The sequence below is a fragment of the Pelobates fuscus genome, chromosome 5 (genome assembly GCF_036172605.1).
Source record: "Pelobates fuscus isolate aPelFus1 chromosome 5, aPelFus1.pri, whole genome shotgun sequence".
NCBI classification, from domain to species: domain Eukaryota; kingdom Metazoa; phylum Chordata; class Amphibia; order Anura; family Pelobatidae; genus Pelobates; species Pelobates fuscus.
In genome coordinates, this window is record NC_086321.1 from 251,823,043 (window position 1) to 251,886,710 (window position 63,668).

The 63,668-nt window shown below is 40.7% G+C and overlaps 1 protein-coding gene across 1 annotated transcript; it reads right to left on the reverse strand.

Annotated features, from left to right (window-relative positions):
- Positions 1-27,356: 27,356 nt before the first annotated feature.
- FKTN (fukutin) lies at positions 27,357-59,839 on the reverse strand. Its single transcript, XM_063455207.1, has 10 exons — positions 59,750-59,839; positions 57,760-57,947; positions 56,853-56,912; positions 55,134-55,337; positions 53,254-53,531; positions 51,351-51,483; positions 50,800-50,929; positions 46,758-46,891; positions 30,005-30,132; positions 27,357-27,711 (listed from the first exon to the last, which is right to left on the reverse strand). Exons 2-10 carry the CDS (start codon positions 57,865-57,867, stop codon positions 27,498-27,500), a joined length of 1,389 nt encoding a protein of 462 aa, XP_063311277.1. The 5' UTR covers positions 57,868-57,947; positions 59,750-59,839; the 3' UTR covers positions 27,357-27,497.
- Between the last annotated feature and the right edge of the window lie 3,829 nt (positions 59,840-63,668).

The window sequence follows — 63,668 nt, forward strand, 5'->3', positions numbered from 1 at the left end:
GCAGGAGGGGTCACCAAGGAGTAGGAAGGGTCTGCAAGGAGCAAGAGGGGTCAGCAAGGAGTAGGAAGAGGCAGCAAGGAGCAGGAAGGGGCAGCAAGGAGCAGGAAGAGGCAGCAAGGAGTAGGAAGAGGGAGCAGGAAGGGTCTGCAAGGAGCAGGAAGGGTCTGCAAGGAGCAGGAAGGGTCTGCAAGGAGCAGGAAGGGGCAGCATGGAGTAGGAAGGGGCAGCATGGAGTAGGAAGGGGCAGCATGGTGTAGGAAGGGGCAGCATGGAGTAGGAAGAGGCAGCAAGGAGCAGGAGGGGTCAGCAAGGAGTAGAAAGGGTCTGCAAGGGGCAGGAGGGGTCAGCAAGGAGTAGTAAGGGTCTGCTAGGAGTAGGAAGGGGCAGCAAGGATAAAGAAGGGTCAGCAAGGATAAATAAGGGGCAGGAAGAATCAGAAGGAACAGAGTGTCAGGAAGCACAGAGGGCCGCTGGGTAGGGGTGCCGCTGATTGGCTAGATGGGTCAGCTAGCACACTAAGCCAATCAGTAGCTCCCCATTCATAAAAACGTAAAACATTTTTATGAATCGGGAACTAGTGATTGGCTTAGAGTGTCAGCTGACCACTCTAGCCAATCAGCGGCACCCATGCCCAACGTCAATCTGCACTTCCTGACACTCTGTTTCAGAAGTCGAATACCACTGAGCGACCTGGAGATCTGGAGCTGAAGGAAGCCTTTGGGGGTAAACCATTTGAGAGCGGTTTCACCACTTCAAAGAAAGAGCACCCAGGGGCCTCCTTGCATCACAGCATTTTAATTTAGATAAAGTTGTTATGGTGACCAGAATGTTCCTGTAATTTGATGAAAGGAACACTATAGTGTCAGGAATACAAACATATATTCCTGACACCATAGTTGTGAAAACGCTATTCATCCATGCTTTGGGAAAATGTGAAAATGTGAAAATGACTATGCTCCTTCCCTTTCATGACACTGTCAAAAAGGGGCCAAGCATGGGTGTCATTACAATTATGCCCCCCCCCCCCCCTCCCCCCAGAAAAATTCCTGCGGACGTCCATGCTCAGGGTCCCCATGTTCCCCAGTGTCCCAATGTCTCAGCGTCCCCATGTCTCGGAGCTGCTGTCTGGACTCTCTGTGCAGAGCTGCTCCCCGCGGATCAGTGAGTAGAGAGAGGCAGGGAGGGAGATGCCGTAACTTCTTATCACTGCCTCTCTCCACACAAACAGCGACCACTACTGGCCGGCGCTGGTATTGCAGAATAATCTATGTTTATACTGAGACAATACTGCAATTACTGCAATACCAGCACCGGCTAGGCAGCCTCAAATACCTGAGAAATACTTCTGAGAAATACCTGGCAACCCTAAGAAATACATGAGAAATACCTGGCAACCCTAAGAGTAGTGTGTGAAAAAAAAAAAAAATGTAAAAAACATTTTTTTTTTTTTTAAAACCAATGGGCCTATTCCATGGGCCTGGGCCTGGGCCTATTCCATGGGCCTGGGCCTGGAGCTGCAGCTCCATCAGCCCCTATGTTAATCCGGCCCTGCTAGAGGGGAAAGAGGTTCAGGGACTGCGGGATTCGGGAGCTACCTTAACCCTGATAGCACCCCATTTGGTCTCCGATGTGGCACACACTGGCGGATCTGTGGCAGTCCGAGTAGCAGGGGGGGCAGTATACCGACTACCCACTGCTAAAGTACATTTGAATTGGGGTGCGGGAGAGGGGACAGTAGAAGTGGGACTAATGCAAAATTTACCGGCAGATGTTGTGCTGGGGAATGATCTGGGCCAGATGACCTCTGCTTTTGTCCCACAGGCTCCCTACCAGGAAGCCCATCCAGTGACCACACGGCAACAGGCTCGCACCACGGCTCCACCAACACACTCTGAGGCTCAGGTAAGAGACCAAGACCCCCACCCGACACGTATGTCCTGGGATACCCCGACTAAGTTTGAGGCCGAGGTGAAATCAGATCCCACACTACAGGTATACAGGGATAGGGTACACACTGACCAGGCAGGGTTAGAGGGGGAGCGATACACGTGGGAGAAAGGGCTACTATACCGCATTGCTGAACGGGAAGTAGGAGGGTCGGTCACAGTAACGACTAGGGAATCAACACAGTAAAGGAGGAGACTATATTTAAAAGAAGAAAAACTACCACAACAAGAGGACATAGTCTTAAATTAGAGGGACAAAGGTTTAAAAATAATATCAGGAAGTATTACTTTACTGAGAGGGTAGTGGATGCATGGAATAGCCTTCCAGCTGAAGTGGTAGAGGTTAACACAGTAAAGGAGTTTAAGCATGCGTGGGATAGGCATAAGGCTATCCTAACTATAAGATAAGGCCAGGGACTAATGAAAGTATTTAGAAAACTGGGCAGACTAGATGGGCCGAATGGTTCTTATCTGCCGTCACATTCTATGTTTCTATGTTTCTATGACTAAACAGTTAGTGGTACCCCAGAAGTACAGGCAGGAATTACTTAGGATTGCACATGACATTCCCCTGTCTGGACATCTAGGGATGACCCGTACTCGATATAGGTTGACCCATGCTTTCTTCTGGCCAGGGATTTCTAAGGACGTGAGACAGTACTGCACTTCCTGTGACATTTGCCAGCGGGTAGGCAAGCGGGGTGACCGCCATAAAGCCAAACTATGCCCTCTTCCCATCATCGAAGAACCCTTTAGTCGGGTGGCAGTAGATATAGTGGGGCCCTTACCAAAACCCAGTCCCTCCAGGAAAAAGTACATTTTAACTGTAGTAGACTATGCCACCCGGTACCCCGAGGCTATAGCCCTCCCCAATATTCATGCCGAAACAGTGGTGGAGGCCCTAATGAAAGTATTCTCCAGGGTAGGTTTTCCCCAAGAGATCATATCCGATAGGGGCACCCAGTTTACCGCTGAGGTCACCCAACAATTATGGAAGATATGTGGCATTAATGGCCAATGGCCTATGCAAAAGATTTAATGGTACGCTGAAACAGATGCTCTGCACATTTGGAGAGGCTCATAGAGACTGGGAAAGGTTTTTACCCCATCTACTGTTCGCTTACAGAGAAGTACCCCAAGAGTCCACAGGGTTTTCCCCATTTGAATTGCTGTTTGGGAGGAGGGTACGGGGCCCGCTAGACTTAATCCGGGAGCACTGGGAGGGGGAGAGTAGTCCAGATGGGACCCCTATTGTATCCTACGTACTGGAGTTTAGGGACCGACTGGAGGCACTAACCCAGGCCGTGCGCACCAATCTCCAGGCGGCCCAACAACGCCAGCGCCGCTGGTACAATAGGGGGGCCAGAGACCGCAGCTTTCAAGTAGGACAAAAGGTTTTGATTTTAAAACCAGTCCGCACAGACAAGCTGCAGGCCATCTGGCAGGGCCCATACCAGGTGGTGGAACAGAGGTGTGACACCACCTATGTGATTGGCCCCTGCTCAGGGGTAGGGAAAAAACGCATGCTCCACGTGAACATGCTCAAGCCCTACCATGAGAGGATAGAGGACGTGGCGGCGATATGCGCCTCCGCCTCTGAGGATCAGGAGAATCTGCCCCTACCTGACCTCTTAGAACAGGAGGAACAGACAGAGCCCTCCAAGGGGGTTCAACTGGGGGAGCGGCTAAGCCCTCAAGAGCGTGCCCAGGTACAAGCGCTGATTGTAGCTAAAGGGGCTACCTTCTCCAATTTACCTGGGTACACTCCGCTAGCCACCCACCGAGTTGAAACCCAGGGACAGCTACCTATGCGGCAGGCTCCATATCGTGTCCCTGAATCAGTCAGAGCACATATGAAGACTGAGCTGGACGAAATGTTGCAGCTAGGGGTTATCGAGCCCTCCGATAGCCCCTGGGCATCGCCGGTAGTGCTGGTACATAAGAAGGACGGCACGACGCGTTTCTGTGTCGACTACCGGAGGCTAAATGACAAAACAGTGTCTGATGCCTACCCGATGCCCCGGATAGACGAGCTGCTGAATAAGATGGCACGTGGCCAGTATCTCACTACCATAGATTTGTGTAAGGGATACTAGCAAATTCCATTAGCCGATGATGCCATCCCCAAGTCGGCCTTTGTCACCCCGTTTGGCCTGTACCAATTTCGGGTCATGCCATTCGGGATGAAAAATGCTCCGGCAACCTTTCAGCGGATGGTAGATCGGCTACTGGACGGTTTCCAAGGATATGTATGTGCGGACTTAGACGACATTGCCATATTTAGCCAGACCTGGGAGGAACACCTACAACATATAGGGGCCATCCTAGATCGTATTGGAGAGGCAGGGTTAACCCTGAAACCCAGCAAGTGTCACATAGGGATGGCAGAGGTGCAGTACTTGGGCCACCGGGTGGGGTGTGGGCAACAGAAACCCGAGCCAGCCAAGATTGAAGCCGTAGCCAAGTGGCCCACCCCAAGGACCAAAACCCAAGTGCTAGCCTTTCTAGGTACTGCAGGGTACTATAGAAAATTCGTGCCCAATTACAGTGCCCTGGCCAAACCCCTGACTGACTTGACCCGCAAGAACCTCCCTCGACAGGTTGTCTGGGCCCCAGAGTGTGAGCAGGCATTCCAACAACTCAAAACTGCTTTAACGAATGCTCTTGTACTTGCCGCTCCTGATCCAACTAAAAGATTTCTTGTCCACACAGACGCTTCAATGTTTGGATTAGGAGCTGTTATGGTCGTGACTTAAATATGAATATTAATTTAATAATGAATATATATATATAATAATTAAGCAACAAATAACATTAATATTTTTTAGAGTTCGGTATTATGGTCGAATATATAATAGGAAATACACAAAACATTGTAGTATTAAATGTATATTTAATATAATTATAATAACAATTAAACAAATGCTAGCAGAATGTCAATTTACCACAATAATTACACAATACAAAACTACAACATTACTTACAAAAGGCTATAACAGTTGCTAGCTGTTATAATAGATTACTTACACAGCTCCAGCCTGTTTGGCTGGAGCTATACAGTCAGCTACATGTTCAATCAATGCAAGCAAAGGAAAAGAGACTGAATTCCGCCTACTATTTGGTTTTATCCAGTAAGTAGGCTGGCCTGTGATGTCACTGCCAGAAGCACATGAGTTAGCACACTGACCCCTAGTGGTGCCTCTAAAGCATTAAGCTAATTATGCTTTACTGACATCTAGTGGTGCGTCTAAAGCATTAAGCTCATTATGCTTTTTTATGACAAAAAGTCATTAATTAATAAATACCATTACAGGAGCAGTGCTGAGCCAAGTAGGAGCAGATGGCGGAGAACATCCCGTAGCTTACTTGAGCCGAAAGTTGTTGCCGCCATTGAGAAAGAATGCCTGGCCGTGGGGGGGGCCCTCAAAAAGCTACAGCCTTACCTGTATGGACAACCTTTTTCCTTACTCACAGATCGCAATGCGTTGGTGTGGCTGAACCGTGTGGCTGGGGACAATGCCAGGCTGCTGCGCTGGAGTTTGGCGCTGCAGCCCTTCGATTTTACAATCCATTACCGGCCAGGGAAACAAAACGGTAACGCCGACGGGTTATCTAGACAGACTGAAAAGTGATCTGTGAGTGCTCTCCCGGACATCCCCAAGCCGATCCGTTGGGATCAGACTGTGTATGCCGGCTTGGTTCTGGGGGAGCATTGTGGCAAACCTAGCCACTTCTGGACTATAATACAGGAAAGGTTGTCTGTAGGTTGTACTGTGTGTTACATGTATTTTTACTGTGTATCTGGAATTATGGTAATTCGCATGCTGGCAGCCGTAAGCTACCAGCATGCAAATACTTTGTTCGACGAACAGCGGCCATCCGGGCTGTTCGTGGAACGAATACGGGCTCCCCTGATAGACCACACACTTAGAGGCGTGTTACGCTTGTTAACCGATTGCAACAATGTTGCAATCGGTAATTAGAAGCTCTCCTAGGTGGCCGTCGTTCGGCTACCGACCATGCGGCGGTCGGCCATCTTGGATTCGCTATTCTTCAGCGGTGTTTGGTCGTCGAGCGCCTGGAACTGAAAACGGCTACTCGACGACACGAACACCGCTGGACTTCCAGACTGTTCAGGAGCCCGGTGTTCGGTAGGATCGTTCCCCCAGGTGTAATCGGCAGATTGAGGGGAACTTCCATGTAAACTGTATTTGTTGCGGCGTTCGGTCATTTCAGCTCGGATCTGAGCGGTATTCTCACAAAAGATGCGCTCAGACCCCAGCTATCTGCCGAACGTTCGGTTATGTCAATGTACCGTATACAGCTCATAAAAGGTATTTTAAGGTGAATTGTCGGTTTTGCTACACGAGGGGATAATCCACTTAATCGGCCATTTTGGTGGGAGTATCCCTCTCGTGTAGCAATGCACCCTGGGAGAATTACAATGCATGATGGGAGAAATCCCCTGAAACTTCTGTAAGGAAACCCCTTGCATGGGGAACTGCATAAATATACAAGCCTGCAAATAAAGCGAGTTAGTTGACTCCCAAACTGTGTTTCGTCCGGTTATTGGGAGGATTGGGATATTGCCTTACGTTTCAGCGCTGACTGTGGATTTACCTGTTATACCAGTGGATATCGTGGATTTTAATATTGCACTCCGCTACAGCGGTTATTATGGATTTTTATTTGGCCTTTTTTGGGGCTGAAAAAATAAGATTTTAGAAGAAAGAAGACATCAAATGGTAAGTCTATTTTTTTTTTAACTGGTATTTAGATAAGGGTCCCCCCTCATTATTTTTAGGATGAGGGGGGTAGGTAGAGCTAATTTTTTGGGGGGAGGGGGGTGACTAGGGGTTTGCTGACCCCTAGTCACCTGGGGGGGTAAATTTTTATTTAGGGCCCCCACCCTCTGCTCAGGGGTGGGGGCCAGGGGCCCCCACAATAAGCCCCCCCCCTTATTGTTATTTAGTGTCCCCACGCACCGCGCAGGCTGAATTTTGTGGGGATATTTATGGGATAATAATAGTAAACAGTTGAGAATTGCCCACTATTTCAATTCTCAGATCCCAAAGATCGTTATCGTGTAAGTGAAATGTATTCCATATAAATAAAATCATAAATTGTTATAAAAATAGATACAATTTATTGTGACAAATTAAATAATAATAATATGTAACATGCGTGATAATAATCAATGAATATTCAGTATAACATGAGTATGCAATATAAATGGCAATACATTCCAATGGCTAACACAGCAATTGTCAAACAAGATTTATGACGGTGTTTCACAGAGCTTGCAGCGTAAGGCCATAAAACTTAGCTAACAGTTAGAATAACCCTTTCAATGCTGGCTAGACCTCCTAGGTAATTAAGATCTATTCTCATGTAATTTTAAATAAAATAACATTTAAACCAGCTCATTAGTCATTTCCTGGAACCATCCAATAAGAGTAATCTACCATGTTCTATAAGCATAATTTTAACTTGCTTAAACAGCTATTTTATCTTATTTTAGAGCAAATCAATACACCTGGATAAATATCACGATATGCTAACATGTGATAAATGACATAAATACATAATTATTCTAATTCCATCTGCAGAATGGAATGGTTATAACTATATACTTCTTAGTTAACTAAGATTTCTAAATATCGAAATCTGATTGTGATTTATCCAGTCATATATCATGCTATTAGAAAAAATTTAATTAATTTAGATTAATTAAATGAAACCAGTATAATTACCAGTTGAGTAGACATTCTCATCAGATGTTCTCAGGTAGCTAAGTGTCAAAGAATGTTTGTCATGGGTCTCTTTCTCGCACTGACTCACTTGCTTCTTTCTGCCTCCTTGTCTTTCTTCTCCCCTTGCTTACTCCTTTGCTCCCTCTTTTCCTTTCTCTCTCTCTTCCCTTTGTCTTAACTTTTTTTTAAAGGGAAAAATTCTCTGTTCGTCACTAGGTGATAGACCAATAGAAAACTGGAGGTGTGGTTACCTTTCAGATAGCAATTTAAGTATTTGGTCTATAGAGGGCAGTCTCGTCCCACTAAACATACCTATCCAGGAAAGAGTTAACTTTTCCTGGTGGCTATTCTGACGTTATTTAGCTTATCTTTATGGTTATCTATAACTTAAGTTTTCTGTCAGTTCAAAGAGTTTCTTTGGGCTTTCTTCAGACTGTGTGTCTCCAATTCCTGCTGTAATTTCTAATATGACAGTTCGTAAACTAAGTTTCACCTCTAAATTACAATGGGATCTTATACAATATCGAAAGTAAAATTAAATTATTTAATCTTCTCTGTCACAAATGTCTGGGTTTAGAATTTATTCTATTCCATTAGCATTTAGACAGTCTGTCCATCCCCCATTCTCATTTCTTATAACCTGGTTTGTATATACTATGCATTGCTTTAGCTCTGGCAAAGTGGTTAGTTTTACAGAAGTCTTTTGTTAGCTTGAAAATAACAAAATGGAGTCTGCTCTGTTCAGAGTGACTCTGACAATATACATTTTAATTTCTATCATAGCACAAAATGTCTGCCGATATAAATACCCTGACAATTTACGAATACTAAGTAACTACCTGACCGTGGGAATTAGGGAGTTATCTACTAAGCGGCTGCTTATTTTATGTATTTTATGTTATTTTGAGTGATTTCCCTATCCACATTTGTTTGCAGGGCACTTGTCCTACTCTAACCCCCGTGTTACTTCATTTTGAACCCCTCTAGCCCTTTTCAGGAGTTTTTTTAGAGGCATTTTTGTGCCCAAAAGTTCGAGTCCCCATTGACTTCAATGGGGTTCAGGTTCGGGGTCAAGTTCGAGCCCGAACCCTGGACTTTTTTTCAAAGTTTGTCCGAACCCGAACATCCAGGTGTCCGCTCAACTCTACTTGAGACACTAGAAGGGAAAAGGGATATTGACAATTTCAAACCTGAAAGAACAAGAAGATATACTTTTCTTTTCCACAGTCCTCTCAAAATTTGATCTCTCAGCAAAGGGTTTTCAACAACTTTTTTTTTTTTACAACAAATATGCCTTGTGGGGATTGCCTCAGTAGAATAGGTTTCAAGGTCAAATACATTTCTACTCTCTTTGACTACATATAACAAAGAACAGGCCTGGATTAAAAGGGAAATATAACTAAATAAATCATTCTCTCGAAAAGATTAGTTTGATGGCATCTACTTGGTGAAAAAAATACATACACTGTATTAGTTTACAGGAGGTCCACTACAAAATTATCTTTCGATGGGATTTGGTTCCAGTCAAATTAACCAGGTTCTTCACATTCACATCACCATTGTGCTGGATGTGTGGTAGTGAAATGGGATCTTACTCCCATATGTGGTGGGATTGCTTAGAGCTACAAATTTTGAAAGAGAACCTTTTCGTGAGTCAGATGCTAGCTGGAAACATGAAACATAGAGATAACAATTCAGATGTTTTTACTTCATATTGGCCTTCATTGTTGTGATAAATATCAGAAGGCTCTTTTGATTCATATTTTTATGACCATAAAAGTTTTTCTGGCCAGAAAGTGGAAAACGTCTGGCCCAGTAGTATGGGTAAGTATACTTGGGCAGATTGACTTTCAACTTAGAATGCTTAAAGGGACACTATAGTCACCTGAACAACTTTAGCTTAATGAAGCAGTTTTGGTGTATAGAACATGCCCCTGCAGCCTCACTGCTCAATCCTCTGCTATTTAGGAGTTAAATCCCTTTGTTTATGAACCCTAGTCACACCTCCCTGCATGTGACTTGCACAGCCTTCCATAAACACTTCCTGTAAAGAGAGCCCTATTTAGGCTTTCTTTATTGCAAGTTCTGTTTAATTACGATTTTCTTATCCCCTGCTATGTTAATAGCTTGCTAGACCCTGCAAGAGCCTCCTGTATGTGATTAAAGTTCAATTTAGAGATTGGGATGCAATTATTTAAGGTAAATTACATCTGTTTGAAAGTGAAACCAGTTTTGTTTTCATGCAGGCTCTGTCAATTATAGCCAGGGGAGGTGTGGCTAGGGCTGCATAAACAAAGTGATTTAACTCCTAAATGACAGTGAACTGAGCAGTGAAATTGCAGGGGAATGATCTATACACTAAAACTGCTTTATTTATCTAAAGTAATTTAGGTGACTATAGTGTTCCTTTAATTGCCATTAGATAGTTATTGGTTACTATCTAGGTGATTACACCTCGTAACAGTCTTTAGTGTAACATATCCTGCCTCATAGCCAGCAACGATACTAACAAAAACATATAGAAAACATAAAATTATAACATTCTGTCAGTATGTCTGCATGCGACCAGGCCCCTGCTTACAAACGCCCACCGGGTGGCCCTTAGTGCATGGGTCACCCGCTGGGCCTTCTCAGTGTGCAAGCAACAGGATGCACCGGGTGCCCATGGGGGGAGTAAGCTGTTGAGGGCAGCAGGGCCCACAGGGCAGCTGCCTTGTGCCCCCAGAATTAAAAGGGCCTGGGCCCAGCGTTAAAGACGGCCCTGGACCCCACAGATCACGTTGCAGCGATGTCTATCTTCAAATGCAGTTATCCTGAGTGTTGCATATGGAGCCATTTGATCAAGTCTCTTGTGGCAGAGGAGTCTGTTTGAATAACGATTGAGAGATCTATTTTGGCTGCTTTTACGCAGTCAGTGACTGCTTGTATATCAGTGTTGATGTGTGTCAGGTCTGCAGCCCATAACTTGTGGATATCTGCTAATAGCACTTTCACGTCGTTTTAGGTAGTGGAACCGGTCCTATCATATGGTTCAGAAGAGTTAGTCTGGCTAGGCTTGGGATCGGGCATAGTGTCCATTGGTACTTGTTCTGTCTCGATGGCCAAAGTTATAGCACGTGAGGCTTCGGCAGGATGGTGTCTGGGAGGCATAGGCATCTGTAGCATTGAGCCTATGGCCTGATCGTCCGCAGGTCGGCATCCCATAGCAGGCATGTGTTCCAGTTGTGCAGGTGACATAGGTATCGTGCTTGGATAGCTCCCCGCCGCTTAACTGTTTAGGAGCGTCTCCAGCCCGGATGGTCAGTGCGTGGTAGGCCCCGGTCCTGCGCCTCAGCTTATGTTGGTTGTGGGAATGAAAGAAAGTCATCGACAGATCTGGTTTGCCTTCAGGAGATAGGATAGCTGTTTTGTGGAGCTGGATGGGTTTGTAAATTGAGGATATTAGGCCAGTTTCTTGAGGACCGTGAGGAGCTGGCAGAAAGGGTGTCTGCTCAGGGTGATCGCTAGCTCCGCCTCCTCGACTTGTTTTCTTTTTCTATACATCAATTGGTATATTAATTTAACAGTCAAATAATAAAAAAAAAAAGACAAAAGCATTTAATCCAAAGTGCTTTTTGAATGCAAGTTTTATTCTGGTTAATTTATTTTGCAATACAATTTGAACAATCCTGCTCTATGTATATTTGTAATTTTTTTATATAATGCAAGGATTTCTAAAATAAAATGGTATTCCCTGGCTTAGCAAAAAGAGGGCAAAAAGTGTACCTATGTATACTGAGTTATTACTCAACGATACATAGATTCAGAGAGGGCTTCGGTAAACTATACAGAATATTCAACTGTAAGACAGACTCTACCACTGGTCAATTGCTCAGCAAATTAAGCAAAGAAAAACAAATAAATTGTATTAATTGATTTTAAAACCACAACGTGCTAGTGTACATAACTGTTAACCTAAAATAGTGATAAACTGAAAACCCAACATAGGTGTAATAAATATAAAGAAGAAAGAAAAAAGTCTCAGCCAGGACCTATATATCTATAACGTAATTGCGTATAAATGTTAATATTAATAATAATATCAGGACTGGTAAGTGACCCCCAGGCCGCTAGGTAGGTGTGAGGGAATCTCAAACCCTACTTGCGGCAACAAAGGGTAGTACGTATAGTGTAGGGGGAACAGGCCAGTACGATAAGGCTCCATCCGGAGATAAGAATATATAGGTGGGGATAGAAGGAGAAAAGAGCACTCTCTCCCCGTAAACACGGAAAGATAGTGGCGGTCACGGCTGTATTATAGACCACAGTGTGACTGGAGTTTGTAGTTATTACTGGTCTGGTTCCCGTAGCAAAGTAACTTGTTTTACAAATGTGATACCAGCAGTGGTGTTAACAGCTTCGTGACCTGTTGTCTCTGCGTATACTATAGCAGTGGCAGCGGTAAATCTACCCATATGACAGCAGCAGCCTGAAATCGTGGGTGATCTAATGTAGCGTAAAGTAACAGCTATCTACGCCCTAACGAACTCCACAAAGGAACACTTGCTTTATACGATAAACAGAACAGTATTAATGAAGTCGTCTTTAGGAAAGGAAAAAGCTAGTCCCCGTGCCTTCATGGGCACCTAACTATTATCCCACTCAATCAACCAAAGTATCGTAGGTATAACGGAAGAATAGTTGGTGCAGGAGCTAGGTTTAGCTAGAGTGAAGTGAAGAGCGCTGCTGAACAAAGTTGCCTTGCTGCTAACGCTAGAAACTGTGCCTTCGAGGGCACCTCAAATCTAACCCCCCTGGTAGAGATACAAATCATAAAAATTAAATAAATAAGGAACTGATAGTAGATTCTAACTACTGGTGTGCTGCAATAGAGATCAATGGGCACACTGGAAACCTCCAAATTAGGACGAAATTAGATATAGTTATAACTAGATAGCGTGGTCGCTGATTCAAGTACTTCCCTCTAAATCATAGGAGAAGTACTGAAGGACACCCTGACGCACGCGTTTCGCCCGACCTGGCTCGTCAGAGGGGAACCGGCCGGTACACTGCATCTGGTTTAAATCTAGATGCATGTATTCCTATTGGATGAAAAGGACCATCACCTGATTGGTGAGTACTCATTCCGTCCATGATGACGAACTGAGTGGGCGGGGCTCAAACACGAAAGTTGCTTAACCCCTTCAGTGCTGAGTACAATTAAAAGGAACACGGGATGCAAATATAGGAGAAAATACCAGTCATTGGAATAGACAATGCATGATGGGAGAGAAAACGAGTAGGTGGGATTATTAGATGACCATACTCGATTGTGAACTACCGTTAATAGAGTTACTACATTTATAATATATACAGAGTTGTGTCTATGAATAAATGACAGGCAATAGTCTGTGTTCATACTGGTTCTTATGTGAACCGACAGTTATATACTCTCCAGATGTGAGCAGATTAGAAGGGCATAAGTAATGGAGTGGACCCCCAGATAAAGATTTTAGGCGTGTGGTTAAACGGATGTTGCTGTTATACAATGTATACTAGTTAGAACATCTGTATTCTATAGGTTGTTCATTGATGTATGAAAGGGGTAAAGTTGAACTCTTCGTTCAGGCCGTCAGGTGTTAGTGTTTTCAAGAAGTAAATCCATCTGGACTCTTTCATCAGGAGGATTTTATTGAAGTTCCCTTTCCTGGAGTTTAAAGTTAATTTCTCCAGTGCCTGAAATGTGAGGTGTGTTGGGTCTCCCTGATGGTAATTGCGGACATGGTTCGATACTGGAGTGGAGATGTTTGGATTAGTGATGGAGCAGGTATGCTGTAGTATCCTGCGTTTCAGTTGTTGGTAGGTTTTTCCCACGTATTGGATATTACAACTGCATGTAATCAAATACACTACCCGAGTAGAGCTACAATTAATGAACTCCTTGATTTTGTATTCTTTTTTCGTTATGGCACTTGTGACTATTTTTGTGGGTTTGATGTATTGACATGCTTTGCAGTGTCCGCAGCGGTAGATTCCAGTAGTCTGCGTTAACCATGTAGATTGTGATGGTTTGATGGGTTCGGTATGGCTATGGACCAGAACATCTCAGGTTTTTGGCCCTGCGTGCAGTAATTTGAGGGTAACTCATCAAGGCTTCTGACAAAGGTGGGAATATCGTCCTGCTAGATAAGCGTAACTACATCAAGATCTGCATGGAACACCTCCAAGATACACAGCACTATAGCCATCTCCCTAATGACCCCACCACAGAATATCTCACTGAACTTAAAAACATCTTGGATGCAGTAGAATTGGATGGCATTATTAGTAAGGATGAACACAGATTCATCATCCCTAATATGACTCCAACAATTGCCACCATCTACTGTCTTCCCAAGATCCATAAGAACCCGAGTAATCCCCCTGGCAGGCCAATCATTTCAGGCAATGGTTCTCTGACTGAGAGAAGTAGCCAATTCCTGGAAAAATTACTACATCCCTTGGTCATCAGACTAAAATCTCACCTAAAAGATACTAAACAAACATTGCTACTACTTGAAAATCTAGAAGTCCCCCCCTACTGTATGTTGGGAAGTTTGGACGTGGTAGCCCTGTACAACAACATCCCACACAATATTGGCCTACTAGCTACGTCCTATTTCTTAAAGAAAACGCCAGGGTTCACATCAGTACAAAGCGAATTTATCATTAAATTACTGGAATTTGTACTGATGCACAACTTTTTTGTCTTCAATGGTCAACACTACCTGCAACTCAAGGGGACTGCTATGGGGACGGCGTGTGCTCCAAGCTACGCCAACCTATATCTAGGGTGGTGGGAGGAAACCATTTTGCCAACTGTCACCAAGGACCAGTATGACACATGTATCTATAGCTGGCATAGATACATTGATGACATACTGGTCTTTTGGTTAGGATCTGTGGAAGAATTCTTAAATCTGGTGAGAGATCTCAATACTAACACCATAGGCCTCCAACTCACTCACGTGATCGATTCTGAACATCTGGTATTCTTAGACCTCAATATAAAAATTCTGGAAGATGGCAAGGTAGAAACCGAACTCTTCAGGAAAGACACAGCAACCAATAGTCTGCTCCACTGGACGAGTTATCATCCTGCAAAGTTAAAGTCAGGTATACCTTTTGGCCAGTATCTGCGTGCAAGGCGAAATTGCTCGACCGAAATAGCCTTCCTAATGGAAGCTAGGAAACTGAGAACTATGTTTAACCCCTTAAGGACACATGACATGTGTGACATGTCATGATTCCCTTTTATTCCAGAAGTTTGGTCCTTAAGGGGTTAAGCAGAAAGGTTACCCAAACAGAATCTTAAAACGCGGCTTTCAACGAGCACTATCAACAGACAGAAGCGAAAGCATAAGAACTAACAAACCAAAGCTTGAAACCAAAATTACTCGTTGCATAGGCACTTATGATCTGTACTGGGACCAAGTACAAAGCATAATGGCACACAATTGGCCGATACTCCAACATGACGCAGACCTTGGTGAAAACATTGGCAGTTACCCTCAAATTACTGCACGCAGGGCCAAAAACCTGAGAGATGTTCTGGTCCATAGCCATACCGAACCCATCAAACCATCACAATCTACATGGTTAACGCAGACTACTGGAATCTACCGCTGCGGACACTGCAAAGCATGTCAATACATCAAACCCACAAAAATAGTCACAAGTTCCATAACGAAGAAAGAATACAAAATCAAGGAGTTCATTAATTGTAGCTCTACTCGGGTAGTGTATTTGATTACATGCAGTTGTAATATCCAATACGTGGGAAAAACCTACCAACAACTGAAACGCAGGATACTACAGCATACCTGCTCCATCACTAATCCAAACATCTCCACTCCAGTATCGAACCATGTCCGCAATTACCATCAGGGAGACCCAACACACCTCACATTTCAGGCACTGGAGAAATTAACTTTAAACTCCAGGAAAGGGAACTTCAATAAAATCCTCCTGATGAAAGAGTCCAGATGGATTTACTTCTTGAAAACACTAACACCTGACGGCCTGAACGAAGAGTTCAACTTTACCCCTTTCATACATCAATGAACAACCTATAGAATACAGATGTTCTAACTAGTATACATTGTATAACAGCAACATCCGTTTAACCACACGCCTAAAATCTTTATCTGGGGGTCCACTCCATTACTTATGCCCTTCTAATCTGCTCACATCTGGAGAGTATATAACTGTCGGTTCACATAAGAACCAGTATGAACACAGACTATTGCCTGTCATTTATTCATAGACACAACTCTGTATATATTATAAATGTAGTAACTCTATTAACGGTAGTTCACAATCGAGTATGGTCATCTAATAATCCCACCTACTCGTTTTCTCTCCCATCATGCATTGTCTATTCCAATGACTGGTATTTTCTCCTATATTTGCATCCCGTGTTCCTTTTAATTGTACTCAGCACTGAAGGGGTTAAGCAACTTTCGTGTTTGAGCCCCGCCCACTCAGTTCGTCATCATGGACGGAATGAGTACTCACCAATCAGGTGATGGTCCTTTTCATCCAATAGGAATACATGCATCTAGATTTAAACCAGATGCAGTGTACCGGCCGGTTCCCCTCTGACGAGCCAGGTCGGGCGAAACGCGCGCGTCAGGGTGTCCTTCAGTACTTCTCCTATGATTTAGAGGGAAGCACTTGAATCAGCGACCACGCTATCTAGTTATAACTATATCTAATTTCGTCCTAATTTGGAGGTTTCCAGTGTGCCCATTGATCTCTATTGCAGCACACCAGTAGTTAGAATCTACTATCAGTTCCTTATTTATTTAATTTTTATGATTTGTATCTCTACCAGGGGGGTTAGATTTGAGGTGCCCTCGAAGGCACAGTTTCTAGCGTTAGCAGCAAGGCAACTTTGTTCAGCAGCGCTCTTCACTTCACTCTAGCTAAACCTAGCTCCTGCACCAACTATTCTTCCGTTATACCTACGATACTTTGGTTGATTGAGTGGGATAATAGTTAGGTGCCCATGAAGGCACGGGGACTAGCTTTTTCCTTTCCTAAAGACGACTTCATTAATACTGTTCTGTTTATCGTATAAAGCAAGTGTTCCTTTGTAGAGTTCGTTAGGGCGTAGATAGCTGTTACTTTATGCTACATTAGATCACCCACGATTTCAGGCTGCTGCTGTCATATGGGTAGATTTACCGCTGCCACTGCTATAGTATACGCAGAGACAACAGGTCACGAAGCTGTTAACACCACTGCTGGTATCACATTTGTAAAACAAGTTACTTTGCTACGGGAACCAGACCAGTAATAACTACAAACTCCAGTCACACTGTGGTCTATAATACAGCCGTGACCGCCACTATCTTTCCGTGTTTACGGGGAGAGAGTGCTCTTTTCTCCTTCTATCCCCACCTATATATTCTTATCTCCGGACGGAGCCTTATCGTACTGGCCTGTTCCCCCTACACTATACGTACTACCCTTTGTTGCCGCAAGTAGGGTTTGAGATTCCCTCACACCTACCTAGCGGCCTGGGGGTCACTTACCAGTCCTGATATTATTATTAATATTAACATTTATACGCAATTCCGTTATAGATATATAGGTCCTGGCTGAGACTTTTTTCTTTCTTCTTTATATTTATTACACCTATGTTGGGTTTTCAGTTTATCACTATTTTAGGTTAACAGTTATGTACACTAGCACGTTGTGGTTTTAAAATCAATTAATACAATTTATTTGTTTTTCTTTGCTTAATTTGCTGAGCAATTGACCAGTGGTAGACTCTGTCTTACAGTTGAATATTCTGTATAGTTTACCGAAGCCCTCTCTGAATCTATGCATCGTTGAGTAATAACTCAGTATACATAGGTACACTTTTTGCCCTCTTTTTGCCATGTTACTTTTGGGGTTACCCCCCGTTCTCTAAAGTGTACCTTCCTTTTGGCTCTCTCGTTACTCCCTGTTTGTGGTATTCCCTGGCTATAACATTTGTTGCTGACCTGCAATAAAGACCTATGATTATGGGCCTGTTTGGTAGCCAAGCACAGACTGTTTTTGTGCTTTGGCAAAGGTCCAGCAAAAACCCTGCCTGCTGCCTCAGCAGTACTCTGCTAATAGACATCTTGATATACCTCCAGTTGCTTTAAGTCTGCAGAAAAATTGCGCTTGGAGACTGCAGTCCACAAACCATATACGTTTTGTCTACCCGCCTCCTCCAACGGCGGGACCTAATGCGAATGTGTGGCGGGCATTGTGAGGGCATTAGGCTCTCCCCATAGAAAAGCATTGGCTCAGTGCTTTCCTATTGGGATTTTAATGCAGAGCATGAGGATGTCCAGAACCAGTAAGGTGACCAATATTCGCCTAGTAAGCAGAAAGTGCCTCTAGTGGCGGTCTTAGTACTAAAATGCAATATTGCAGTTTCTCTAAACTGCAATGATTTACACTGCAGGACTAAATGTGACAGGGGCATTGCACCCAGGCCACTTCACTGAGCTCAAGTGGTCTGGGTGCCTATAGAATCCCTTTAATAAATAAGTCTGCTATTACTATAAATAAAAACGGTTTCCAAAACAATCATCCATAAACTCAGGTCCATACAACTTTCATTTAAAAATTTGATGTCATGAGGTGCAACCCATACACCACCACACAGTTTGTAAGACAACACCGTTTCTCCTACAATAGAAAGCATTGTCCAAATTTATTTTATTTTTTTAAATTGTCCTTAACAATAACAATAATTGTCCAAAATAAAAATCATAATGTTTTATTCGTGTCTCAAAAAAAAAACCAAAAGAAAAACAACCCTGTTTTTACAGAGGCAAAAGCTAAAATTTCTATTTCATACAATTGCGCTGTTTAAAACTTGAAGATCTCTATTAGCATAAGAAAACACAGTAGCTACTTTTATTTCCAATGGCAGGCAGATTAGTCATCCTGTATCCAAGTGACTGTGTCCAACTAGCTCTAGTCTCCATCTTATTCAAGGGAATTGTAACAGGGCAAAGGTGAAAGCAATATCCACATGCACAGTTGCTATGCATTTAAGGGACACTAGTAAAACCACACCTGCTTACTTACCATGTCTTCTTCTGTGTAGTCCAAACAGTCACTTAAAGATTTATGGGTGCGACTTCTGCCTGTAAGGTCATTCTGTTGTCCTGCCATGCCAAGGAAATTAGTATGTTTCAATAAAGTCCAGGTGCAGGAAACCAATTTTATGGAGGTAGCAGAGCTATTAAATGTTAATTCACAGATTGAATGAGGTCAAGAACAACAGCAGTACAGCAGACAGCACTCTTTTTAGTGCACACGGTTTTTAGAATGTCATTTTCTTCAATCTAAAATAGCATTTTCTCCAGAATGAAATAAAACCACTCAACTGTTACAGATAAACTATAAATATTGAAACCTATTTATTTAACAAAATGTCACCCCTAAAAGGGATTCACACACTTCGAACATAGATTTGAGATCTATGCATCACCTGCAGACCCAGTTATCGCTACCCATGTCACTGGACTACTTATGTATTTCCTTAGGATTGAACGCTGGGTTGACCATAATGAATAAATAAATAGCACAGTTGCTTCATTAGCCAAATGCGGTAAATCATTAATCTGACAGCAGGGAAAGCCTATCCAATTGCACAAGTTGCCACTAGAGATGTCCCGAACAGTTCGCCGGCGAACATAGCTTGTTTGCGGTCGCTGCGGCGGGCGAACATATGCGATGTTCGGTCCGCCCCCTATTCGTCATCATTGAGTAAACTTTGACCCTGTACCTCACAGTCAGCAGACACATTCCAGCCAATCAGCAGCAGACGCTCCCTCCCAGACCCTCCCACCTCCATGACGAATAGGGGGCGGACCGAACATCGCATATGTTCGCCCACCGCGGCGACCGCGAACATGCTATGTTCGCCGGCGAACAGTTCGGGACATCTCTAGTTGTCACAGGTACATATGCTGTATAATAAAACAGAAACGGATATAGCAGGAGTTGGCAGCATATTGGTTTGAAATTGATGTCTCAAACAATTACAGACAAAAATTTAGGGGTGGGGGGGGGTGTCAACACAAAGTATTTCATTACATTTTTACCTGTCCATACAAGTACAAATCCCCTTATTTCCCATTATATTGATAGTTACACGGTACACAACATACCGTTTAAGATAATGATAATTTTGCCCAAAATGTTATATTACCCTCTAATAAAATTTAAATTTGCGTTATTCATGAAAATCATTAATAAATATAGGTACAAAAAGTCAAAAACAGACAGATACATCCATGGATTTCAAGAACGAAACTTAGGGAAACTGGGTCTGTCACATTCTGTATAGCAATCTAGAGAGAGCAGAAATCTTGGCTGAATTAAAAATCATTAAAAAACTTTTATATGCCTGGTTTCTCTTACCTAGCTTAATTCGTGGGATCAAGAAAATGTTAATTCCTTTGCATTTTTTTTTTTTTTAAATTCTTTATTTTGATTGTGCAAAGAGGAACATACAGCATAGCACAGCCACAACAGCTTGTGCCTGAGATTAATTCAACAATATCAATTTACATTTATGTGGCCAGGTAATACTCGCACTTTTTATATTTTTGTCTCGGTCACGTACGTGTTATCTCGTGGCTAGGGGTGAGTGCCCGGTTCCGTGCTGGGGACTCGCCTACTCGGTTGGGTTCCTCGGCCCGTTAGAGCCTTTAGCTAGTCTGAGGTCAGTCGTGGCGGTGGGTCCCTGTTCGGGTCGGGGTTTGTGTGTGGAGCAATGCGGGCCGTACCTTAATGTGAGTAGATTGCATGGGGTAGGTGCCCTACACCATAGGGTCCTGCCCTGTTCTATCTCGCTGTGTGTGTTACGCCTGGCCTTATGTTGTCGCTCGTATCCTGTCGTTCTCCTATCAGGCGGGGGGGGGAGAGGATGGATCTTGGCTAAGTGTCAGTCAGACAGTGGATGTAGGGTGTAGTGTCTCGTCCAGTTAGTAACATTATATGGAGGAGCTAACGATAAAAAAGGAAACACAATAATGCATAACAAAATAACAAAATGAAGATAGTCCAATGGGTTAACAAAGAGTCCACATCAGGGCTGGATTGCTTCAGGTTGCTGTAGCCTCAGTTCGGTTCCGTTCCGCTCTGCGTGGGACAAAGGGTTTTACTCGGTCAGGGTTCCACTGGTGAGTCGGAGTAGGTTCTTTCAGGTTCTCCGTAGGTTGAAGAGAGTCTGTAGGCAGGCCCAGGGTGGGTAGTAGAGCTGTCGCGTCTTCCAGAGATCTTATAGTGTAGTTGGTCTCACCCTTCTGGAGCCATATGGCACGTGTCTTCAGCCATCTGTATGGCATTTCTTGCTGTTGTAGCAGCTTTGTAAATGGCTTGAAAGACCGGCGCCAAGCGAGTGTACTTCCGGTGAGATCAGCGTAGAACGAGAGGGACATCGATTCAAACTTGTAAGGGGAGCATTCCCTGGTTGCTGCGACGACCGCCATCTTGTCTCTGTGGTGCTGGAAGCGGATGATGAGGTCTCGGGGTGCCATGGTAGGTGCCTTTGCCGGTTTCGGAGCTCGGAAGAAGCCGTCCAGCTGAGCTGCTTTGGCTTGTCGCGGCGGTAACAGAGCTGTTAGTAGCCGCCTTAGCATATGCGGGATCTCCGCGGCCTGAATGTCTTCCGGGATGCCTCTGATTTTTAAATTTTGGGCCCGCCGTGCGTCCTCTATGGCTGCGAACTGGCACTCATGCTTTGCGTTCTGGCTTTTGAGGTCTTGCACCTCTCGCTGTAGTGCAGCGATCTGTGTTGTGTGGGTAGTCGTAGTTGCCTCCAGAGTTCCGATTCTTCCCGTTAGGCCTTGGATGTCGGCCCGGAGGGACGCCATGTCCGTTTGGAGAGTTTTTTGAAGGTCGGCCAATAGGGACTTAAGGACCTCCGTTGTTACCGGTGAGGTGTCTGCTACCCGGACAGTCGGCTGAGGTGCCGCCATCTGGGGTAGGTCTGGCGTTTCCTCCCCAGAGGAGAAGTCATCCGAGAATTCAGAGAAGGTTTCAGGGTAGGCGGCCATTTTGGGCCCAGATGCCCCTTGAGTTTGCCGCAAGAGTTCCGCAATGTTGGGGCCCTGTCTCGGTTTATCCGGTCTGGGCTTCTTCGTTTTGCGCCCCATCTTGATGGCGAATTGCCTGTCTCTCTCCTGAGCCGAAGAGGTTGCCGGTTTAGAGGCGGAAAACAGCTATTTTTTATAGTTTTTTGGCTAGTGTAGCGGGAGCCCATGTGCTGTGCGACTTTCCTGCTCGGCAGTTAACTCCGCCCCCTCCTTGTTTTTTTACATGGAGCCCTTTGCATTTTTTTTAACATGGTATGTATACAGTACAAACTGAGTCATTGGGATGTCCTTATAAATAAAAAAAACTGCACTGTATAAGAAATACAGCATAAAATAATAGTATTTCAATTTATAAAAGTGGTATTTCAATTTAGACAGTATTTTGCGGATTAGTTCAGAAGTCAGAAATGACTTATTCTGTATATTGTGTTACCATGTTTTTAACGTTATGTAATATATATGTACATTTCCTTTCAACAAGAATTTTGAAGTGGGCACCTCTTATATAAAGCAACAAACTATTTGATGGAAATTTTAGTGCTTCCATCAATTGCCACAACCCGAATGCAGTGTTTACTTGTCACTAGTCAGTCTGTGGAATCACCTTCTGGAATAAAAGGGAATCATGACATGTCACACATGTCATGTGTCCTTAAGGGGTTAAAAGAGGTTATGTAATCCTGCTTAACCATTCACCACTGAGCACTTTCTGATTGAACAAATTAACATGCGGTAACATATATTTGAAGCAAGGGGTGCATAGCTAGTTTATAAGCGTATCACAACATAGCAGTTTTGAGTATAGATTCCTTTGCATACAAACGCAAGAATTAGAAATATGTAAACAATTTTTTTATTTTTCACTTATTCGTACCTCCTTTACAAAATATAAAGAAATATTGGGGAAATGAAAATTTCTCACATACAGTTAATGCACAAAAATAGATAAATAAAAACGGATAGATAAATTGCTTAGGTATTTGTAGTAAGTACCCTGTAGGTCTTACTAGCAGTACAGCTTACTAAAAATGTCAACATAATTTAAAAACATGTCTGCATCTACCACATACAGTAAAACAATATATTTCTAAAATAAAGATACTAAAAACTGCTGTATCAATCTTTATCAGTCTACGATCTGCTAATGCAGCATTTCCCAATAGGTGTTACGCAAGAACAAAACTGGGGTTCCGCAGTGGATCGCCACATCCAGGATGGCCACCGCTCCCTGCTGTTCCTGGAAGGTCAGAAACTATTTCTTATACTGCCATTTAGAGATTACTGCCCTTTAAATTAGTGTCCATTGTGGCATATGAGGATAAGTTTATTTTGTCATGTAGAGACTGTTTAAAGTCTGCAGCTGAAAACAAGTTATTTGGGTTGTGCTTTTCACATTTTTATTAAATTTTACATATAATTATATATATGTTGTTATGTGTACTATCTGTAGAAATCTGTGATATACCCCAAAATTTTCTCTAAGAGATGTTAACAAAACAGCATTCTTTGCAGTCAGGTAGTTAAAGCTGTAGTAAAGTGCTCTCCTTACTCCAAGACTGAGCCAAAATCCTGCTTACGTTGATTTCTTTCCAAGAGCTTTATAAAAAACAAAAACAAAAAAAACAGCATCCTTTGCAGTGAGGTAGTGAGTTTAAGTTTTCTAATCTTTTTGCTCCAAGACTGATCCAAAATCCATCTTTCATAAAGGTATTTCTAAGAACATTATAAAAACCAGTATCAATTGCAGTCAGGTAGTGCGATATGTATTTTTTTTTTCAGGTTAGAGAAGTGTTTTTTTTGTTTGGTTTTTTTACCAACCAACAACCATGAATTTGGACATCTGGTTAAAACAAGGAACAATCAACAGAAAAGGCAATGTCTTCCACTGGAAAAATTAATTGGGAACCCCTGTGCTAATGTACTGTTGGCAGTGAAATGGTACAGTCCATTCACTCCCTCTACACCCCCCGACTATAAGTAGGTTATTGCTATCACTCTTTGAAACTTCCTGTACTGTTTGAAAGCAGGGGGTGAGCCTACACTTTCAGCAACTTTACATTCATTAGATCCGTGACTAGAGGCTTCTGACAGAGATATTTGTTCCTCTACATGCTGCTAATCGGAGTATAAACAATGGTGAGGTTTTATGGACTAGATTTCTTGCCGCAAAATACATGGAAATAAAAACATTTATACTTTATTTTGGCATCGAAGGGGTTAAGTCACCTTCACATGGATAAATGGCCAGCATGACAAACTTCATATAGTTCAGTACTTAAAATGCAAAGTTAAATGAATAACGACAAAAATAAAAAATGCTACCCAACTACCTCTAGATTATAGAAAATGATGCATATAACTAAACCACTACACACATACAAGGACTTGTACAAGTGAGCAGAGAAGAAGTTTGCAAAACAGACGTCATGCTCCTCGAAAGTGTCAGAATTTAAGGTAATTCTAATTCTGTTCCAATGGGGATATGGATTACATCTTGACAAATGCAGCACTAAAGTGCTGGTTAAGGAACTACCATTGTAGAGGGTTCCCAATGCTTTAAACTCTCAAGAACGAATAATAATCCATACCAAATCCAAAATCACAACTGGTCATTTTCGGCCCTGTACCAGCAAGGAATACCCTACTTATTTGCCACAGGCCTCTAGGACATTTCTTGACAAAGTGAGGTTTTTTGAGACCAGATTTTGATGAGTGACCATCATTGGTGCTTAAAACAAGCATGGGGCATTCATGTCAAGATATACATCAAAACTTTCCTTTTAAAGCAGTATGTTTGCAGCATCGATTTAGATTTTTTTAGTTCTTTAAAAGTTAGGAATATAAACACGTATTAATACATGTATTACCAACACCGTTGTGTTCTCACTAGTAGGACCCCCCCCCCCCCCCCCCCCAAAATTTAAATTAAAAAAGTTAGTTATCGCTTACTTTTTTCCAGTGCTCAAAGACTTCACGTGGGTGCTGTCACCCACTCCTCCTGCCACTAAATCATGCAGCAGGTGTTGCTTTCCTGGCTTCTCATCAAATCTAGTACTTCTTACAGAGAAGCAGTAGGAATGAGAAATACATGCACAATGCTTGTCCAGTCAAATGCTTCTCTATGATCACCATGTGATGACATTCGAAGTTGAACGACACATAAATCGAGTCAAACTCTTTTATGAGTGTGGATGCACCTTGACAGGCTGTCAGGAAGACATGCACTAGGCATGCATTTAAGCCTGCAATTAAAACATTTGTCTACTAAATGGAAATGTTTTAGATTGCAGGGCTGTGGTGACAGAGGCACTGCACCGAAACCACTTCATAGTGTCCCTGTAAGTTTTCCTTATTCCCCTTGTATTTTAAGCCTTACTCTCACCCCCTTCCCACCTGCCTTATATTTTTATTTTCTTACTTGCACTGGATAACAATACTCGGATGTGGATATTTTGTTCTCCCCGGTCTATGAAGACTTAATTTATCCTTCTGTGGGATTCTTTTGTCTGATAAATTGAGCGTAAAGTAGCTTAGCAACTGAAATTTTTAAATGAATTTTGCTTAAGCTCCACCCATCGTCAACTATTTTTTACATAAGAAAAAGCAGTCACTACATCTCTCTATATAATAGATACACTGATCAATCACAACATTAAAACCATTGTCAGATGAACTGAATAGAGCAGGGGTTCCCAATCCAGTCTTCAAGTACCCCAATAGTCCGAGATTTAGGGATTACCCTGGTGTGTCTAAAGTGTTATTTTAATTTTTTTCTAAAAACACCTTAGACACAACTGGGTAATCCCTAAATCCTGTACTGTTAGGAGGTACTTGAGGACTGGGTCGGTAAACACTAGAGTAGAGCATCTCCAAAACGGCAAGACTTGTGTGGTGTTTTCAGTATGCAGTGGTTACCAATAGAAAGTGGTGTGAAGAATGACGAGTGGTAAAGAGGCATCAGGAACATGGGCACCAAAGGCTTATTGATGCACTTGGGGAGTGAAGACTTGTCGAATCACACAGAAGAGCTCAAAAACTTAATTCTGACAAAGATAGAAAGATCTCAAAAAAAACAAAAACAGTGCTTTGCAGTCTGCTGTATATGGGGCTGTGTAGCCAGAGACCGGTCAGTGTACCCATGATGACACCTGTCTATGGCCGAAAACCCCTTCAATGGGGACGTGAGCATCAGAACTGGACCATGTAACAATAGAAGGTGGTTGAATGGTGAATCACATTTTCTTTTTTGATTAACTGGATGGAATTTTGTGTGTGCTTTGTTTACCTGGGGAAGTAATGGTGCAAGAGGCAAGAAGGCATGCCGGCAGAGATAGTTATGCTCTGAGCAATGTTCTGCTGGGAAACCTTGGTTCCTGGCATTTAGGAGGATGTTAATTTCACATACCACATACCTAGAGATTGTAGCAGACTACAACAAATCCGATTAATGGGGCCCACGTTTGGGCAGAACTTAAAGGATCTGCTGCCAATGTCTTGTTGCCAGATACCACAGGACACATTCAGAGGTCTTGTAGAGTCAATGTCTTGATACATTAGAGCTGTTTTGGCAGCACAATATAAATCAGGTGGTTTTAATGTTGTGGCCAGTCAGTGTATATAGATATTAAAGGTTTGTATGTATTTTTAGATATGCTTTAGTCAAGTATTCATCCCTTTAAAGGGACACTCGACTGTCCAAATGTAAAACCACGGTTTTGTATAACCTAATCAAAGCATGCTTGCATTTAATTATGTATTTTTTCCGTTAGGGGTACGTCTAAAAACAGCTTGCAAAAAACTGCAGTTCTCTTGTTTGAAGCCTTTGCAATGCCTCCCCTTCTCCAGCCAAGACTTTTTGGGTCTATCAAATTACAGACTTCCCAATGCAGCTCAAGGAGAAGTCTTTCTGAGGCAGCTGCTCTGGGCAATTGATGCCTCTTGAGTTTATCTCTACCAAGCAAATCAAACCAGGAAATAAATCTGAACTTTTGGTAAAATGGGGGGGGAAACACTTCATATATAAAGCACTTCAGCAGTGTCCTATGGAATGTCTCTTTAAGGAGCATTAACATTATATATAGTTATCGCAATATGGCCATCAAGACCATGGCATTCTAAAAGTCCAGATACAAAGTCCCAAATAATTTTGATAGGTACCCAATATCTGCTGAATGAGCATGGGAACCCATTTAACAGTAGAGTGGTGAAACAAACAAAATTTAAAACCCCAGCCGCAACGTTCCCATTCTATTCCTTTATTGCAAGTCTCCTCGCCTTACCCAGATTATTTTAGGCACACCTTCACAGAAGCGAGACACATTAAACCAGTTATAGATTGGGTACAATCTAAACTTTGTTACAAATGGGTTTTGATTATTTTTACATTTATGTTTTAAAGCTATGTAGTACCAATTATGCCAATACATTTTTCTTGAAACTTGTTTAACTTAAAACATTAAATAAATGCCTTAATTAGTAGGCATATTGGTAAGTTGGTAATTAAAGATGCCAAAAGAAGGATAAAGAAGTGCACGAAGATACATGTTTTAACGATTTTAAGCATCTTCTGCAATAAATACAACACCAAATACTTTTGAAATTTTATAAACTGGTTAATATCAAGTTAGTCTAAACACGTTACACAAGTTGCCATGATTGAAGATCAGCTAATGTTTACTTCCTCAGTATAGCTGAATGACATTGTCCCACTCATCCACAGGCCACACGCCATTTGGCTGAACATTGGTTGGGGAGCTTTTCCAGTCCCAGATCTTTAAAGGGACATCCCAGTTCTTTCCATAGTTCGCTTCCACGTAATTCAGCGTTTCACAGGGAACTTGAACTTTTAGCTCTACAAATTCAGTCCAACAAAGTGTAAACTTTGGAAAGAGGTATCTGAAATTAAAAACAAAATGACTGAATTCAGTAAACAACTGTGCTTATATTGTGCCCCAAATCGGGATTACATTAACCCCTTAAGGACTGAACCAGTTGTACACATTGTGATCAAAACAAAACTTAAAGACTTGAATTTGTGCTTTAACGCTGTTCAACCGTAATTCACTTTTTCATTTTACAGTAAGTGCACCCACACTTATTATAGATCATTTTATTCAGGAGAAACAGGGCTTTCATTTCACATGAACAATTTATATATGAAACAATTAATTATGAATAAAAACTAAAATAAAAAAAGTGTGAGAAATTGAGATTTAAAAAAATTAAAAATAAATCTTGTTCTGTGTGGCATTTTAACTGTAAATTTCATAATACTGTTAGCTTTTACTGCAAATATAGCACCTTTCATTTTTCAGTTTATACACATTAAATTTGCCAGACTGGTTATGTTGCCTTTGAGACTGTACCGTAGCACAGGAATGAGAATTACCCCCATGATGGCATACCATTTGCAAAAGTAGACAACCCAGGGTATTTCATTTGGGCTATGTTCATTCTTTTTTAGTAGTCACTTAGTCACATACACTGGCCAAAGTTAGCCTTTATAGATGTATGTGAAAAAATGCAGAGATAAGCTCTCAATAGGCAAAATAACAAATCTGGCAAATTTCAATGTGAAAAAATGTAAAAACAAGCCTTATATTTGACCATGTAACTTTCAAAAACAATATAAAACCTGTACATGGGGTTTTCATGTTATACTCGGGAGACTTTGCTGAACACAAATATTGGAATTTCAAAACGTATGTATCATTAGTTTAAGTGCCGTTTGTGTGTGTAAAAAAAACAAAAAAAAGTTAAAAAATGCAAAAACGTCACTTTGACTGACAATATTACTGTTGTGATACGTTTAACCGTTTTGAAACACTAATATTTGTGTTCAGCAAAGTTTTCCAAGTATAAGAGTACCCCCCCATGTACAGGTTTTAGGGCGTCTTGGAAAGTTACAGGGTTAAATATAGTGTTGGCAAATTAAATTCTCTGGACTTTCTGGCAGGTCTCTCAAATTGTAATCAATAAAATTACTTAATTGTGTAAAAATATTTTATAAATATATGCATATTTATATATTTGGAGTTTACATGTGTATTTATGAAGTTATTTATAAAATTATGTATTTGGATATTTAAATTATTTTTATGTATTTATACATATATTTCATTCTAAGTGTATTTTGATATGAATATATAGTCATATCAAAATACAGTTAAAACGAAATGAGAATATATATTATATATATTTATTTTTATTTTTAGAAATTTACACATACATATATATATATATATATATATATATATATATATATATATATATATATATATATATATATATATTTATATATATTACAGGAGCAGGGAGACTACCTGTGCAGGCAGCACTATGGATGCCTATTGCGGCCATGTGACCGCTCTTTCAGAGCGATCACATGGCCCACGGGGCAGAAGGGGACTGTCTAGGCTGTCAGGCAGTCCCCCCAGACTGGAAGCAATGCCGATCGCTGGCAGGGGAACAGCGGTGATCGGGTAAGTAATAATGATGAAGGGGACGTTCTATGCCGCCTGCCAGCATTTAGAGCCACACCAAAAAGGAAGTGGAATAGAACGCCACCTTTCTTAAAGGGTTAAGACATTACATTATAAGAGTTTATATTTTTGTTCTTCCAGAGAGTTCCACAAGTTGTGATTTAAGCAAACTAAAAAAAAATATGAATAAAACCAAAAGGCCTGCTCTGTAGGAACTTTAAAAGGAAATTACAGCACAAAACAAGTGGTAACATTACTTTAACCTGATAACACAGGATGAGGCACTATTTTAACATCTATATGTTATAATCTTATATCAACATCTATATATATATAATCTTAACGTTGAATTATTAAAAATAACTTTTTAATAATTCAACGTTAAGATTATATATATAGATATATAAAGTAAATGATTGTAGCATTTTACCTTGTTTTTATATATTCTCTTCTATATTGTTTTATGATTGCTTACCTGCTTTTCCTGTGCTCTTATGTCTCCTCCACAAACTCCCCCCAATATCCCCCCCCCCCCCCCCATATGAGCAGCCACATACCCACATGTAGCTAGGTACCCATATCTCATTATTTTGAATATGGCAATTATTTTTGACTGTTTTACCTTGTCTGAAGTCTAACATTTTAGTTAAACTTAGCCTACATTCTGTCACACTAAAAAAAAAATGAATTAAGCAAAGCAGTCATACTTAAATTTCTTTCCACTCTTAGCTTGGGTTCCTCCATTCCACATATAATCATCATCTTCATAGAAGAAAAAAATGTCAAGTTTCACATCGTCATCTCCAAGAAATGAGAGTTCTAAGCTATCTTCCACCTGAACATAAAAATTAATACAAATAATTGTTACATTTCCATACAGCCATGTAGGTCCAAAAAGTATTGTGTAATACAGTGGTTGCCAAACTTTTTAGATTCAAGGCGTCCTTAATATTTCAGTATTTTTCCAAGGCACCCTAAGTCAATTTTTAGGTTGTATATCTGTACAGCGCTGCAGCATTTATTGGCGCTATAGTGTAATGTACAGTGTTGGTGTTTGAAGGGGTGTTTGTATACATTTATTATGTTTTAATACAGGGTTGTGTTTGTATGAAATGTTTGCGTTTGATTGCAGGGGTGTTTCTGAATATAATGTTCACTTTTTAAATGTGGATTTACATTTGTGTGAAGTATTTGTGTTTGAGTGAAGGGGTGAGTTTGTATAGTTTTTGAGCTTATTTGTATTCCTAATGCAAACCTTTTTATCTGCTTTTACACCTGCAACACATTGTTATTCTAGTTTGTTAATAACTCAGCATCCCAATCATCCTAAAAAGTGGCATTACTCCATATGTTTGCAAGGCATTGGGTAAAACTCAAATAAGAGGCCCTGGTTGATGTGAACACAGTAATAACAAGGCCCTATGATATGCATGAGAAGGGCCCCAGCAAGTTTTGAGGCTTCAAAGGGATATTCTAAGCAGCAAAACTATTTTAGCTTAAAGGGACACTATAGTTACCTGAACAACTACAGCTTAATGTATTTGTTCAGGTGAGATCTATAGCTCCCTGCAGGCAATCTAATGTAAACACTGTATTTTCAGAGAAAATACAGTGTTTACATTGATTGATAGGAATACCTCCAGTGGCCGTCACTCAGACGGCCACCAGAGGGACTTCCTATCATGCAGGGCCCTAAAAAGGCCCTGTACTTGTCAGACGTATTCAGGAGAGAAAAGGCACTGTGTGCGCGCCTTCTCTCTCCAGCCTGTCAGCGGTGGAGGGGGGCGGGCAAAGACCGCGAGCTGAGCTGTCAGTCAGCTCAGCTCGCGGCCGCGCACATGCGCGGTAGTGCGCTCAGGACTTCAGAGGGCGGCATGAATGCCGCCCTCTGAAGTATGTGCGCATGTGCAGCAAAGCCGAGCATGCGCACAAGGGAGCAATGACGCTTCCAAATGGAAGCGCCTGATTGCTCCCTGCTCGCGCCCGCCTATTTCGTCATTTAGACGAAATAGGGGGCGCGGCTTCACGAGGCTCCCGGCGCTGGAACCAGGTGAGTAATTTCGGCTGCCTGGAGAGTCCCTTTAATGAAGCAGTTCTGGTGTATAGATTATGTGTCTGCAGTCTTACTACTCAATTCTCTGCCATTAGGAGTTAGATCACTTTTGTTTCTGTTTATACAGCACTAGCCACAACTCCCCTGGCTGTGACTCACACAGCCTACATGGCAAAAAAAATAATTTTGAATCAGATGTGACAGCACAGTTTGTTTACTTAAAGGACCACTATAGGCACCCAGACCACTTCAGCTTAATGAAGTGGTCTGGGTGCCAGGTCCATCTAGGTTTAACTCTGCCTATTGTAAACATAGCAGTTTCAGAGAACGATTGTTATTTTCAGAACTAAAGACTACTCTTATCTTCTTTGCCTCAGGCAGCCGATAAGGACTAGAGATATGGTTGGAAAAACAGTCACCAAGTAGCAGTTAAAGGCTTACATAATGAATAATTGGAATGGTCACAGGAGATGGCACTCCTCGCATATGTTCCCTTAATTATACTTTGTATCGTCTAATGTTTTCCTGCATTCAAATGGAATTGTTCCATTCTGTTCGGTTACTGAACAGATTTTGTGGGTTCCCCTTGTTCGCAAATAATGTTTAGGCTTGAATGGAAGATCGTGTTTGTCCCATTCCAACTATGATAAAAATGATAATATACAAACAAAAACAACAAGATATGTGAACACAACCCAGTGAAAAGAAAATATAAATGAAAGCAAACCAGGACTTCCCCTATATCATAGGTGGAGTATCCAGGTAGATCCCCGAAGACTTCCTCTTGTCTTCAATAGGTATATGCGAATAGGATAGGGGACAATCTGCTAAATACAAATAAAACAAAACAGCATAGCGTATAACTGTGTGGAGACTGGCACTGTTATGTATTCATAATTGGTCACTCACAAATTTGTGGAGATAAAACAGCTTTGAGTGATATATTTTTCCTTCAGTGTCCAGGATGTTATCCCTCCTCACAGTTTCATCAATCCATAGATGTATATATCTCAAGAGAGGGAAAATATATACAAAAAATGTAGTGCACTTCCAGAGTATGAATAAAAAAGTATTTAATAACTTACATTCAAGTTTAAAACAAACAGCATGTCACCATAAAGCGTCCTACGCGTTTCGTCCTTAGCTTGGACTTCCTCAGGGACTTGGTGTCAATAAAGTGCAATAAAATATAATAGCAGCAATAAAATACATCCCTCCCACAGTCCTTTTATACATCCCCATTCAGTGTTGAAGTTCTTTCAGCTGATGTTCGATTTTCTTTTTCGCGGCATGGGGCCGGATGACGTCATCACGTACGTTGCATGCGTTCCACTTGCGTTTCACGGAACCGGATGACGTCATTGCGTGCGTTGCGTGCGTTCCACTTTGCGTTTCACAGACCCGGAAGTGGGTCGTGATCGTTGGTCACTCGTTCTGTTACACTGACTCAAAGTATATTCAAGTGGGTGGACAAAACGGGGAAGGGGAGAGGGAAACAATTAAGAGAGTTCTCTGGAAGGCACTATCTTTCCAAGGCAGATGTGAAATAAAAAAACGAAGAAAACATATATTTATATTACAATCTGAGTTTGTAAATCTCTTAGTATGTAACCCATTTTCACAATTGAAGAATACAAATCTATATAGAGATGTATGTTTTTCCTTGTTTTACATCTATGTACAATTTATATAACTCATACCCAGAAATATATATTTTGTATACCTAAGACTATATAAAGGAATCTTAAACTGGACATCTCGTACAATTACAGTGTAATATGTATTATACATATGATGTACAGATGATACTGTAGTTGGTGGAACCCATTTTCATTGTACCTTTGTCTCATTCATCTTATGGAAAAGAGATATATATATCTCTAGATAAAGAAGGGGATATATTAAAAAATGTTAAGTTGTATAAATAAAAATAAAAATAAAAATAAAAATAAAAATAAAAATAAAAATAAAAATAATAAATATAATAAAAATGAAAATAAAAATAAAAATAAAAATAAAAATAAAAATAAAAATAAAATTAAAAATTAAAAATAAAATTAAAAATAAAAATAAAAATATATAGAATATATAAAAAATGAAAAAATAAAAAAATAAAAATAAAAATAAAAATAAAAATAAAATTAAAATAGAAATAAAAATAAAATATAAAAATGAAAATTAAGTTAAATTAGAAATAAGAATAAAATGAAAAAATGTATATACATAACAATAATTTTTAGTTTTTGAATGAGAGAAAAGTGCAATGATTCCCAAACATTCCACAGAAACAGAATATGAAATAGATGGTGCATTTAGTCTTCAAAAAAACTCCATAAATCTATATCTAAATTTAGACCAAGGGGTTGGAGTGTTTTTAATTTATTGATCCAAAAAGTCTCTCTTTGAGAGAGCTTTTTGGTCAAATCCCCTCCTCTCCAATATGGGTCCACATGTTCTATACCCAAAAAACTGAAATTCCGCCAATCAAATTTATTGCAGGTATTGCAATGTAGTGGTACTATATGTTTCGTTGAATTTTTCCTGATATTATTTTGATGTTCTAATATCCTCTCTTTTAGTTTTCTGCATGTTCTCCCCACGTACTGTTTCCCGCAAGGGCATTGTAGCATGTATACCACGTTTTTCGTATTACAATTTATATTCGATTTTATTTTAAATCTCTCTTTTGTAGTAAAGCTTATAAATTCTTTTTTTTGGGTAAATTTTTGGTTTTTGCATGCTTTGCAAGAATTACAGGGGTTGAAACCGCTGATGTTTAGAGTCGTACTTTTGCGTGGAATTTTTAGAGCATAACTTGGTGCCAATAGATTTTTTAAGTTTTTTGTTCTCCTGAAAATGACTGGTGTTTTTTTTGGGAGCACTTTCCCCAAAATGGGATCCTGACGTAAGATATCCCAATGTTTGTTGAGAATCTTTTTTATTTTCCAATGTTGTGTGTTATATTGGGTCGAAAAAGAAAAATTATAGTTGTCCTTAGAATGTTTTTTGGGATTAGATACTATTAAGTCTCTTCTGTTCTTTTCTCCTACTTCCTTAATTTCTTTGTCTAGCAAAGTTGTTTCATATTTTTTTGCCACAAATTTATTTTTTAAATGTTTGGCTTGTTCCCTAAAGTCTGAATTTTTTGTACAATTCCTTCTCACTCGTATTAGCTGGCTTCTTGGTATGGTCTCCAGCCATTTATCTTTGTGACAACTTTTTCTATGAATAAAGCTATTACCCTCCGTTTTTTTAAAAAAACATTTTGATTGAATCTGATTATCTTCTATGAAGAGATTTAGATCCAGAAAGTTAATGCTAGTGGTGTTTGTTTCATGTGTAAATTTTAAACCATAGTCATTTTGATGGATGTAGTGTATAAATGATGACAAATCTTCGTGTGAGCCTCGCCAGATTAGTATTATGTCATCAATAAAACGTTTCCATAGGACCAGGTTCGCTACCCAGCTATGCCCACTCCATATGTGGTTGGATTCCCAATCCCTCATATATATGTTTGCATAGCTGGGGGCGAACCTGGTCCCCATGGCTGTGCCGGTGGTTTGAAGGTAAAATGAATCATCAAAGAAAAAATAATTATGTTTAAGAATGTAGTGGATACTATTTAAAATGAAATTTCGAAAGTTTGGTGGTATATTTTCATCTTTTTCCATCATACGTTCCACTGCAACTATACCTTTGTTGTGTTTTATTATTGTGTATAGTGACATGACATCTATGGTCACCCAGACATAATCGGGTTCCCAAATTACATTCTCCAAAATTCTTAAAACATGGGCAGTGTCTTTTAAGTAAGAAGGTGCTTCTTGTGCGTATTTCTGGAGGTGGTGATCTACAAATTCTGATAGATGGGCAGATACGGAGTTTATGCCACTGATAATTGGCCTACCTGGGGGGGTTGTGGGGTTCTTGTGTAGTTTGGGGAGAAAATAAAAAATGGGTATTATTGGAAAATTATTGAAAAGATATTCCTTATTGTTTTTAGAAATTATATCATTTTTATATGCTTGTTCCAATAAAGATCCCAAGATGGTGTTAAATCTTTTTGTTGGATCTCCTGTGAGTTTGATGTAAGTTCCTATATCTCCCAAAATTCTATGTGCCTCATTCATATAGTAATCTCTGGTCATGATGACTATAGCCCCCCCTTTGTCAGCTTCCTTTATTACTATGGTGTCCATTTTTTGTAATTTAGTTATGCTTGCTGATTCTTCTTTACTCATATTATATTTATTCACTCCTAAGTTTTTTTCTTTTTCCAATTTTTCTAGGTCATGGCATACCATATTATTGAATGTTTCTAGAAAGGGGCCTCTGTCCCCTACTGGATAGAAATGTGATTTCTTTTTGAATTGTTTCTGTTCTGTGGTGATTTCTTTTGTACTTTCTTCTCTCTTTTTAGAAAAAATCTTTTTAGTGTCATTTTACGGATGTATTTTTGGACATCAATATATGTATTGAAGAAATTCATTTTTTGGTTAGGGGCAAATTTTAAGCCTTTGCTTAAAGCTTTTAAATCAGTATCACTCAGCTCTATATCAGTTAAATTATAAATTCCGTATTGCTTCTCTATTGTCTTAGAGAGTCCTCTCTTCGTGGATTCTCCTCTACTCTTTTTCTTTTTGAGTGGGTGTCTGATGTAATTCCCTGGTGATTGTAACGTGGTTTGAAGAATTGAGTTATTCTCCCATCCCTGTGATGGGGTCCTCCCTCTAAAAAAAGGTTTTCACTCTCATCTGTATGTTCCAGATTAGTTCTTGTTGCCTGGGCATAAGATCTCTTTGGGGGGGAGTCGCGTCGATTTGGGGAAATTGATTCCCTCCTTCCCCTTTGTTTAGAGGAATTTCGGGTCTGTGAGATATTGTTTGTGGTAAATGTTTTGCGTCTTGTGACAGGTGGACTTCGTGTGTAATTATTAGAATGCCTTCTAATTTTAAAGGGTGAATTTTGTGTCTGGTTAATTAAAGGATTTCTTATTCGAGTGGGTGAAATGTTTCTTTTATATGTATCTTGTCTTCTAAAGGAGGTATTTTTCTGTGATCCCTCAAAGTTTCTGGTGTCTCTATCAAAATTTCGTTTGTGTTTATTCTTAATTTTGTTACTAGTGGAAAAAGTGTTGAAAGTTTTATCTCTTCTATCTCTCTTCATTTTATTATTTTTAGTTTCTGATATTCTTTCTTCCAAATTGTTAATTACATTACAGATTTCTTGTTCTTTTTCTTTATATTTATTGGGCTCTATATTCTTACTTCCCTCAGATTCTAAGGTTTTGATATCTGTCTCTATTTGTTCTCTGCCTTGCTTTTCAAATTCAATTATTAATTTCATAAGATTTTGTGAGCATGTGTCTAAGATTAAGTCCCATTTTTTTAGGAATTCCTCATTATCTATACCACATGCAGGGATTTTTTCCACTCTCAATCCCCTAGGGATTAATCCCTCTTTAAGGTAGCTTTCCAAATAGGACACTTCCCACCATTTTTTTGTTTCTTTTACCATTAAGCGTTCTAATTTGGTAAAGTAATAATTATCAGAATCTCTTAAAGGGATATTGTCTATATTTTGGTGAAACATTTTTTCAAATCTAACATTTCTACCCCTTTGTATATTTGCAAATGAATAAGTTGCCATTACGGTTGTGTCACAATGGTGAGGATGATAATATACAAACAAAAACAACAAGATATGTGAACACAACCCAGTGAAAAGAAAATATAAATGAAAGCAAACCAGGACTTCCCCTATATCATAGGTGGAGTATCCAGGTAGATCCCCGAAGACTTCCTCTTGTCTTCAATAGGTATATGCGAATAGGATAGGGGACAATCTGCTAAATACAAATAAAACAAAACAGCATAGCGTATAACTGTGTGGAGACTGGCACTGTTATGTATTCATAATTGGTCACTCACAAATTTGTGGAGATAAAACAGCTTTGAGTGATATATTTTTCCTTCAGTGTCCAGGATGTTATCCCTCCTCACAGTTTCATCAATCCATAGATGTATATATCTCAAGAGAGGGAAAATATATACAAAAAATGTAGTGCACTTCCAGAGTATGAATAAAAAAGTATTTAATAACTTACATTCAAGTTTAAAACAAACAGCATGTCACCATAAAGCGTCCTACGCGTTTCGTCCTTAGCTTGGACTTCCTCAGGGACTTGGTGTCAATAAAGTGCAATAAAATATAATAGCAGCAATAAAATACATCCCTCCCACAGTCCTTTTATACATCCCCATTCAGTGTTGAAGTTCTTTCAGCTGATGTTCGATTTTCTTTTTCGCGGCATGGGGCCGGATGACGTCATCACGTACGTTGCATGCGTTCCACTTGCGTTTCACGGAACCGGATGACGTCATTGCGTGCGTTGCGTGCGTTCCACTTTGCGTTTCACAGACCCGGAAGTGGGTCGTGATCGTTGGTCACTCGTTCTGTTACACTGACTCAAAGTATATTCAAGTGGGTGGACAAAACGGGGAAGGGGAGAGGGAAACAATTAAGAGAGTTCTCTGGAAGGCACTATCTTTCCAAGGCAGATGTGAAATAAAAAAACGAAGAAAACATATATTTATATTACAATCTGAGTTTGTAAATCTCTTAGTATGTAACCCATTTTCACAATTGAAGAATACAAATCTATATAGAGATGTATGTTTTTCCTTGTTTTACATCTATGTACAATTTATATAACTCATACCCAGAAATATATATTTTGTATACCTAAGACTATATAAAGGAATCTTAAACTGGACATCTCGTACAATTACAGTGTAATATGTATTATACATATGATGTACAGATGATACTGTAGTTGGTGGAACCCATTTTCATTGTACCTTTGTCTCATTCATCTTATGGAAAAGAGATATATATATCTCTAGATAAAGAAGGGGATATATTAAAAAATGTTAAGTTGTATAAATAAAAATAAAAATAAAAATAAAAATAAAAATAAAAATAAAAATAATAAATATAATAAAAATGAAAATAAAAATAAAAATAAAAATAAAAATAAAAATAAAAATAAAAATAAAATTAAAAATTAAAAATAAAATTAAAAATAAAAATAAAAATATATAGAATATATAAAAAATGAAAAAATAAAAAAATAAAAATAAAAATAAAAATAAAAATAAAATTAAAATAGAAATAAAAATAAAATATAAAAATGAAAATTAAGTTAAATTAGAAATAAGAATAAAATGAAAAAATGTATATACATAACAATAATTTTTAGTTTTTGAATGAGAGAAAAGTGCAATGATTCCCAAACATTCCACAGAAACAGAATATGAAATAGATGGTGCATTTAGTCTTCAAAAAAACTCCATAAATCTATATCTAAATTTAGACCAAGGGGTTGGAGTGTTTTTAATTTATTGATCCAAAAAGTCTCTCTTTGAGAGAGCTTTTTGGTCAAATCCCCTCCTCTCCAATATGGGTCCACATGTTCTATACCCAAAAAACTGAAATTCCGCCAATCAAATTTATTGCAGGTATTGCAATGTAGTGGTACTATATGTTTCGTTGAATTTTTCCTGATATTATTTTGATGTTCTAATATCCTCTCTTTTAGTTTTCTGCATGTTCTCCCCACGTACTGTTTCCCGCAAGGGCATTGTAGCATGTATACCACGTTTTTCGTATTACAATTTATATTCGATTTTATTTTAAATCTCTCTTTTGTAGTAAAGCTTATAAATTCTTTTTTTTGGGTAAATTTTTGGTTTTTGCATGCTTTGCAAGAATTACAGGGGTTGAAACCGCTGATGTTTAGAGTCGTACTTTTGCGTGGAATTTTTAGAGCATAACTTGGTGCCAATAGATTTTTTAAGTTTTTTGTTCTCCTGAAAATGACTGGTGTTTTTTTTGGGAGCACTTTCCCCAAAATGGGATCCTGACGTAAGATATCCCAATGTTTGTTGAGAATCTTTTTTATTTTCCAATGTTGTGTGTTATATTGGGTCGAAAAAGAAAAATTATAGTTGTCCTTAGAATGTTTTTTGGGATTAGATACTATTAAGTCTCTTCTGTTCTTTTCTCCTACTTCCTTAATTTCTTTGTCTAGCAAAGTTGTTTCATATTTTTTTGCCATAAATTTATTTTTTAAATGTTTGGCTTGTTCCCTAAAGTCTGAATTTTTTGTACAATTCCTTCTCACTCGTATTAGCTGGCTTCTTGGTATGGTCTCCAGCCATTTATCTTTGTGACAACTTTTTCTATGAATAAAGCTATTACCCTCCGTTTTTTTAAAAAAACATTTTGATTGAATCTGATTTTTATTTTTATTTATACAACTTAACATTTTTTAATATATCCCCTTCTTTATCTAGAGATATATATATCTCTTTTCCATAAGATGAATGAGACAAAGGTACAATGAAAATGGGTTCCACCAACTACAGTATCATCTGTACATCATATGTATAATACATATTACACTGTAATTGTACGAGATGTCCAGTTTAAGATTCCTTTATATAGTCTTAGGTATACAAAATATATATTTCTGGGTATGAGTTATATAAATTGTACATAGATGTAAAACAAGGAAAAACATACATCTCTATATAGATTTGTATTCTTCAATTGTGAAAATGGGTTACATACTAAGAGATTTACAAACTCAGATTGTAATATAAATATATGTTTTCTTCGTTTTTTTATTTCACATCTGCCTTGGAAAGATAGTGCCTTCCAGAGAACTCTCTTAATTGTTTCCCTCTCCCCTTCCCCGTTTTGTCCACCCACTTGAATATACTTTGAGTCAGTGTAACAGAACGAGTGACCAACGATCACGACCCACTTCCGGGTCTGTGAAACGCAAAGTGGAACGCACGCAACGCACGCAATGACGTCATCCGGTTCCGTGAAACGCAAGTGGAACGCATGCAACGTACGTGATGACGTCATCCGGCCCCATGCCGCGAAAAAGAAAATCGAACATCAGCTGAAAGAACTTCAACACTGAATGGGGATGTATAAAAGGACTGTGGGAGGGATGTATTTTATTGCTGCTATTATATTTTATTGCACTTTATTGACACCAAGTCCCTGAGGAAGTCCAAGCTAAGGACGAAACGCGTAGGACGCTTTATGGTGACATGCTGTTTGTTTTAAACTTGAATGTAAGTTATTAAATACTTTTTTATTCATACTCTGGAAGTGCACTACATTTTTTGTATATATTTTCCCTCTCTTGAGATATATACATCTATGGATTGATGAAACTGTGAGGAGGGATAACATCCTGGACACTGAAGGAAAAATATATCACTCAAAGCTGTTTTATCTCCACAAATTTGTGAGTGACCAATTATGAATACATAACAGTGCCAGTCTCCACACAGTTATACGCTATGCTGTTTTGTTTTATTTGTATTTAGCAGATTGTCCCCTATCCTATTCGCATATGATAAAAATGAGGCTGGAATATTAGTCTGTGGATAGGTTCTCTTTTATATCTTTATCGGATATGATATTGGAACACAGGGCTTGTTCACGTCAGAGGACTCCTTATCTAGAAGGGAGTCAAGACATATGGCAGATGAGAGAGTTGGTTTATACTGAAAGCGGAATTCCAGGCAACTTGTGTGTGACTTCTCACACCTTACAGAGTAGCTCTGCTGAGGTCCCAGCTTCAAAGAGGAATTTAGGTTGTAAGCTCTGAGCTCCCATACAATCAAATTAACCCCTTTTGAAATTGACAATACCACCTCTACCAGGAAGCCAGTTCATATATGCACAAACATAACTTTCGTTTTACTGATCTGAGCTCTTATTGGATATGTTGTGCACTCAGATCGGTGCTATTCGGGAATATAATTTTTGTGGGGTTCCAATGCTGTGGTCATATATTTTTGTGATATGTAAAAATTGTATGTCAGTTTTCCTATTTGGGAGATAATTGGATTAGCTTAATTGGGGCTTAATTATCTCTCAAACACAATGGCTTGTGGGAAGGAAACCCCTGTGATTTTGTATTAGAAACCCCATGCTAGGGGCACTGCATAAGAAGCAGAGTGTGGCCTAATAAAGCTCAGATTGCTGATTTTACCCAATATGACTGGTTGCGTCCATTACATTGGGGAAACACTACACAAAGGGAATACTTTCACTATATTCAGCACATCTGGAATTAGGACTAGTGGAGGATTGAAGGAATAACAGCAATAGACTCACAAACCCGTGATAGGAACCATTAGCAGTTACTTAGTCACTGGATTTAAGTAGTGGTAGCCAGTAAGACCCGGCCTTCAGTGGTGGTATTGCAGTTAGTAAAAAGACGCTACTCACGAACTGTATCAACATGCACTTTAGTGAGTAGCAGCTAGTTGGTAAACAAAAGTTGCAACAACACTGGAAACAAGCCTACAGCTGAAGACTGACAGGGTTATTTACTAAAGTGAGATTTGATGGATATTCAAAGCGAATTTCAAATTTAAGGCCCAAACAGTGCATTTGGAAAAATGCTCTGGCCTAAAATTTTAAATTCACAGTAAATAACCTTAGAAATGATTAATTTATTGCTTAAAGTAAATTGCCTGAAAACCCATACCTCATTACAATTTTTAATGACTACTACGAATATTAAATATAGAAAAAAGCAAAACAGATTTTTTTTTTTTTTAATACTGATACTGCTGAATGTTTCCACTGATTCTTAGCAAACTGCAAAGCCATCTCAGTTTCCTAAAAATAAAAATGGTCACAAAAAAGTTGAATGGTGCTGCCACCTACTGGGCCATGATATTAGGACAGCTCAGATCAACAACATGGCATTTTCTAAGCTATTTGTGTTTACAACAGTTAAATATAAATCTTTCGGAATAGACCGTTTTATTAAATGTTTACTTTTGCCGAGTCTATATTTTGCAATAAACTATAAGAACTGATAACGTCCACAGTGAACCTTTTGTTTTTATGAATTTTCTCAATCAGCATGACACTTTTACCCTGCACTAGGGATTAAAGGGTCCCAGTAATCCTGTTATAAACCAAAGTGTGCAAGGAAACTGGGATCACGGTGTTCACTAAACTTTAGACCAAATCTCTCTGCACAGCGTTGCTTATTAGATTTTCTGTACCTATGGGCATGGGGTAGAGACATTATTTGAGTAAATTTAATTTCCTCCTTTGTTGTCAAAGATCCTTCCAACTTATGAGTGCACACTGGACTGGGCACCTACCATCACCCAGACTCCTACAACTCCAATCCGTTGTGTGCATGTGAATCTGGCAGATAACAGTACACAGTCCCATTCACAAAACTGCTTCTGTGAATAGCAGTCACGATATAGCCATTAGTGTCCTATTTGATGAAAGGAATTACGTATAGTTGTGGTACTACCCATTCTATAAACTCCTGCTTAACAGTATACGAAAAATCCTGCTCACTGGGATGAGTGGTTTAGTATCCTATTGGCAGGGAAGAGTCTGCCTATTGCTTCTGCTTGCACTAGAAAAACTAGGAACTTTATAGGGTATTTTATTTTTGTGGGGGATTTTGTTTTCCTAAATCATATGCTTGCCTACAGGTATCGCTCCTCAGCAAAGGCATTTTGTCCCTTTGATACTTTGTTGGCTTCTGGAAACGTTATCTGCCTGGAGTGGTCATCACAACTGAACTCTCAGCAATGCACAAGATGAGACAACTTTGTCTATGGAAAATCATGCTGGGCCACAATATCTTCAATAGACAGTTGTTTGCAATAAGGTGCCACAGGCACCTATTGCTCATTGTATGTGTCCAGCTAATGTGAAATGACAATGAACGCCATCTATTGTCAGATTGGCATTTACAGGACAGCAAGTAGTCCCTATTTTGTACATGTATATCTCTATTCCACTAGAATATCTAAGAAATTTACACACGGTCTACAAGAAGTTTTCGGGAAAATTCGATTTATGAAAGTTCAAAAGTGACACAGCCATTTTAAACATCCCTCAATGTAGTACAAGTCTGGTCCAAAAAAAAAAAGTGTGCCATCCCACCTCCCAGCCTGAGATCATCAAGATTGATGATCCCAGCCAATCCAATGCTAGTGTGCATATGCAAAAGATCACTGCACCAATCAAATGCTCTCTATGAGCAGCATTTGATTAAGAATAAAGATTGACTGTTTTCACATGAGAAGCACCTCCAGTGGCTGTCAGGAAGACAGTCGCTAGAGGTTTGTTAAACCTGCAATCATAACATTGCTGTATCTACTAAACGGCATGCTTTAGATCAGGGGTTCTCAACCTTGTCCTCAAGGACCCCATACCAGTCCAGGGTCCAGATTACCTGGGTGTGTCTAAGGTGTTTAGAAAAAGAAAAAAAAAAAAAACACCTTAGAGTCTAAGGTGTTTTTTTCCCCTTTTTCTAAACACCTTAGACACACCCAGGTAATCCCTAAACCCTGGACTGGTAGGGGGTCCTGAGGACTGGGTTGAGAGCCCCTGCTTTAGATTGAATAGTTCAAACTAAATGGACACTGCACCCAGTCTCAAATTTTGATGAAGTGGTCTGGTTGCCTTAAGTGGTTCTCTAAATTTGCAGTTTATTTCTGAACTCTTTACAAGTTATCAAATTAGTGAATAAACCAAAATGTAGAATGACCAGTAGGGGAATCTTCAGTCTCTATCAAAGATCTAAATTAGTTATAAGGGGGCGGAGCCAAGCAACCAAGCGGCCCAGACGTGCCAGGCAAGAGCTCCCACGCCTGGGAACAAAAAACGGGGCATCTTACCCAGCCATTGAGACCCACAAGCCTGAGACCACGACAATTGTGTCCAGGAGGGGCTACCGCACAAACCGGTGCCTCTCTCGAACTCTAACTCAGCCTAGCGGATACGCCGAGGCTTGCGGCCTACCAGAAGCTGAGCCACGGAGAGACGGCCGCTCTCCGGGCACAACAACGGTGACTGGGACCCCGACAAATCACCTCCTTCCCCACCCAGGACCGGTGGGGGATATCCCGGTCCACCTACCCAGACTGAGACGACCAAACTACAAAATACCCTTGAGTATACAGCAGATAAGTGGAGACCACGAGGCCCGATCAAAATGGCCGACAGTGGCGCTACCCACTCAGATCGACAAACTCCCAGCAACTGGGCAGCAGACTTCAACGCCAGGTTCGAGGCTGTTTGCAACCGTTTCTGGACACGCCTGGAGCAGAAACATAGACCCATACCACCAACACTGGTCCATGCTGGGCCCAGCATACACAGGGAACGACAGCTTGGCAGAGGGGAGGACTCCACAAAGCGCAAGAGCAGAGTGCGGCAAACAGAGACCCAAACAGGCGCACTTCCCCACACGGCATCGGAACCACAAGGGGTGAAACTTACCCAAGCCACCTGTGCCAGCGGAAACACCTGTGGAGGCCCAAGTCTGCAGCCCGACGCAATCACAAGCGGAGACACCAGCCACAGACACGACAGCGGTGAGACCGAAGAAACAGCGGAACACCCACGCCGACAAGGATTGGCACCTGCCGCCCTGATCCTACGGGAAGAACCCTAGGACTTTTGAGACTCTTAACCCGTGGGAACAGAGCACTACTGTCCACGCAGTCCCCGGGCTGGAGGAACCACCCGCCACCACAAGGCTGCACAGCCCCCCACAGAGAACTGAGCCCACCTGTGAGTAATGGCCCACGACGGGGCATCGGATGACCGACCGAAGCATGCACAAGCCACACTAACCGCAGCCCCAAACCTCCCCCTGACTACAGGACTCTTGGCGTCGGAACAGCCGACACACAAAAGTAAATTGCCTAACTTCATATTGGAATACATACACTGTCATACTTGACTAGCACACTAAGCTGGATACCCTCCGCTTACCTAGGATACACATCACAATTAACAAAAGGGTACTAGCAGCACCATACGCTGGCCTCCCCACAACACGTAAACGGAATATACTACCTTAGGAACTACTCCTGATACGAATCTCAGTCTGATGTTAGTAACAATAGATGTTTGCATAGCATGTTTACCTACCACCAACACCGAAGCTTTAAAGACACAACTACTCACACCTATACATCTTAAACATTTTGTGCATGTTAATCATTTGCCTCTGTAAAAAGTTATGAACGCATGGGGACTGCCTTTAGGGCACCTCAGGCATGCTTGTATAGTTCTCTTGCACAACAAAAATAAAGAATATAAAAAAAAAAATTATCACAGGTCCATTGGACCCCTATCAACTAGGATAACTCTGCTTAACAGTACTGTCTATCTCCTGAGTTATGTTAACTGGGAGAAAAAGTAAGAAATTATGGACCATATCTACCAGAAGGGAAGTGGTCGGATGTAGCTATTCACATTACTTCCATCATTCCATCAAATCAAAAAAAATGGGATGGGCTCCTATAGAAGATCATTTGGATCAATTAGCTGGCAGATTTTAATATTTTCAGAGGATGTTTAATGGATTGAATGAGAACTTTAGAACTATGCCTCCGACCTTGGATTGTTATTGAATAATCCTACAGGACTTTGAGTACCATAAACACAAACTGATCTTCAGGTTTGTGCATTGGAATAGCTCATACGGTCATACCCATTCCTAGAAATTGGATATATAACTAGACAACAGCAAAGCATAAAAAAAAAGACATAATTACTAGTTTATTGAGCTTAAAGGCTCAGCTAGTTAATTATGGTATTCGGTTATGGTATTAGTGATTGTAACATAGTTTACTAAATACACTATGTACAAACTGCTAGTAAATATCTATATAAATATTGTTTTAACTTAACAAGCCAACCAGTACTAGTTTGGGACATTCAAATCTAGGTTGACACGGGAGAGACCTGTATCATGGTTTCATTCTGACTGTTTTATATAACATAATACGTGTAACTTTTAAGACAGGACATCACTACGCCATCTTCATTCTAATGGACCAAGACTCTAAGCTGATCTTTCTTTAATGTATCATGATGACGTGTATTTCTTTTAAATAAACTTTTTAATAAATGTTTGCGTTCAAAAAAAAAAAAAAAATTAGTTATAAGAAATATTGCAAAACGTGTAAATGCTAAATATATACTGCGCATCTAATTAAAAATCCAACCAAATGCACACTCACACAAAAGGAGTATTGTAACACAAAATTTGATTTGTTGGTTACATAAATAAAAACATATATAAAACTATTTCAGACATATGTTTTAAGACATAAAAAAAAAAAAAGCTCTATTGTATATTCTAATATTCCACTAAGTAGCTGTCTATGTTTAGGAACTCGACTTTGAAGAATGAAGGGGAAAGAAAGGAAGATGTGGTTATGTAACCCTTCACATTTTAATAGAAATTTCATAAAATTTAATGGTCAGCAGATGTTAGTTTTAGAGGTGTTTGGCAGTATTATAATACAGACCTTTCCAAATTTGTGCTTTAGTGCGAGTCCCGCCTTTTGAAAAGATGGAATTATATCAGATTTGTAGTTCTTTACAAGTATACCAATATCCACATCCTTGCTGTATGGTATAATGTTACACTGCCTATACCAACCTGAAACAGTGAAAACAAACAAAACTGTCAGTACTTTCAGTTTATTTGCCAGCAACTAATATATAACTAATAGTGCCAGGATCCTATGCCGCCTCCCCCCCCCCTCCTTTGCAACCCCCAGCGGTGATCAATAAAGTGTTAAAAACCCTTTATTTACTTACCTTACCTCTGTACTGATGTCCCTCAGAGCTAGGTCACGGCTCCACCTCCTCCTCCGTCCCACAATGAGCGGGCGCTAATGCGCAGCAAATAATGTGCATGCATTAGACCTCCCAATGAATCAATGCGTTCCTACAGGGCAAAATCTGACGCTGGATGTCCTCATGCAGAGCATCAGATGCCGGACCAAAGGTCCATTTGAATGCAGAAAGCACCTTCAGTGGATGTCTGAGAGTTCCTCTGCAATTGCAATGTTTAAGATTGCAGCCCTTGGTGCAAACGGGGTCACTGTACCCAGACCACTTCAATGAGCTGAAGTGGTCTGTGTGCCTATGGTGTCCCTTTAATAAATACATTGATTATATATAAAAATAATGCACACCAGTTTGAATGTAGAAGGTGGCATGTCTGCATGCATGGAGGCATCTATGAGAGATATACTTGCCTAATGTTCTCCCTCTTGGAGGTACCATCTTCCTTCATGGTCAACACTCAGCTACTGGCAGCTTCATTTGCCAGGAACAGATGTCACTTCTGCATTCTCTAATACAAGTATGTCAAACTCAAAGGGTTTAGCTAGCAAGGGCTAAATAAACAAGGTTTAAATTTATGTGGGCCGCAAAAAAAACAAAACCCCCCCCAAAAAAACAAAAAAAACCTAGAGAAACACAAACTAAAGTGAGTATAATTCTCATGCAAACAATATGTAATCCTGGGTACATATGAATAATTTACTTGAAAGCTTCACGGCACGTTACTTACTGTCTCAGTAGTAATGCCACTGCCTGGAGTGTCTGCTCGCTTCCTAAGTCCCTTTGCAATCTCCAGGAAGAGTAATGTGTGGCTGCGCACTCCACTTCTACCCCTCTTCCATTCCTGTCTTTCTCCCACCATCCATCCATGTGTCTGTTACCCTCTTCCATTCATTTCTCCCTCCCTCCCTCATCTCCCCCTCCCCACATCTTCCTCCCCATTCCATCCATGTCTCTCCCCCAGGTCTCCTTTCCTTCCATATCTTCCCCGCCATCTCCCTCCCCCTTCTATTCATGTCTCTGCTCCCATAACTTTCTCCCAACACATTCCATCCATGTGTCTCCCCATCCACATCTCCCCACCCCCCCTCCATGTCTCCTTTCCTACCCCTTTCCAGTTATACTCTGTCCCTCCCTCCTTCCCTATTTTTACCTCAGCTGCCGGCTCTGCCCTACCCTTCCATTTTACCTAATAGGGGAGCCTCTCACTCTCTGGCGGCATGCGGACAGATTAAACGCCGGGTAGTCACATAACACCCGGCACTCTTATGCAGAGCAGCCGCATGCTTCCTGGGGGCACAGGGAGTGCAGGCCGAGGCGGGCGCTATATCACTTGTCAAGTCTGACAAGTGATTTTTGAGCCCCCTTGACCAGCGCTCCTGATTGTCTGGGCCGCATGTTTGACATGCTTGCTCTAATATAAGCCACAGTATAAAAAAAAAAAAAAAAAAAAAAAGAGGATGATGAGATGACAGTTTTTTCACAATATGTTGTTAGTCATGCGTTAGATGGATATGTGAAACAAAAACAGAAAATGTCCAGTGGTGGAGTATATCTGGCCAACAGATTAGACTTAAAGGGTTCTTTACATACCAGACGGACTTCGTAGTGTATTTTTTCTCAAGTGCCCATGCGGTCTGGGATACGTGGGTAAAACAATACGTGCTCTGAAAGATTGTGTGTCAACATAAGACCACGATTCGCAGCCTTACTTCTGATGCTCCAGTTGCATGACAATTTAGAGAGAAGAGGCTTAATGTCTCTCAATTACGTTACCAGGTACTTGAAAGGCTTCCTCCACTCACTAGGAGGCGGCATTAGGGAAAAATTACTATTACAAAAAGAAACTCGTTGGATGCACCCGCTTGATACAGTGTACCCTCATGGTCTTAATAAGAAGCACTGGTTCCTTTAGGTGTATGCTTTGTATGTGCCCACCTGGATAGGTCTCCTGGATCGGGGTATGTATTCCTATATTTTGAAAAAAGTAGCTATCACTACTCTCCTTCCATCCAGACTACTCTATCTATATAGTTCTATCTTTATTGGCTTGCTGTACACCCTCACTCCCTGGAGAGGGTGGTCGATTCATGTATTATCTAATTTGTTTGTTTTTCTTATTTTCTTTTCCTTGTATTGGGATTTGGTTTCTTTTCACTACACTGTAAGGTACATCCTCTGGGTGGCTTTTAAATGCTCATGAGTCTTCTCTGCTAACCATGCTTCTTTATATACACTGTAGTGTATTGTTCTGAGTAGTATGTATATTGGTCTAATAGATTGCAGTATATACACTGATTTTCACTAGCTTTCTTTAACATTTGAATGATTTTTACAACGTTCTGATACTGTATACAGTTGGAAGTTTGTGTCTTTCCGTTTCCTAGCAATGGAACGTGATGACGTCACATGCGACGTGCTTGACGTCTGATGTCATCACACACGCATTTGCCGATCCAGGAAGTGATGGGAGATTCTGAAACTGCCAGAGAGACCTGGATTTGCGTAAACACTCTGCACTTGTATTGTATCTTGTCTTTATATCCTGCATACCATAGGACTTCATTTTTGCTTTGTTTCTTGGATAAAATGTATGTGGAAAGTCACTTACATTTAATAGAGCTTAAGACCAACTTCTTCGGATATGTGGGTGCTTTATCTTCGAGAATATAGGTCCTCAACGGAGTGTTGGTATGGAATGTACCCCAAACGTCAGGAGCAATATATAATGTAGTATGAAGCAGCAATGCATTTACAGTTCTATATATTACAAATATAAATAGTTACATTCCTACTTCATACTACACTATATATTGCTCCTGCTCTTTGGTTTATATCCAATACCAACACTCTATTGAGGACCTATACTCTCTAAGGAAAAGCACCCACATATCACAAGGTGAGAATTGTTCGGTCCAAGCCTGAATTCCAGAGATGGTCAGAAGCTCTATTATATGCAAGTGACTTTCCACACTCATTTTAACCAAGTATCCAGATTTACTCCACCGCTGGGCTTTTTTCTGTTTTACATACCAATCTATATTAGATGCAACTACTAACCCATTATGAAAAACTCCCATTAATACATCCAAGAGGAGATAACCTTGGCAGGTTGTTGAAGCCACTCACAAACAAAACTGTTCAGGTTCTTAATCTTTGTTTGTACTAATATCTTTACAAAAATATAATAAGATGCCTTTTTCCATTAGCCATTATCAATGGTGGCAGATGGGGATGCTAGAATGAGGCAGCAGTAAAGTAATATGTGAGAATTGTACTGTACTACGGGCTACGTTAAAGTCAAACTAACTGATCCACTTAAAGTATTTTAGACCATTTGTCTTGCTCCACGCCTGGATGGATTTATCTTTCATAAAAGTTTTCTATAATGAAAGAAAAATAAATATCCAGGCACACCTGAGACTTGATAAAGGCTAAAGGATCAGAGAGGAGCTGAAACGCTGTCTCCACTTCCTGGTTTAAAAAAATAAAAAAATAGTAAAAAAAAAAAAAAAGATTGCCTTTTAGAAGACACCTCAGATGTGCCTGCATATTTCTTTTTTTTCCATTTGATGTCTTCAGGGATTGGCCCTCCCTTTCTGGAGCACCCTGCAGGAAGTATTCTCCCCTTTTTAGTGTGTGCATTACACGCAAAACGCAAAGTTTTCTATAATGACTCGGAAGAGAGGAGGAGAAAGATACGCATGTTGGCATTACCTAGACATGTCCCACTGCTTAGCCAGAAGCTGATGCCCAAAGTATCCAGTGTGAATGCTGTCAGGTGCAGCAGGGATTTTGCTTTCTTCCTGAACTCTATACCTTCCAGGGAGATGTCATCAGGGTACAGCTACAATGACAGAAAATACATGTGAAGGCAGCTTTTACATTACCTATGACCAAAACAATGCTTAAGTTCAAATAGGAATAGGCTGCAGTGATTGTACAGGTGTTTCTAGAACTCAAACTCTATTTATTTCAGACCTTAATTAATGGCAAATCCATGAGCAGCAGCAACTGAAATACCTATCTGCAACTAAAAGCCTAATGACACATAGTGTACAATGCAGAACCACCAATTTGACCACTAACCCCAGATCAACTCACTACCACGCAGGAAGTAAAACAAGGGAAAAGGTGTAGTGATGTTAGAGAGGGGGCATTGAGTTACATGAGGTCAAAGTCTCCTATACCCACCAACCAAAGTCTGCTATACCCGCCTTATGTTATATAAGGGTTCAACGTAACAATGTTCTGCTTTTTTGACTAACCTGAAAAAATGCTCTTGCTTCTTTGTATCTGCACTCAAGAAACTCTGAATGAGACATCTCTTTTAAAAACTGTGCGGGTTCTTTAGGAATTTGCACCTTCAGTCCATCAGCGGTGATCAAAAGTAATTCAGCTCTGAAACAATGATTGAAAAGATAAGAAATATATTAAAATATCACATATCCCCATAAGAGTGAAAAGAGAATTCACTAGATAGATACCTGAAAAGAAAAAAAAAAAAAAAACACACACAGTGGTCTTACAAAAAAGATTTCTTGGTCAAGACCCCATATATATATATATATATATATATTAGATAAATATATGGAACCCATCTAATCAGTTTCCACAGTCATTTAACTAGCCAGTATTAAAAGTAACCACTCAACTTTCCAACCATAGTAGGCCCAATATGATAGTCCAAATAAATAAGTGAACTCAAAAAAAACCCCCAAAAAAAAAACCACATACCCCATACAAACAAAAAACACCACAAAACTCATCCAACAAAGCCCTGCCAACCTGCGTATCTACCCCAAGTAGATATTACCTTAACTAACCTGTTACTGTCACAACAAAGTGACCAAAACACACAGAATGCAACCCCAAAATAGAGAAAACATATTACTGGACCTTAGACTGGCTGGGTTTAATGTGGACAGCAAAAGAAAAGTCAAGGAATAGTCAACGTCTACGAAAACCAGAGATCGGTATAGTAATAAGGAAGGAATAGCCTTGTCAGGAAACCAGAAAACAGGAGAAAACGAGACGATTCAGGATAGCAGAAAGCAGAATAGCCCAAATACAAGTCAAGTCAAAAATACAAGAGAACACTATCAGGAAAGTCAATATCACTAGAGGGAACAACAGGTGAACCACAATAGGGCACTGAACCCAAAGGCGTTCTAATTATTGGGTAGCGTCTTTTGCTTTAAGACCTCGCCCCCAAAAACATTAGGGGGGAGTTCAAAAATTAGAATTTTCGCGGCAATGCAGCTATGACGGCGTGCATGCACCGCATCATAAAAAGGGCCGTGATCTGAGATACCGGCGTCCGACATACCGTGCAGACAGCAGGAGGAGTCGGGAGCTGTGGTTAAGGTAAGGTATTGTGGCAGTTACCTTTTAAGGGTGTGGTAAAAAAAAAAAGTCAATAGCACTAGAGGGAACAACAGGTGAACCACAATAGGGCACTGAACCCAAAGGCGTTCTAATTATAGGGTAGCGTCTTTTGCTTTAAAACCTCGCCTCCAAAAACATTAAGGGGGAGTTCAAAAATGTGAATTTTCGCGGCAATGCAGCTATGACGGCGTGCATGCACCGCATCATAAAAAGGGCCGTGATCTGAGATACCGGCGTCCGACATACCGTGCAGACAGCAGGAGGAGTCGGGAGCTGTGGTTAAGTAAGGTATTGTGGCAGTTACCTTTTAAGGGTGTGTAAAAAAAAAAAAAAAAAAAAAAAAAAATTGAAATCAAAATAAACTATATCCACAATAATACTATTTTTGTCCAGTGATAACATTAAAAGAAAGACTGCGGGATGGATTCAGCATGCATTGTTAATGTACTAGCTACATTTACAAAACATTATTCCAAATGCAAAACAATATAAACTTATCTCAGTATGAGTGTTCCACCAAAAATTATCTTAAAGTGATGTATGTTTGAACCGGAAAGTGGCCCAGATCCACCAGTCAACTGCTGGCTTCCAATTGTTTTGTAAGGGCACAAAAGAGCACTTGTGATCACACATACACATGTTCAGTAATTGCTCCACAAAAGTGAATGCAGAAATTACTGAGAAGACATAAAAGGAGAGGGTACAAGAGTTTACTTTTTCAAGGTAAAGGTGTCCATTTGGAACTAAACCTTTCATTCACGACACAAATGAAATACATTTTACCTGTTGTAAGCACCAGCATTTCGACCAAACTGAAGTTTCCGGAATGGTGCAAATTTCCTGTCCATATTCCTTTTAAGTCTCAAAGGACCATGCCAGAGGTAGTTACCACTCCTTTCATAAAATACCACCAAGTGGATAGTGTGAGCTGCCATTTTGAAGATATAGTGCAAAGGGATTTCCGTTCCAGATAAATCATCCATTCCTTCAAGTCGTGGATCTTTCCCCTCGTACTTCTGCCACTGAAATCCCATTTTCTCTGCAGATCGAAACAGGTTACCCTGAAATTGGAAGTAAAAAAAAAAATAAAAAAATTATATTTTTCCTTCTTTTATGCATAATGGTGAAGAATATCTAGAGAAATCTTTCAAATGGTCCTGTTGTTTCAACTGCAATCACCACAGTTCAATTAAAATAAAATAGACAAATAAAAAAACAAACACAGTTGAAGTTGTAGCCTGGAGAGACATGAGGTCTGTGGCTGATCGTAAATGGAATGCCAAGTTATCTAAACCCAGGGTTTTCCTTATAGGATCATAAAGCAGCTACCCAATCACATAGATAAAGAAAATATACCGCTTCCCCGAGGAAGTTGTGCCATCACCAATGAAAAGCATAGAGTTTTTATTCACATATATTACTTCTTTTTATTTATCTATGTGATCAGGTAGGTGCTTTTTAAGACCCCGGAGAAACTAGCATTCAGAGTGGTCGATAACCCTGTTTAGATTGTAATTCTGTAAGTGCATATAATACAGTAAAGGTGTACTTTTATACCGTTTTGCACTATGCTGTATTTTTCTTAATTTAAAGGGACACTACAGTCACCTGAACAACTTTAGCTTAATGAAGCAGTTTTGGTGTATAGAACATGCCCCTGCAGCCTCACTGCTCAATCCTCTGCCATTTAGGAGTTAAATCCCTTTGTTTATGAACCCTAGTCACACCTCCCTGCATGTGACTTGCACAGCCTTCCATAAACACTTCCTGTAAAGAGAGCCCTATTTAGGCTTTCTTTATTGCAAGTTCTGTTTAATTAAGATTGTCTTATCCCCTGCTATGTTAATAGCTTGCCAGACCCTGCAAGAGCCTCCTGTATGTGATTAAAGTTCAATTTAGAGATTGAGATACAATTATTTAAGGTAAATTACATCTGTTTGAAAGTGAAACCAGTTTTTTTTCCCATGCAGGCTCTGTCAATCATAGCCAAGGGAGGTGTGGCTAGGGCTGCATAAACAGAAAGTGATTTAATTCCTAAATGACAGTGAATTGAGCAGTGAAATTGCAGGGGAATGATCTATACACTAAAACTGCTTTATTTAGCTAAAGTAATTTAGGTGACTATAGTGTCCCTTTAAATTCTGCTATGTGTTTATTTTTGCTGTGGGAGACAGAATCCATAACTATCAGACCACAGAGTTCATCCATACTGTGAGTGCATTATTATCCCACAAAACTCTCATATCTTTTGTTATACTACTCAACGTTTCCCTTTTTGTATGTTTTGACAGTAGATTTTCAGTTTTAGAGATTTACATTGAAGATTTAGAATGGCTCCAAAAGACAAGTGGATAGTAAGAGGATACAACATCACCTTTTATTAATTAATTTCTTATTGGAGTCATATTATTGCTGTATTCTTTATAATTCAAGAGTGATAAATAGTTGTTTTACAGTTTACTATATCCAGAACATTCCTAAATATGCTTTGTGAGTTCATGTCTAAATATTACGGCTTATGGTTACAAAGGCTAGCAAGACAATAACTAACATAGTGATAACCATTTAAGGAATAGGCAATGTAAGCTTTAACTTTTAGGTAATTGTACCCCAAATATTATAAAATAAAAGACAAAGATAAAAGGTAATGCTCAGAGTATTACTTTGTGCTCCCAAATCTTGTCCAATAGTGCAAAAGTGGTGACATCTCTAGGCTTGCAGAAATACTGGCATTCACTGGGAGCACTGTCAGGTGAGCTTCTTAGCTGTTCCAAGTCCTTGTCAAGTAGATTCAAAACAAGAGCATCAACAAGATAGACTGGCACATTGTGACTGGAAACCAGACCAAGAAAGTTCTTAACCACTCGCTGTTTGAGAAAAGAAAAAACGATTACTGTATACCCACTGTTTGTTTTCCACACACCATTAAACACTGCTGCATTAGTGGCAAAGTAAGTCTGTTGAGGTCTAGTGATGGCTGATGTAGATCTGCACTAATCCGTAACTATAGATTGCATTTAAAAACGCAAGTCTTCCAGTGTGTACATCCATAACTACCAGGAATACTTCATCCTTGAAAAGTGACACTGTGGGTGCGTTAACTGATTCATCTCATGAATTAAATGCTTATAGTGTCTAGAGCCCACTGGCATCATCCTTCCATTTAACATGAAACCATTTTTAAGGTTTTATTGCTAGAGTCCCCAGCAGACCATTTCCATGGTGTGATTTGGGCTTATAAGGAAGCATTATCTGAGCAGCAAAAGGAGACTGTGATTGGCTGAGAGTGTCAATTGACTACAACCATTGAGTGTATGAATTTGCATGGCTAGAGAAAGTGTATAAATTTTGCCTTAGTCATATCTCCAGTGGGGGGTGAGCCTCGGACACTAGTTTAGTATTAAACTAATTTAACACTGTATGGAGGGATTGTGCGAGAGGACTCCAAGCACTATAAACCACTTCAATGAGATTAAATGGTTATAGTATCTACTGTGGCCTTTAAGTGAAGGGCCCATACTCTCAAAATGCACAAACAATTTTATCACCATAAGAGAGGTTTTGAAGTCCTTAAGTGTTTGGATAGCATCACATTTTGTTGTTACAGCTCTAGACTGGATTTGAAACACTTCTCAAGTGAGCATGCTCACATACTTTTTCCTATTCCCTTTAATGTAAAAGTTACTGAGCGCTCATTCACATGATGACGAACACAAGCATGTGTTTAGTAACTTTTACATGGCAAGTTATAATAGGACAAAAACTGACTAACGAGATTCGAGATTGAATAAAGGGACACTCCAGGCACCCAGACCACTTCTACCCTTAACCCTGCAACTGTAAATATTGCAGTTTTCATAAACTGCAATATTTACATTGCAGGGTTAACTCCTCCTCTAGTGGCTGTCTACTAGACAGTCTTTCAATGCTTTCCTATGGGGCAGTCTAATGCGCGTGCGTGGCACTGTCGCACAAGTGCATTAGGTCTCCCCTGCCGCGCATGCGCAATAGGTCTCCCCCGCCGAATGACGTCGGCAGGGGAGTAGCGTGGGCGGACTTTGAACCAGCGCCAAGGGACGTCGGCTCTGGCGAAAGGTAGGTCACTGAAGGGGTTTTAACACCTTCAGCAACCTGGGATGGGGGGTGGGAGGGAGAGGGGACCTGCAGTACCAGGAAAACAGTCAGTTTTCCTGGCACTGGAGTGTCCCTTTAACTAAGCTCTTAGTAATTTCCTGGTTGAAGAATACATCACTCAGGGTGAATCAGAGCCCAACATTCTGTATTTTAAATCTTCTCAGTAGTGCATGCATGGGTAAAAAGGCAATGCATATACTCTGGAATTAAAATAAACAAAAACAAATGCAAATTATGATTACACTTACCCATTGTGCACTTTCTTGAGATGAGAAACTTCCTTTTAATTTCGAATATGCCGGACCATTCTAAGGAACACAAAGGGAAACGTTTCTTAAAAACTAACACATGAACAAACCAGCTGAAAGAATAGGGTTTCCAATAAATATTAAATTTGTATAATTCCAAAGGCAAGAGCCAATCTGAACAAACATTCCATTAGTATGAACCAATGTCTGAACAATATGCTACCAGCTTCCATCTTAATCCTTCTGTACCGACATTTTATCAGATAATAAATATTTTGGGTTAGGTGAAAGTGTCACATACAGTGGCAAGGTTATTCACTAAAATTGGAATTGATGAGAATTCAAAGTGAATTTCAAATTTAAGGCCATAGTCTTACTGGAAGTATAGCGGACTCAGATATTTTTTTTTTCAGTTTAGCTACTAGGACCTTAAATTTGAAGTTCTCTTTGAATTCCTGACAATTCTCACTTTAGTGAGAGACCTCTATTATTGGTCTCCTTATGCCAAAGGGAGTAGGAACCACGTGCAGGATCTGTCTCTCTTGCAAGGCTCTCCCCCATAAATGGTGATCTATCAGAATGATATATCCAAGCAGCTCCAGAGTGCAAATACTAGAAGGGATAAAGGGTCCATGATATATATACACATGGCAAATGGGTATTGTTTACCCGTTTTTATACTGTTAGTACATAATAAACAATAAAAAAAAATTGCTTCATGATAACTTTTCTACTGCCCGTTTCACATTTTTTGGTAGAATGATTCTTAGTCTTTTCAACACATTCAGGATCAGCTTACACTATGGATTTGATTATTTGCAATTGTCAATCTAAAGCTGTATTGCTTTCTAGCTGAATAATACATTTAACTGAGGGTTGTAGATAACCATGTATAAATGAATCTTACCTTTGTAGATATATAATACTTGAAGTAATAAAGTTGGAATAGAAGAAACAAAGAACTTGCAGCTGTCAGGACGGCCAAAATCACGTTTTTATTGATTCGTTGCATCATCCTGGACTTGTGGAGACCCAATCAAAACTCATTTCATATCTTGTCATTTTTTCTGAAAGAACATGTAGGGTACAACCGTTCTGAGGACGAAGAACAAAATCAATTTGTTGCAGAGCTTTTTGCTGCCTCCTCCACCTTCTCAAAACATTTTCAACCCCTAAGGTTATAGGTATTTTCTTTCACTCCCCAGTTCCCCAAAATATTCTGGCTGGTACTTCACTTACTAGCCAAGGTACTGGCTCACTCCTTACTCTTGCCACCCCCAGATAACTTATTTTATGGTAAAATGAAACCGGTATACGTTACAGTGTCCTTCCCAGTCTGCTACATGTCCCCACACTTTCCATAATATACAATGCATTCATGCTCTTAACACAAAGTTAAAGATTGTTTGCTTACTCAATGCAGCCTACAGGACCACTATAGTCACCAAGACCACTTCAGCTCAATGAAGTGGTCTGGGTGCCATGTCCCCCTAGTTTTAACCCTGCAGTTGTAAACATAGCAGTACAGCTGCAGGGTTAATCCAGCCTCTAGTGGCAGTCTCACTGACAGTCACTAGAGGTGCTTACGTGATTCTCAGGTGTGAAAATCGAATTGAACTCACGCAGCAGGGGGAGGAGAAGTCACCAGAGCTGGATTAAAGGGACACAATAGTCACCAAAACAACTTTAGCTTAATGAAACAGTTTTGGTGTATAGATCATGTCCCTGCAGTCTCAATGACAAGGGTTGCCTAAACAGAAACAAGGTGATTTAACTCCTAAATGGCAGTGAATTAAGCACTGAAACCTGAGAAGCATGATCTATACACTAAAACTGCTTCATTAAAGGACCACTATAGTGCCAGGAAAACAAACTCGTTTTCCTGGCTCTCTAGGGTCTTCAGGCCCAACCACCCGGCTGAAGGGGGAGGAAGGGGATAAACGCTTACCTTTCTCTAGCACCAGGGACTCTCCTCCCTCTTCTGACGTCATCTGCCAAATGCGCATGCGCGGCAAGAGACGTGCGCTTTCAATCAGTCCATAGGAAAGCATTTGTCAATGCTTTCCAATGGACGTCAGCGTCTTCTCGCTATGATTTTTCACAGTGAGAAGCGCCTCTAGCGGTGGTCAATGAGACAGTCACTAAGGGCTGGGTTAACCCTATTGTAAACATAGCAGTTTCTCTGAAACTGCTATTTTTACAGCTGCAGGGTTAACCCTAGATGGACCTGGCACCCAGACCACTTAATTGAGCTGAAGTGGTCTGGGTGCCTATAGTGGTCCTTTAAGCTTAAGTTGTTTAGGTGACTATAGTGTTCCTTTAAGGTAAGTGGTGTGGCTGAAAGGGTTTTAAGCCCAGCAGAAAGGGGGGGGGGGGGGGGGGGGCTAATAACCCTATAGAGTTCCTTTAATAGCCTGCAATGAGTACAACTCATATTTTATCATTCTAGCATAAACTGTGTCTCTGCTGACAAATGGACAAAACTCACAGTGCTCCATACTGATAATCACCATGTACCATCAACAAACATGTTCCATGCCCTGAACCACCAACTGTGTAATAACATCTAAGCTCATTACCGCACTGCACCTTCAACAAGACATGCAACCAATTCAAGTATCAAAACGTCGATTTTAAAATAATCTCTCTTATCTGCATATTTGATTATATATTGACCACCCATTTGAATGATAAATTAATTTTAGCACAATAATCAGTGCATCCTTTAACATACCATTTAGTCAATACATATACAGAGCCAGCATCAGGCATGTCCTACTGCCTTAATGTGAATGAGTTTGGTGAGAGTTCCAAGGAATGTAAGACAATACTCATGGTGAATACAGAACGCTCTATCACTGAATATTACTTCTAATGCCAATCACTTAGAAACCTACCGCCTCTCCCGGCTTTATTACAGTTGTCACTCAGACTGGGTAATCCGAATACAAGCGTATCTTTTAATTACTACACATGCGCAAAACCATACAAACCACGGCGCATGCTCGGACTTTAACTGGGGTCGCGCAGCCGCTGTTCGCCGCGAGTAATAGCAATGCTCATGCGTTGAGCTACGTCACATTCTGCTCTTCCAGTGGAACTGCGCATGCGTTATCCCAGCGGCTCGGATTGATTAGGATTTACTGCTTACTTGTTCATTGAAATGTTTTATTGTAACTTGTTTTATCACAGTGATTCCATTATAAAAAAAATAATAAATATTTCCTTTATGAAATATTGGCACATAAACTATGTCAAAAATATGTATTTTAATTTGGATGACTTTCCTAAAACAGAATTTAAAAGAGCTCTATTCAATACAGTCATACCCCACTTTTAAGTACCCAATGGGACCAGAGCATGTATGTAAAACGAAAATGTACTTAAAGGACCACTATAGGCACCCAGACCACTTCAGCTTAATGAAGTGGTCTGGGTGCCCGGTCCAGCAAGGGTTAACCCTTTTTTTCTATAAACATAGCAGTTTATAACGGGGTTAATCCAGCCTCTAGTGGCTGTCTCATTGACAGCCGCTAGAGGCACTTGCGTGCTTCTCAATGTGAAAATCACAGTGAGAAGACGCCAGCGTCCATAGGAAAGCATTGAAAATGCTTTCCTATGAGACTAGCTGAGTGCGCGCGCAGCTCTTGCCGCACATGCGCATTCAGCTGGAGAGAAGGAGAGCTCCCCGCCCGGCGCTGGAGAAAGAGGTAAGTTTAACCTCGGCGGGAGGGGGACCCTGAGGGTGGGGGCACCCTTAGGGCACTATAGTGGTTCTTTAAAGTGAAGCCATACCTTTTTCACTTTTCAATGTATGTACTGCATTGCAATAGTAATTTACAGGCATAACTGATACTGCAACTGCAGATTTCCAGTGATTTATTTAGTGATTTCCATTATCCAAAAGTGATTTATTTAGTGATTTCCATTATCCAAAATTCCATTAAACAAACCGTAAAAACAAAAATCTCATTCTAGATCAGGGGTAGGCAACCTTTTAGCAGCACTGTGCCGATATAGGATTGTGATGTCCTGTAGCGTGCCGATCATCAGGCCCGTCACTACCAGGCAAGCTAACCAAGCAATTGCTTGGGGCCCCGAGCTGGCCTGGGACCCCAAGCAGGGCCGGCCATTTCTATAAGGCTGCAGCCGCCTGAGCGCTCTATAGAGAGCCTCAGGCGGCTGCAGCACTGCCTCTCTTGTCATCTCCCCTTCCCTGTAGTGTGGCCGAGCTCCTCTTCCTCCTGTCAGTCCGGCTGGGTACCACGCGGTACAGGAGATTTAGTTTCCTGTTCACTGCCGGACTGACAGGAAGTGCACCCTGAGCTCGGCCACGCTACAGGGAAGGGGAGGTGACAAGAACATAGGGAGGGAGGGGGGGGGGAGTAAAAAGAACATAGGCGGGCGAGTAAGAATGACACGGGGGAGGGGAGTAAAAAGGACACGGGGAGGGGAGTAAGAAGGACACAGGGGGAGGGGAATAAGAAGGACCCATGTGAGGGGAATAAGAAGGACCCATGGGAGGGGAATAAGAAGGACACAGGGGGAGGGGAATAAGAAGGACACAGGGGGAGGGGAATAAGAAGGACACAGGGGGAGGGGAATAAGAAGGACACAGGGAGGGGGGAGAGTAGTAAGAAGAACATAGGGGGGAGTAGTAAGAAGAACATAGGGAGGGGGAGGAGTAAGAAGAACATGGGGCAGAAGAACACGGAGGGGGAGGAGTAAGAAGAACACAGGGGGGGTGAGGAGATGAGGAGAACACAGGGAGGGGGAGGTGAGGAGAAGTGGAGATTAGGAGAACACAGGGAGGGGGGAGGTGAGGAGAAGGGGAGATTAGGAGAACACATGGAGGGGGGTGAGGAGAAGGGGAGATGAGGAGAATACAGGGAGGGGGTGAGGAGAAGGGGAGATGAGGAGAACACAGGGAGGGGGTGAGGAGAAGGGGGGATGAGGAGAACACAGGGAGGGGGTGGAGAAGGGGAGATGAGGAGAACACAGGGAGGGGTTGTGAGGAGAAGGGGAGATGAGGAGAACACAGGGAGGGGGGGTGAGGAGAAGGGGAGATGAGGGGGTTGAGGAGATGGGGAGATGAAGAGAACACAGGGAGGGGTGAGGAGAAGGGGAGATGAGGAGAACACAGGGAGGGGGGTGAGAAGAAGGGGAGATGAGAACACAGGGAGGGGGGTGAGGAGAAGGGGAGATGAGGAGAACACAGGGAGGGGGTGAGGAGAAGGGGAGATGAGGAGAACACAGGGAGGGGGGTGAGGAGAAGGGGAGATGAGGAGAACACAGGGAGGGGGGGTGAGGAGAACACAGGGAGGGGGGGTGAGGAGAACACAGGGAGGGGGGTGAGGAGAACACAGGGAGGGGGGGTGAGGAGAACACAGGGAGGGGGTGAGAAGAAGGGGAGATGAGGAGAACACAGGGAATTTTCAATTGTTGAAAATGTTCAAGTTTTATGCACATTATATACAACAGCAGTATTTGCACTGTAAACCTTTTTTATTTATATAAAAAGTGTGGGTGAACTTAAACTGGGCCCCCAAATTCCTTCAAACGGCCCTGCCGATCCTATTTTTTTCAATTGAGGTGTGTGCTGCCGTATTCTGCTTGTGTTATTTATACTGTAATTGCTTTGTATCGTTGTATTTGTGCGTATATGAGCGATTATATTGTATATGTTCATGAGTAGTTTATGGTATTGTGTATTATACATATGAATGTGGGCTGTGTATGAGGGCTGCTTGTGGAATTGTGTGTAGATGGATATGTCACATTGTGTGTTAGATAGTGTATGGGGGCTGTTTGGGGTTTTGCACGTGAGAGGCTGCATGTGGGATTGTGTGCATGTATGTAGATTGTTAGTGGTGTTGCGTTTGTGGGGATTGTGTGTATGTTTGTGTGTGGGCTGTTCGTATTATTTGTATGAGGGGAGGCTTATTCTGCAGGTTTGTGTATATCTAGCAGTGTGGGTGGCTTCCCTGGGTTCCAGTGGGGACCAGCCTGGGCAGGTACAGGTCAAGGACAGGAGCTGCAACATCAGCTGTGGGCTGCTCTACTACAGTGTGGATTCCCATTCACAAGTGCTGGGAGGAAGTGATCTGAGATCACTTCCTCTAAGTGCTGCAATGCATAAATTGAGTATTGTCCTTCACTACCTCTTTGTATTAGCAGATATCTGAAGTTTCACTGAGACTCCTGATAGGCCAGACCCTGTTTGGCTCTAGCAGCCTTGAGTGCCGTGGAAAGACACCTCGAGTGCCGTGCATGGCACTAGTGCCGTAGGTTGCCTACCCCTGTTCTAGATTGTACCATTTATCTTTAATGTTTTACTCATCTGACGACCTTAAACTGGGAGGAAAGGTAAAATAAACCTGTCCACTGGGCCATTTTCTGTCAATACAGTGCCAATTTGTATTTGTTAGCAGCTTATTCACACAGTTGGTTTAGAAACACCTCTTCATCACTTTCAGCATTTATGGTTTAACTTTGAATCCTCAGAATTGTGGCTAATGCAGCTCAGTCATAGTTATAGAAAATGGCTGGGTAAAGCCTTTCACTGGATGGCAGCTGATTGCAGAATATGGACAATGTAGGTGCTGGAAAAAAAAATATATATGTTCAGCTAGGAGTAGACATTATAAATTTGAGATGATTAACATGTGCCATGTCAGAAGATGTGAAAAGTTCTTGCCCCAAAGACACTGAACTGAGCTGCTCCGGGTGAGAATAGAACCTTCCATTTCCTGTTCACTTGTGGACAGAAGAGGCGTGTGTATGTCTGTACTCGCGAGTGTACCTAAAGTGAGTGTA

Excerpts from the sequence above, each read along its gene's own strand:
- FKTN (XM_063455207.1), bottom strand. The coding sequence starts at position 57,867 with ATGATGCAACGAATCAATAAAAACGTGATTTTGGCCGTCCTGACAGCT. Across the intron at positions 50,930-51,350 it reads AAGCAAGAGCATTTTTTCAG|CTGTACCCTGATGACATCTC; the intron begins GTTAGTCAAAAA and ends CTGTCATTGTAG. Across the intron at positions 27,712-30,004 it reads AAGAGTGGAAAGAAATTTAA|ATACCTCTTTCCAAAGTTTA; the intron begins GTATGACTGCTT and ends TTTTAATTTCAG.